General features: G+C 48.2%; 1 protein-coding gene across 1 annotated transcript; it reads left to right on the top strand.

Annotated features, from left to right (window-relative positions):
• Nucleotides 1-7,454: 7,454 nt before the first annotated feature.
• SDC1 (syndecan 1) lies at nucleotides 7,455-33,667 on the top strand. Its single transcript, XM_065681699.1, has 5 exons — nucleotides 7,455-7,733; nucleotides 28,888-28,969; nucleotides 30,021-30,511; nucleotides 30,732-30,861; nucleotides 31,396-33,667. The coding sequence occupies exons 1-5, from the start codon at nucleotides 7,677-7,679 to the stop codon at nucleotides 31,560-31,562; spliced, it is 927 nt and encodes a 308-aa protein (XP_065537771.1). The 5' UTR covers nucleotides 7,455-7,676; the 3' UTR covers nucleotides 31,563-33,667.
• The last annotated feature ends 28,894 nt before the right edge of the window (nucleotides 33,668-62,561 follow it).

Below are 62,561 nucleotides of genomic sequence, written 5' to 3'. Positions count from 1 at the left end.
CAATGGGTCTCTCCACTTAGAAGAAACCAAGAAACTTTTTATAAATGAGTGGTTAAAAGGGGGCAGGAGGGAGGGAATAGGCACAAAGGATTTGTGGCGTGGGAGTGAGAACAGCTCTATATTGCAGAATAGGATGGGATGAGAAATGGAGAAAAAAGGTGTACACATCCTCACACACATGCTCAAATCTACTGTAACCATCATGTAATAAACAACTATAATGACTCTTTGGATTATAAATACTGGGAGAAGGGGAGGAGGAAGGAGCGCTTTGGGAACCCCATGTTTAAAAAATAATAAAAAGACACCTTTATGCAAGCAAAAGCTTCACTGCAGACCTCCCTGCAAAGTATAGCTGATCCTGCAAGTACCTAAAAAGAAATCAGGCTTCAAAAAGGAAAGGAAACAGTGGAAAACATTAAACAATCAGAATATCTATGTTCACCCAGCTGGAGTTGGTGCTGCTCAGAGTGGGGCAGGCAGCGTGCACACGTGCCACACAAAGCTGAAACCCAAGGTCTCTCTTCCCCATAGACATGTAGGTCAGCACTGCAGAAACCCAATGCACAGTGCAACCAGGGTCACAGCCCTTGCTCCCCTCCTTTCTTCCAGTCCCTCACCCATGTACGTCCCCTCCGGCACACCCCTGCTATGCTCCTCTTTGCCAGCACCCTGCCTCCACCCGGGTAATGCTCCCATGGTGGTTCATCACCGTAACATGTGCTGATGGGCACAGAACTCAAGCACAGGTTGGACCCTGCTCCAGCCTCACACCAGCTGCATCCATGCAGCCCAGGAGCACAAACCTGCCTGGGATGAGGGTTACACCAACCCCGCTGCCAGGTGGGGCAACAACAGGAACTGGGCAAAGGCGTTCTCCTAATGAATGCGTGAGAAGGTCCAGGACGAAGGATGAGACAGGATGGGTGGGGAATCAACGGGTGAATCAATGCTATGACAGCACAGGCTGGAGTCACTCACACCGCCTGGAGGGATGCGGCAGTGGAGTGACTGCACACAGCCCTCAGACAGCCAAGACATGCAGATACGGGTAAGTCACCTCGAAATGCTAAGTGAAGGATGATAATTGCAGCAAGATGCATCCTTTTGGTTAATCAGGAAGAAAACCTGTATAGCATGTCAAATTCCCAGCATAGTCACAATCAGTAGCAAGAGTAAACAGTAAAACCTGAAGTTAGCCCGAGAGCAGCATTTCTCAGAGACCCTCAGCAAGTCTGGGGTCTGGATCCCATCAGCTTGATGAAAAGAGAATCAACACAATCCCCAAACACAACAGTATTTGTCATAGCATTTCAAACATCTTCTCTAACTGGCAGCAAGGGAAATCGAACTAAAACCCCTGGTGCAGCCTAACCCTGCTCTCACAGCTGCTCTGCTACAGCATCTGCTTCTTCCAAGACCACAGCTTTTTTGCATACGTAGGAGTATTAAACCTGCTTTGGCAGAATTCCTGGAGCTCTACATGCTTACTCAAATGCTCCATGTAGCAGAAACACCTAACCCAAGTCACTTGGCTGTTGAAAAGTGATAGTGTTGAAGCACACAGCTGACCTGTTTCACATGGACTGAATGCTTCTATGTTTTGGTTAAAACTCTTCAGTCTTCTTCATTTGGAACTGTTTAGCTAGCAGAACAGCACTGGTTTGTGCAAAAGCTGATAGTTAACCTCAAGAGTATGTGGTATATTTGGTACAGCCAGAGAGAAATGGGCACTACATCCCACAGGAAGAACTTTTATCAAAGTTTTATGCAAGTTATTCAAGCATCCAGGAGCCTCTATCACAAACCAGGACAGTAAAGGAATACAGGAGTCCTTTGATAAGAGATTACATCTCATTTGACTTGGAACATCCTCCTCTTCCAGGCAAATAATGGGTCTCTGTGGCACTGCCAGAGCTCACTGTAGGATTAAAACTACAGGTTTTTATTCCCACTTAGTCATCAAGGCACTAAAAACGTGCTAACTCTCACAGCCTCTGTTTTGCAGGATGGCAGCAGGCAGCAACGAAGGGTCCAACTTCTCATCCATGCTCAAAGGGTCTGTAGCTCAGGCAACCAGCCTGTGAGCCTTGGTCTCAGCATCTCTCCAGTGAATGCACTGAGGAAAGTTCCTGTCCTTTGTGGGACTGGCAGAACCCCCCCAGGAAGCAGCAGGCTGGCTGCCAGAGAGGAAGCCAGCAGGTACTGAGCAGGGGGTGCTGTGGAAACAGAGGGCTCTGTCCTCTCTGTGCTTCTTCCTTTTTCTCTGACACTCCCAGCAGCAGCAGCCACCTGCCTGTATATCCCTGGGAACTGTGATACCTTTCTCTCCACACTCATTCTCATGCCAGGGCAAACCCCATTCTGTGCTCACATTATTCAGGGTCACAGAGGTTGAAGGATCGTGCACTACGAACCGGTCTTAGTCACTGCAGGTGAGTTGTCCAGAGTTAACCACATGGCAAGTGAATCACAGAAATGCAGAAGAGTCTCCCTGGGCAAAGAAAAAGAACAGAACAACAACAAAAAAAAGTGGTTATTCAGGTGAGGACTTCAAGAAATACCTGCTTAGTCCACAGCCCTGAGACTGGCGGGCTGTAATTGTTGAACAGTGAAAGCACCAGCCAGCATTACAGCAAAAGGCTTCATTAAGAGCAAGCGAGTCAGTCTTTTCTTGTGGGCAACATCCATGTAACTTCAGCGAAACCCCAAAGAGGCTAATGGGAAACCCCTCCGTAGGTTGTGATGCACCAGCTCCCAAAATCCAGTTCTGAGGCTCTCTGTAATGAGTGTGCAGGATCGTACAAGGCCCTCGCATGCGTCATCAAAGAAATGCAGCTGGTTCCATTACAGCTCTTTATGAAAACGATCACAAAAGTGGCACGCCAGTGCCAGATGGGCTTTTGCCAAAGGAAGTTCTGCTAAATTAGTCAAGAAACACCTGGTCAGTGGTACAGGCACATCTATATATAGTTTTCAGTGTCCACCAAGTTCTCAGTAGCAGGACACAGGGAAAGGGGACAGAGGAGAGGAAAGCAAGCCACTGAATTCTTGGGAGAGGCAGCCAAGTTGATTCAGTTGGCATCTATAAAGCCAACACTGTAGCTACACTGATGCTTGAACCATTAAACATCACATTGTTTAAGCTGAAAAAAGCACCCCAGAGTTTTTGCAAGAAGGCCTATTTTCCCTTCCATCAGGGCATTGCATGGGGGATAAGAAAGTAGTCAGAGCAGACTTTCCTGAGGATAACTTCACACTCCACACCTTGGGGCAGGTCAGGGGGAGCCTCCACTGGTCTCACTTCCTGGAAGTGAAAGGCAGGAGGCAGATGAAGTTGCGCAGAGGTGTCTGACTCACTGCACAGGCGGCCGGACAGAACAAGCACAATCAGATATCACTGTGCAAGCACACCAGGTGCGCTCAGGTGATCCTGCTATAAAATCAGTGTCTGCATTTGAAAGGGTCTGAATCGATCATTTCTACATCAGTGTGAAAGGACATCCAAACCAAACTGCACAGGATTCACCAGGGCGTGGGAGGAGGCGAAAAGAGAGTTCAGGGTATTCCGTGCCACCACCCTGAAAAAAGAGTGACGGTGTTGGGAATGGGGGACCACAGCGTTGGAGCTCCCAGAGGATGAGCCAGCACAATGACTGGGTGCCAAGCGTTGCACACTGCCAGACAAGCTTTGGGGACCCAAGGCTGAAAGCCTTCTGCTTCCTCTGAAGACTTGTTCTTGATTTAAGGAATGGGCAGATTGCTCTTTAGTTGTTGCGTGGATTTAGAAAGAAGAGGATGTGGTGTGAGCCACGGGGAGTAGAGGCACTGGCCAGAGCGACTTTGAAGGGGAAGGAACAGAGAAGCTCCAGGCCAAACGAAACTTTGCAAACCTTCCTGCTCTCCACAGTCTCCAAATAAATCACCAGCCACGTTGTCCAAACTTCCTCCTGGCCCTTTCAGGACAGGCAATCCTTCCTCTTCCATTCCCATGTTTTAGGCCACTGACCAGGACCTCTTGTTGACAGTTCACAGCTCGGAGGCACCATCCATGGGAAAAAACCCGGCGCTGAAGGGAACGTCAGTGACAGCACTTACCAGACACCATCACCTGTTATGGGTGCATCTCCCGCCTCACTCCAACCAGTTTCCAGGACAGACTAAACTTGAATGCATTCAACTAAGCGCATGTAACACCCTGTAACTGCCAATGTGTCTGAAAGCACCCTCTTTCCTCTCTGTCTTCTTTAGCAATTCCCTCACAGATTCAGGACTTTTACTCAAATCCTACATGTGACAGCTGAGAAGTGAAATGCATGAGAAGCTGTGGGTTTCCTGTTCTTAAAAACCCCCTTTAGCTAACTGAGCTACTGAATAAGGGGGGGGGGGGGGGGAGGATTTTTCCCTCTGGCACAAAAACAGTGATGGAGAAAAGTGCACCCAGCAGCGGGGAAGCCAGTTATCTGAAGCCAACCAGAGACAGCACCCACTGGCAGCGAGCTGTCAACTTCACAGCCCCCATAGGCAGGCAACTGCTTGTACACTCAAACCAACTCAGTATCCACATATACTCTAACCTACCACTGTGTATTAGGGAATATATTGCCTTCTCTATCCCAAGGTGTCAAGCTGCAACATCCTCAAACAAGTCTGTCAACAGGCAGTAACTGAGATATGATTGTGAACCCATACAGCTTGATGCCACGGGTATGATCCAGCCCTTGTTACAGAACTCGGAACAGAATCAGCTTTCTCTAACCCCATCCCATCTGGTCACAGTTAACAAACCATCTGAAGACACACGGCATCAGACTTGAGGCAATCATCTGCTCTGCAGGCTCACTGCTGCTGGTGGGCAAACTCAAGGTGAGGAGACAGTGACAGTGGCCACATCCTCACACACCACTGTGGGTAGGTCTGGCACCTGGAAAGCCAGGCAGGCTGCTCCTGCCGTTGCAGCATGCTCACATTCATTAGGGAATAAGGAACAATGGCTTTGGCTGAAAAACACAGTGAAGAATGGTGGCGGTTGCCCAAAAGCAGCAGTTGCCATCCTTGCTCCCCCCTTGCCTCTGGTGGTGGCGGAAGCAGCAGGCTGGATTCCTCCCCCAGCTGTGTTTCCCCGCTTCCCATGGCAGGACACAGTTCAAACCAGCCTCTTATCCCTGGGGAGGCTGAGTTCAATTGGTCTACACTGCTGGAAGCCCTTGATCTAGTTCTGGGAAATCCCCACAGCTCCACTGCACTGGGCAGAGGCAACCAACTCCTAACATCCCTTGAGCTCAGGGCTGCCAAGAAGCTCCTTTCCATACAAGTCTCATCTGGCTTTTCAGCATGGCGCTCTTTTGACTGAAACCACAATACTTAGCATGCTTCAATGATCAAGCATAGGGCACAGGAATGTCACTTGGCTTCCAAGTGCAGCATTGTTCTTCCCGTACCCCATTCACAGATCCTGACCAGCAGACACCGATCAAGCTCTAAATGTTTTCTAGCAAATCCAGGGAGAAGCACTATAGCACTGTTTGAGCTGTCACCTCCCCAGACACACACATGCCCACACCTGCACGGAACCCATGTCGTACAACCCCACCAGTGCCTTGACATTGCTCGCAGAGCCCTTGTGCAAGTGTTTCCTTCCTCCTTTGTGTCTGCATCAGATAGACCCTCCAAGGGTCCCTCCAAAGGGCCATCCAAGCATCCATCAGATGCAGCCGTGGCCAAACCATCCTCTGCTACACCAAAATAAGCCAAGGATGCTGACCATGCCCATCGTGTATTCCCTGATTCGCAGTGACCCACCACAGCCGGCTGTCACAACCCACCCACTAAGCCCAGACAACATTTCCAGCCTTAAGCTCTGCAAACCCCAGCACCCAAGCCCCATCCCAAAAATCTAACCTCCAACATCCAGGCTGGGTCAGGCTCAGGATGTGGCTCAGAAAAGCCGCTCTCCCAGATGAGATATGCTGCTCTGGAACAGGCACCCATGTCTCCCATGACTGCACCTCACATGCCAGCAGCCATCTTGGCTGTGGGGCCCCACGGATGCCATTTTCTCCCTGTCAGCCCCATTGTGGGGAGAACATGGTGACCACAGGTCATCTGAAGAAAGAGCATCATGGTAACAGTCATTCCTGGGAAGGCTGCGTGAGTAATTTAAGAGAGAGGGAAAGAAAGCAGGCTAATTAAAGACACATGATAAAATCACAGCAGTTTTAGCCACACTGAGTATCCAATTAGGCCCATTAAGCCTTTGGGCCACAGCTGTGGGAAAGGATCCTGGCGCTGGCAGAGATGGGCTAGCACTGGCTGCAGCTCTTCTTTGGGCAACCCCTGCCCAGAGCAGCCCCGGGGCAGCACAGCCCCGTGCCGGTAGACTTGTCCACACTGCTCACCCGCACGGCTGCTCTGCGGCCATGCGGTGCCCGTCAGCCGTGCAGCAGCGTGCTCTCCTGCAGCTCCCAGAGGCAGCGCTAATGTTTAAAAATGGCCTTTTTTTCTTTTTTTTTTTAAACTACTTTTGTGCACGCATTCAGTTGCATTGTTTGTAGCAAGCGCTTCAACATACACTGACACATACACGTGAGAGGAAGAAAACAAAACAAAGGCGACTGAATTGACTGGAAGTGAGCAGGAACTCCAGCCCTGGCCCTGTGAGCACGGTAATAAAATTCAGCCCATGGTGTGGGGTTTTTTTTGCCTGCCTCGGTTTTAATGTTTACAGTGCGATGTGCAAAGACCCGCCCGCCAACAAGGGCGATCTGCGGCAGGGCGCTTCTTTTCAAACCTTTAAAACCTGTTGCAAACCGCGCGCAGGCTTTCTCGGTGCCACAAAACCTGGTCCGGGCAGCAGAAAATCGGACGCAACGAAGGCTGCGGAACAGCGTGCGGAGCCGGCCCGGGGGTCTTCGGGCAGGGGGAAGGACTGCCTTCCCCAAACCCCTCATTTTATCGGGGAGATTCCCCCGCCGGACAGGAGCGGGATGTCCCTGGAGCGAGGCCGGCCCGGCGGAGCCCCTCTGCCCCGGATCGCCAAGGGGGGAAGGGGGAAAGGCAGCGCATCCCCGTGATTGTCCCACAATAGAAAGGGAAGATCGGGCTTTTAGCATTACTAGTTATTAATAGTTATTATTTTTAGCGCTAAGGAAAGAAACTCGGAGGGAGCAGCGCCGCTGCCGCAGAGGAAATCTGGGACTCCAATGGGAGGGAAGCGCCGGCAGCCGCCGACGGAGGAACCCGGCCCCAGCAGCCCGGCGGCGCAGGTAGCGCTGCGGCAGGAAGGGAGGGAGGGCGGGCGGGCGGCCAGCGCGGGCCGGGCCGGGCCGGGCTGGGCTGGGCTGGGGCCGGGGAGCGAAGCGAGGGGAGGGGAACGGAGGCGGAGCCGGTCGGGGGGTGGCCGTAAGGTGAAGGTTGTTGCAGTGGGTTCATTAAAAGACAGAGTTCAACGCCTTTCCGTCGCAGAGTGCTGTTGGGAGGCTGGCTGGGCGGGTTGGGAAGGGGGACAAGAAAAGGAAAACGAAGAGAGAAAAAAAAGAAAGTTGAAAAGAAACTAGAAGAGGAAGAAAACTCGTATCTACTTAAAAGAATACCGAGAGGAGCGAGCCGAGAGCGGCGGCGAAGATCGCGGGAAGAAGGGGCAGGCTGTGCGCTCCTGGGCCCGCTGAGGAGGAAGGATGATGAGCGTGGTGGCCGTGTGGCTGGTGGCCCTTTGCTTCCAGGCTGCTGTCCCGGTGAGCGAGCGGCGGAGGGGGAAGGCTGGCGCACGTGGGGAGTGGGGGGGAGGAACCGGGTGGCCGCACCGGAGCCGGGCTGGGCTGGGCTGGGCTGGCGGAGCTGGCGCGCTTCGTGATCCGCTCGGGTCCCCGCAGGCTGCAGCTGGGGAGCGGCTCCCTGCCATGCAGTGCAGTGCCGACGGGGCTCGGTAGCCTTTTGTGATGGGCTGGAGCCGGGGCTGCCCCGGCAGCCTTAATTCAAACCAGACCCGCTGCGGCTGCTCCCGACCTGCTGGCGGCTCCGATCCAGGGCAGTGCGGGCTGGCGGTGCTGCCCAGTAACCCCTGCTGAGGAGCGGGAGACCCTCGGTGCGCACGGGGGGGAGTGTATTGAGGGGTTCGGGGAATGCCTGTGTCGTGCCTCCGGCATAGTGCGCCCCGGAGGTGATGAGCGGTAAATTCGGGCGAGCGCTCGCATGTGGCCCTTTGTGGTGCCGGTGTGGCCGGGGAGCCCTCCCCCGCAGACACGGGTGACCTGGAACGGGGGTGCTTCTGCTCCCCGTCCGCTTTTGTACCTGGAGAGCCTGCGGAGTGCTCGTCGCGATATATTTGAGCAAACGGCCCTGTGGTGGACCCGGCGCACGAACCCTCCGGCCGCACGGGGAATCCAGCCCCACCTCCCCTCCCGGGCCGCCGTCCCGGTGCCCCGCCGCTGCCTCCCTCTGGCCGCCTGCGTCCGGCTTCGGGGCCGTGTGGCAGCTCCGCAGTCGCCGGTTCGGTGCGCGGCCCCTGAGCGCAGCCGTCCCGCGCTGGCGGGGCTCGTAGTTCCTCCGGACTCCGGTGTTGCGGGAGCAGCTCTCCCGGGAGCGCGGCTCCGCTGGCAGCCTTCCAGCTCCAGAAAGTCGGGCTTCCGCGCAGCAGCAGCCGCCAGATGTCATCCACGAACAGAGGATGGCTCCGCCGTTGGTCCCTGCCCTGCCCGGAAGGGCCTTTCCTCGGAGATCGGGCACCGCAGCCTCGTAAAAGTGCTTCGCTTGGTCTGCTCTGGGGCTTGGGCTCTGTCTGGGGATGGCAAGTGTGGGGTAGGAGGCTTGCGGCCACCTCTCGAGGGGCACAAAGCCCAAGTCGCCATCCCTTTTTCCTCTGTGAGGCAAGGGACGCTCACTTCCCGTGTGTGTGTGCGTGCCAGAGCTGCGTGCACGTTGCTCATGGAGTCTTCCCTTTTGGCTTAGTTAGAAGGAAAAAGTGGAATGTGAGGCTCCATGTGAGCAGGCAGGATCATCAAAGTCAAAACTGGAGTTTTTTTCTTTCTGAAAGGGAATAACTGACTTGAAAGTTGCCTGGAGATAAGCTACAGCAACAGTTGAATGAGGAGTGGCAGAATAAAGTGCACTGCAGGATCTAAGCTGCCCAGTACACCTCCAGTTTCACCGTACCATTCTGTCTTGAACTCTACGCATAGCTCTGGACATGTTCCGTTCTAGTCCATATGGTAGTGAGTAGCTATGAGATGGCTAAAAATGACAAGCATGTGACTGTTATCCACCCTGTTTTGTGTGGACAGGGCCCTGCTCACAGCTTATGAATAAACTTTCTTATTCATTTTTCTACTGAATAAGATGGAAAACCTGCAGTTAATTTGCAGCCTCTGTTGTGCATTTGGATAAAATTCCTCTATGATAAGTATTCCTTACTAGACATGATAAGGGCATGAAATAAATGCTTGTCGGGAGTTTTCCTGTGCATAAGAGACACGCAGGGCTGGGTAACACCAGGCTGATGGGTTTCCTGGGTGAGCATGTGGAGGAGCAGAAGTTTTTGGGGCTCTCTGTGGTGGCTTGGCACTGAAGCTGTTCCCCTTCTGGTGATTTATGCAGCCTTTTTCCTATGTTGTGTCATGGGAAATGACATGTCAGTGTCCCCCACTAAGCTGCCTTTCACACCCATCTGGAATCATGATGCTTTTGCATCAGGTGGCGGAAAGACTCTTGTGCTAGGCACAGAAATCGTAAGGGCCTTAAGCAGCCCTTTGCATGGGCCAAGTCATGGTGCTGTGAGCATGAGAGTGTCAGTGTTGGGTTCTTGGTGGTCTGATCATTGCAAATTGTGCCACTGCTGCTGGTGCATCACTTGAACCTTGACTATTGCTGCATGACTTGACTTGGCCATGCATATTGTCATGGAAGTAATAAGCAGGAACAAAGAAGTGGCCAAATGAGAGCTGTTTCATTTTCTTTCTGAGTACTGGTGCCTCCCTGGAATGATTGGGGAAGTGCCTATTCTTATTCAGAATGACACTTTATTGTTCAAAACATCTCGTATGATGTTTCTATGGTGGGGGCATTGATTTTATTGAAATAAGAAGGCTGCTGCATCTTAATCCATTTACCGAGTTATTCAGGGAGACCTTAGGGTAGCCTTCCAGTACCTAAAGGGGTCTACAAGAAAGCTTGAGAGGGACATTTTATAAGAGCAAGTACTGATAGGATGGGGAGTGTTTGTGTGTGTGTGGCTTTAAACTGAAAGAGGGTACCTTTAGATTAGATACTAGGAAGAAATTCTTCACTATGAGGGTGGTGAGGCACTGGCACAGGTTGCCCAGAGAAGCTGTGGTTGCCCCATCCCTGGCAATTCTTAAGGCCAGGTTGGACAGGTCTTGGAGCAACCTGGCCTAGTGGAAGGTGTCCCTGCCTGTGGCAGTGGGGTTGGAACTGAATGAGCTTTCAAGTCAGTTCCAACCCAAACCATTCTATGATTCTCTCAAATGGAAACTTTTACATGGTGTAACCCTGCCGTGAAGCCAACCAAGCCAAGGCCCATGGCTTGCTGCAGGAGGGCAGTGGGCAATCCTACCTGTCTCATGAGGGAAAATGAGGGTTTGATTGTTTCATCTGGTGTAGGTGCATGCTGGTGGTTAACACAAGCTTAGCAGAGCAGGCAGAACCTTTTTCCAAGGGTGATGTTATTCCTATCTGAATGTAAACTAATTAGAAGAAATTAGGTAGTCCAGCTTGCTTATTAAACATGTAGGCAGTGGGTAAGGAGGAAACACTTTCTTCTATAGTACATGCAGAGCAGCATCATGTTGTTTATCAAGCTCTATAAAGTCATGTTGTTTATTAAGCTCTATAAACAGTGCTTCTCCATCTGAACCCTCACTTGCTGGTGGCTACCTCGCCGTCAAATGGTGACTGTTGTATCTGGTCAGTTGCAATTACAGCAGAGACAAGCTGTGGTTCGTATCGTGTATGGGGGCTCCTGGTGCAAGTTGCTAGCTTTTGTTCCAGGTTTCTCTTGGTTTCAAGTGGCTCGAAGAGCTAACAGTTTTAATGGCAGCACTCTGAAACTGAACAATCCTCTCCAACAACCCCAAGACAAGTTGCAGCAAGTGCAAGAAACCTGTAAGCCTTCTAAAATTAAGCTAGTGCACTAACCTGAAATGTAGGCTGCTGTTTTAGCAGCAAAATTGGTCCGTTTTAAGTATGTGCTTTGCATTGCTACTGCTTAGATGTCTCCAGGTGGCCTATATAGTAGCGCTTTGTCCTAACCTTGTTGGAAGTGGCTCCTGTGTCCAGGAACCACACTACTGGCTCTGAGTGGGACATCCCACACTTCTTGTCTCATCTGGCATCTAGAGAGCTGAGATTTTAGTAGGGTCTGCTGCAGGGAGGGGGAAGCTTCTTGGGAGAGAAAAGATAGGACCCCTTTCCTGAGGAGGTTTTGTCGGGGATAAAATTGCACTGCTTCAGCATTGCAGCATTGGTATTTTTGTCTTGGATGTCTTTTACTCTATTAACTCAAAGGTATTAATACAGTACGCCAGGACAGCTGGAAATAGGTGCATGCACTGAGACATACGGTACTTCAAATGGCACTAGTCCCTCAGGACAATGTTCAGTTGATGTTAAGGCACCTAAATATATGTGTCTGTGTGTGCTGAGTGCCTAAGCTCTCATTACAGTCATGGCGATGTAATCAGTGCAGCCAAAGAGAGTGATTATCTGACCAGCCCCTGCACGTCTCCTTCAAGGTGAGTTGCTTTGTCAGGGCTTTGTTGACGGGATCTCATTTTGTTTACAAGGGGAGCACAGACACCTTTACTTCAGCGTCTTTATCTGAGAGCGATTTAGCTGGAAGTGCCAGTCTTTTTATTTGTGAAACTTTCATGGTAACTCTCTCCATAAACAAACAGATCGGACAGGTGCTGTCTGTGTTCCAAGAGAACCAGCAAAGCAGTGGGAAACATCAGCTTTCAGCTACAACAACAGCGCGCTCCTGTTCTAGTGCAGCTGGATAGCTGCCTGCAGACAATACTGTAGCCTTGCTCTGCTAAAGGCTGTGGAAGAAATTAGGGAGTTTAGATGGGTTCTCTGTCACCGTGGTAAAGTGAGTGAGCGGAAAAATAAGTGGAAGTATTTTGAGATGGGGGGAATGTGAGCATCAGAATATTGTAGTATTTAAAGGCACTGTTTATTTACAGATTAGAAGTGAGAAATCTTTGTTACTTCCTAGACTTCGATACATGCAGTGAACTTGCAAAGGGGAAGTTGTTTTGGCCAGCAGCACAAGGACTTCTGTTTCTTAAAAGTTCACTTCTCTTATGAGCTGAGAAGATACTCTAAAATGCAGAGAGTATGTAGTGTCTCCTTAAGAGTACCAAGAGTCAGGTTTGTTAACAGGTCTCTAAGAGTTGACTGGCATGCTTCATTTGAACCACTGCTCTGCAAGGCTGCTGGTGTACCACAGAAATGAGCTTTATCTAGCCTGGCTAGAAACCTTGGGATAGCGCACTTTCTACTGTGGAGATGCTAGTGGAAAAGTTCCTGCACTGTGAAGCCTTACCTCAAGGTGAGATAACATTTGGACCTCCTACAAGCAACTCTTGTGGAGCAACATCTGCTAATGTGGTGGTTTCCCAACCTCTCAGTTTCTCAAGCAGTGCTTGGCTGCAGTCATCGTTTTGGGTCTTGTGGAACCGGCATGGGTCCAGCAGAGTCTGTTAGCTTGGGCTCCTCGCCATGCTTTACTGTAATGTTTGTATCTCACTGCTGAGACCAGTCTCACCAGTGAGGCTTGCTTTGCTGGATGGGAACCAGTGTGTTAGTGGGATTTGGATGGAGTTGTTAATACAACTTCCCGTTGAGTCACTGGAGTTGCAGTTACAACTGAGTCATGGAGGTGGTGTAAGTCATGGCTTTCCCTGCTAGGCTTCTAGTTTGAAGCTTCTTCAGTATTGATCAGATGAAGAGCTCTTGCTGCTTCACTTCTGCTGCTGTGCTCTCTGGCAGAATTATCATCTCTGTAGCCCTTGTTTTTGCAATATATCCACTCATTTTGCCTCTTGGTGTTCATGGCTTTTCTAGTAACTGAAAAGTCTTCAGGACTGCTCTTGCAGAATGACTCCTGAATAAATCAAAGGCACTGATAAAAGATACGGAACTGCCTGCCAACTAGCTTAAAATACTCATGGGTATCTTGCCTTTCTTTGGAGGCTTTGTGCTCTTGTCATGCTCTGCCCTGTAACTTTCCTGCACTGCCTGTGTAGTAATGGCAATGTCTCGTATGCCAGTCATGGAAACAAAGGTGGACAGTCTTGGCTTTTCGGCTGTAGGCAGTTGAAGGTGCACACTCCTGTTAACCAGTCTTCTGCAAAGTACACCCAGTTCATGCAGCAGCTTCTCTGAGTGCCCTGGCTCTGTCACCTGAGCGTGCACAATCCATAGCTAGGGAATAGGGGTTGCTCTTTGTCTGCCTGTGTCACGTGATGAGGAGCTTACTGCCTCTTCAATGGAAGGAAACTTGAACTCTATTCCAGTTGTAAGGGGAACGTACCGAATGCTTTCTGGGCAGCACTGCAGACCGTGACTGTCCTGGCTGTACGCAGGAAAGCTCTTTAATTAGTTTCTAATGCTGGTGGCAGTATGCATCCTGGTCAGCCAGTAAGCAGCTCCAGTCCAGCCTCTTGCATCTAGGGGTTACTAGATGAGCAGACTATAGACTGAAGCCAGAGATGGGCAGAGGAGAGTGGAGCCAGTCTGCCATCTGGAGAGCAAGCAGTGATTAATGTAATGATTTCCAGATGAGAGCTCTTGTGAAGCTCCATGTTGTAGCAGCAGTACTGCTGTGGCTGTGTAGTGAGCCTTTGTATGTTCCCTGGGGATCAGAGCTGGCAGATACAGTGCTGTAGAAGAGACTACCTGGCTCTTTCCTGTCCTAAAACAAGACCCTATTGTTGCTTTATTTTATGCTTTGAGACCAGTAGAGTGGAGAAATATAAATGTAGGTGTGTGTATATATTTACATGTAGGGGTATCTATCCCTGTCCTGTGCTGTTTGTTGACCAGCTCACAGCAGGATTGGAGGCAGTATGCCCTGACCCCAGGGTGGTGATCTGGGATACATGATGCCTGTGTTCTGGGCAGCTACAGGACCTCGGAGCAGCCTGTTTATCTGCCAAAACACCAGTCTGTGTTTAGAGCATCTCTGCAGAAGGGAGAACCTGTTACCCATTGACCAGCTAGTAAGTGTCTTCTTTATGAGCAGAGCACAGGCTTTCTTGATCAAGAAGTTGAGGTGTAAGAGGAACAAAATCCCAAACAAGAGGAACTGGGAAGCCTGCTTGAATTCATACCTAATGCAAACACTCCCCTGCTGTGCTCTGCACTTAATGAAACTGTAATAAGAGACTCCTGCAAACCTACAGGTTTGCTGGCTTGCTGGCTCTGACAGGGTGTAAGTGGCACCTACGTGCAGTGGAAAAGGGGTAGTGAGGCTTGCATCGAAACTTGCCTAACAGCCTGCAGCTAGACAGCTTTGACTTCTAAATCTCTTTCTGTCCTAACGGAGGAATCATCTAGATTGTGACTACTTTCCCATCAGTGAACAAAGCACCTAACAAAAGAAATGACTCTGGCATGTCTGGGCAGTGGCAAAGGAGTGCTGTGCTATCATGCACTTACATCAACTGACTCATGGCCTCCAAGAGGAAAGTTGCTAGCTTAATCCTCCAGCAGCATCGCCTCTGCTCTCCAGCATGTGTAACTTGCAGAAATTCCTCAGCCTGCATCTATGGTTATGCTGAGATGTGAAAAGGTGGTAAGCTGCTTGCTATGGAAACTGGAAGATACGATTGTGAATAATTAGAGTTATTACTGTAATGGCTGGAAAGCTCTAAATACTCAGTATGCTCCCAGCATGCAGCCAAAAGGGGTTAAAAAGCTCTAGCAAACCTCCTTAAACTGATTCTATTAAGTATAACATGCTAGACGCTAGTTATCCCATGGCCAATTTAAATGCTGGATTTTCAACTGTATAGCAAATCTTACTTTTCTGATCTATTCTTTAGCACTGCCCCCCACCAGTTTGCCTGCTGGGAAACCTTCCTGTGCATTATCTGGGGCATGCAAGTTGGCAAGGCTCAGAACTGTGCCAGAGATCATTCTAATAAATGGGTGGTTTAGCTTGTGTTCCAGTGCCTGGGGATGTTCCCTGATGTTGTTTAATTTACTAGCATGGATGTAGCCAGTGGGTCTCTGGCAGCAGGCCCAGAATGTTATGAAATTGTGAAAACTGCGGTATCCAGTAAAAGAAAGTGAAAGTTCATCACAGGAGATCACAACTTTCTCATTGAAAACTGAACCTTTTGGGATGCTTCAGAACGATGAGTTGCATGAGAACTCCTGTGTAATCAGTCAGCTGAGGTTTGTGAGGTGAACACTGCAAACCTGGAACAGCAAAGCATTCAGTGTAGTAGTGATGGTGCTGGTATGTGCCACTGATTCAACCTGTGCTTTTAGAATTGGCCCTTAAGGTGGTCCTCCAGCATTTTATGATATACTTTCTTTAGAGGTAGGTTATGCTGACTAGAGCTGGTAGGCAGTGAGTAGACCCAGAAGTTTATTTGTACACGAAATACCTGTTTGAGCAGTGTCTTACAAGTCTGATCTCTTGCTATGTGCATCTGCCTCTCCTGATGGTACTCCTTGCCAGAAACTTGTCTGAACTAAGGGACATGCTGTTCTGGGAGTAACTTGGTACTAAAGCACTTCACCTTGCCTTGCAGTTTAGTACTGTTGTATTGACTTGTCTTAATACCTAACAGTCCATCAGGGGTGGCACTGATGATGTCTCTTTTCTCTTCACAGCATAGATGTGTAAAACACAGGGATGTCCAAATAACAACTGAAGCCTTAGAGTTGCCCATGTGAGGCAGGAGAGCATCTAGACCTCACAAATGTGATAGCCTCTCCCCTGAGCTCTAACCTTCTCAATTGATTTGGTGACTGCTCTGAAACAAGGCCACGGGAAGACAGATGAACAAGCTGTATACCCAAAAATGAAGGCATGAGGTAGCTGAGTAGCTGTTACAGTGGGACTTGCATAAGAACATGGATCAAAGGGAAGCTCTCTGATGTATCTTGCTGTTGTAACAGTCTTGTGTTCATGGTTCCACTGCACAGATGTGGTACAAACGGTGTAACTGAGTGACTCTGGGTCAAAATCAATTAGTTTAATCTACCAGGTGTTTGGTCAATAAATGCCTAATGTTCACTGATGAGTAGAATGATAGGTGACTTGAGTGCAATTGCAGCAGCAGGGTTTTAAGACTGTTTCTGATGGGAGGATTTAATTTGATGTGTCAGCTTTGAAATGATGCTCCAACACCCTCATGACTCAGCTGGGAAGTATACCAGCCAGCTTCCATAACCTCACTGAGGTGTTGCATAACTTCACTGTAAGCAACTGCTGTCAGGACTCTTTCTTACATGCAGGATTACTGATGCTTTTGTAAGCCTGAATCATTAGTGTTCTAGAGATCATTAATGTCCTAGGGAGAGGCGCTGCAAGCTTCATCTCTGCACCACTTTTGGGATGAGTAGATCATTTGCTGTGTGCTTCAATTGTTGTGAACATGCATATTTCTCAAAGGAATTTCATGCAGGCTGAACGGTGTTCTATGTTAGAGTAGTGCAGTGAAATGTGGCCCAGCCTGTGCCTGAATACCATCTGGCCTACTGCTGTTTATGCCAAGGAGACTAGTAGTACCCAAAACACATGCTGCTTTTCTTCAGTGCCTGCACTCCAGAGCTGCTAAAACTGTGGAAGGAAGGGCTGATGCTCAAAGTGCCTCTAGTGAGAAGACCCTTAAGATGGGAGAACACGGTATTCCTGATCTGAGATGTGGCTCCTGCATCTGGTGGAGATGTTTCAGCCTTTCTGTGCATGGCTTAGTCATGCTGGTGTAACTGCATCTGTTTGGCAGGGATGACTTACGCCTTATAAACAATCTAGGCTTAGTCAACACTGTAAGATCTTGTGGATAAACCAGACCTGATAGCATGCCTCATAATGTAGGGAGAGACTTGATTTCTTCACATCCCTGGTGGTTTTCTTGGAGTTGGAGATGGTGAAGCATAGAAGCAATTGTAAGAAGTACCCTTAACCATGTGTGTTAGTGTGAGACCTGCCAAGGTGCAGGAACTGCCCTGCATTGGATCAAACCCAAAATCTAAAGCTGATTACATGATCTGCGTGAGTCCAGCATCTGGCTGCTGCTGGAGACTCAAGTTCCTTCTTAACAGCCTGGTGGCTGACTGGTGTGAGTCCTGTTGAGGAAGGACTTAGAACTGGTTACAGCTCAGCTATGGAACATGACCAAATCAGAAGGGAGCTGCTGAATGCCAGCATTTGGCTCATTTTCCTGCCCAAGTCTAACTCGCTTCTGCAGCTCCCTTGCAAAGAGCCAGTGTCTTCTGTAGCAGACTGACAAATAACAGCAGCAAGGGATCAGGCTGTGGGTGAGAGTGGTCCTGCAATCTGGTGTGCACATGTGGGACCGTGTCTGTTCAGTCCAGGCAGCTCTTTCTGGATGTTTCCAGTCCCCTGATCAGTCAGCCCTTCAAAGGGTGGAGTGCCTTACAGGGGTTGTTGGTAGTGCTGTGACTAAGAAGCTGGTTATGAGATTTAAAATGAAATAGAGCATTCAAAGGTAACAGATGTCTGGGATGTGTGTATGGAAAATACAGTTTGTTAGCAAAATAAAGCAAATGCTTCACAAGCACTGGAGGCTGCATTGTGACTCCTTCTGGAGAACAAGTTTACAAAAGCAATCAAGAAGGCCTTGTCTTGGATTGTTGAGTCTCAGGCTGGCTGTCATGCTATGAAAGACTTGATGTATGTCATATAGGGTAAACGACAAGCAGATCAGCTGGGAAGCTAAAGCAGAGTTTGACGGCAGCAGGCCTGACATCTGCCACTGAAGTGTCAGCAAATAAAAAGTAATTTTTGTTGTTTTGTGCATAGACAGTTGCTACAGAATATATCCAGTTGCTATAGGATAGATCCTCCTATAAAATCTTACATCTGGGTGGTTCCACAGTCACTTTACAGTACTAACCAAAATGTCTTGTCAACTTTTTCTGTTGTTGTAAGGCTAACTATCTGTAGGTTTAAGTAGTATCAGTAAGTTTGCCAACTAACCTGTTTAAGCTGAGACGTTTAGTACTTCAGGGTTGTGAGTTCATCCTGTTGAGGTTTCCTAGCTGCTAGGAATCAGAAGTACTGCTAGTAAACCCTTAGTTTGGTGATACACTTGGGATTTGTATCTGAAACAGGATTTCACTAACCTGGCATAGCACTGCAAGCAGGTTGTTCAAATCAGAAACAAGTATGTTTCACTAATAGAGAGAAAATGCTTCTGTGATCCTTCAAGAAGATCTGCAGTGTTGTCTCCTGGCTCCTTGGCGTATCTCACACTAGAAATTGCTAGAGTTTAAGGAGGAAAAAAGGGAAATTCCTAGGATTAAGGTAAGAACCTGGGTCTCTTCCTAGCCATGTGCCTAGATACTGAAGGCTGTTGCACTGACTCTTGCCTGATAATGATTTCTGGAGGCTGGAAGTATTCCTGGCTGCATGTTGGCTTCCCTTTCTGGTGAAGCAGATAGCTTCTTCCTCCCCCAGAATACTGTATAGCATGGTGGTGAGGTTGCTTCTGACTTCTGGGAACGCATCTGCTCAGGTCAGAGCACTTGTGCAGCTGGAGTGTTGCTTGTGGTAGTTTGTCAAACACATAAAAGCTGGCATGGAGCTCATTTGAAATGGTAATCGTTCCACCAGCCAAGTTCTATGGCATTTGTCTCCAGGATAACAGGCTTCCATATGACCAGAGGCACACACGTGTTTTCCTGGTACTGCTGGGAGGCATCAGTGATTCATAATGTGCCACCAGCCTAATTTGAAGATCTGAGATGCCACAGACCATTTCATACTTTCTTATAGACACATCTCTGATTTTTGAACTGGGACTCCTTTAGCTGAGTGGCTGAAGATGGAAGGAGCAAGTTGTGCTCCTGTGGGAGCAAAGTCCTCGATCTGCCTCTCCTGTGTCCTGGTATTGGTGTGTTGCAGGCTTGTGATGGCCTCTGCAGGAGGCTGAGCCTCTTGGCATCTAGCACATGGCCTGCAGCTGCACAGTGACTATTTTGAGCTAACAGGTCTGCTGGAAGAGCATAGGCTCAACTGGGACCAATGGAGACATGAGCTACTTTGCAGCTCTTCCCACAAATCAGTCTTCGACTGCATTCCTCAGTCTGAGGGCTGTAATGCTAACTGGTCTGCTTTCCTGGGAGCCGGCTTGTCTCTTAGCTTTATGTGGAGAGGAAACTGGCTTCTTCAGCCCATGCATGCTGCCAAGGAGCAAGTCGGGTGGTCTGAAGCCCACTATTGCACTTGCCAGGAGGTCTCTGGTTCTGTAATGAGTTTTGCTCCAGTGACAGTCCTCAATGCTGATCCCGTAAGACAGGGTGAGTGGGTGGCGAGAGGTGGGACAAAGGCAGGAATTTCCACACAGACCCAAGCAAGACTGTTCATGGCAACAGGGGTTAGTGCATGGATGGCAGTAATTGGCTGAGGATTAGAGACTGGTTTTGCTGGGATTGCTGTTGAAGACATAGAGTCAATGTGTTTGTATGTGTTGGAGGGCAACACTGCAAAGTCCAGTCTCCATTGAAGTGTCTATAACTGCTGATGACTTGTCTGAGGTGGGTTGCTCAACCTCACCTACCTGAACTCCACAGCAGGGGCCACATGTATGTGGGAGGAAAAGGCAGCAGGGACCTTAGATCCTGTCGCTTTCGATTTCTTTTTCCACCAAAAGGGTCATGTTTACCTGTGTTGCAGTTACTAACATACACGGATAGTGGGTTTTGAGCTACTGTAGTTCTTTCCTGGATGGGTTTCCATTTCATGAAGATCTGACCTGCAGCATCCTTTTTCAACCTTACTCTGTCAGGGTTTCTGTTTTGGGCAGCCCACCACTGGCTTTGGCTGAAATTAAGCAGTTCTTGATCTGTACTTCTCTAAACTGAACTGGCTGTTGCTGTACACCTGAATCTACTATGCTGTTGTTGCTACACTAGGAAGTTAAAAGTGCTGTTGACTTCAAGTCAGAGGGGTTTAAGACAAGTTAGGTTTGTCTGGTCTCACCTTACACCACTTACTGCTCATCTCTTAAGCCAGCTGAAATAGATTGAAATTAATTTCCCAGGATGAGCTGGAGCTGTTAGCTGTATGGCCTCACTGAGCTGCACCTACTTTGCACAGCTCTTTGAGGTTATACATTCACTGTGGCTTTCTTGTGCTATCTGAAGAAATAAATGCCGGAACTATCAAGTATGTTAAAGAGCTGCAGGGAAGGCTCTTTAAAGAAAAGCAGTTATAGCATGAAACTTGTCTGCTGTTTGTGAGATTAGCTGCAGGGAAAAGAGCTTTCTCATTAGGCTGCATCTTCAAAGCACAGGCTGCCCTGAGCGTGGGAGACAAAAGGTACCCCACTTCTGGCCATACTGTGGCAGCCTGTATCTGCCAGTGATACAGAGCTGAGTACTTGTGTGCTGTGTCTGTGGATGCTGATCTGTCGGTGAGATTCAGTCCTTGGCCTAGGCTGTATTTCTTTGCTGGAAGGATAGTTTTGTACGAGTGAAAGCGATGTATAATGACTTCCTTGTTTGGCACATCCTCGAGGTGAAAAAGCAGGAGCAAAGACAACTCACTTCTCTGTTGTTGAAGGACTGACCAGACTTCTAGTGGAGCCACATGAGAGAGAACTATGAGGCAGCTCAGCTCTCCTGTATCAGAACTGACATGGTGCTCTGTACAGTGCTAGCAGTGCACACAAGTGATGGGTTGTCACTGTTGTGTGTGTTGCATGCCCACAAGCTTCCCTGGCTGTGGAGTCCATAGCCCTGCTGGATTCCAGCTACCCTGGCTTTGCTCAGCCTTCTCTGCTGAAGGACATGCAATACGCTCCTTGTCCAGTACTCAACAGCAATTGCACTGGGCTTTCTATAAAGTTCACATGGCCCAAACCAAAAGTAGAGCTACTAGCTTTCTGAATAAAACATCTATGTAGCCTTTTCTACTGTGGTTAGGAGGTCAGGGTGGACTTAAAAGCACTGTTGTGCTGTCTGGAAGAAACCTTATCCCTTGTGAACAAGCACTGCAGAAGAGAACTCTCCGTACAACCCTTCTCCTTGCTCCTTTTTCTAAAATCCTGCAGCCCTTTGAGGCAGCTCTGAGCTGCGTGTTGCCTGCAGCCTGAGGGTGGTGATGTGTGTTTCCATAATGCATGGCAGTGGCAGCATATTTCACTGCCCCTCTGCTGCAGGGGAGCTGAATGTGTGTCAGCATCCCAGGAACCAGGCTGTAATTCTGTGTGAGTTGCTTAAGCAATCCTGGCTGCCACGCTCTGCCCTATGCCAATACAAACACCTGTGCATTCATGCATTGAGCAGGATTGGGAAACTGGTCCTGCTGGAAAATTCTCTGCATTATGTTCTCTCCCTTTCCTATTTAAATTATTATTATTGTTTTTAAACCCGACCAGTTCCCTGATCCGGTTCACCATGAGACTGCAGGAGCAGCTATGCAGGGGATGGTCAAGGAAGAATGAAGTGACATGTTCTTGTGGGAGGTGGTTGTCTAAAGGGCCCGACTGCAGAATGTGAAACCCAGCCTGATGGTGACCGGCTGGTTCATTTTTGCTCTTGGCATGTTGATTGCTGTGTTTCAGCCCTACTTAATGAAAAGTTTCCCGGTCACAGTAAGGAGAAAATATAATGCTGATTGGGCAACAGCATGCTACTTACTAGGTGAGCCTCCAGAAGTATTGGGACTGTATCTGCTGTGTGTATGGAGCAGCTGGATGCTCTTCTTCCTTGGCCACTGTGTCTTGTGCAAAGGATCGGGAAATGCTTCTACAGCTTGACAGAAAAGGAGGATCAGAGCCTGGTGGGCAGTGGGCAGAGTTTACAGTCTGTTTTCTTCTGCCCATAGCAGAATAGATCCTAAAAGATCTCATTCTGTTTTGAGTAGGTGTTGGAAGGTGTTTCACTGCCTCAAGAGCTGAGTGCCAAGAGGTAGCTGCTGTGTGGTGATCAGGTAGTTCATGCTTCAAGTGAAAGCAACTGCTGTTGCAGCTAGGACCTCTCCGTCAAAGATAGTTCCTTTCTCAAGTCACCAGCCAAAAATACAAGAGGAGTACATTAAGAACACAATTAACCAAGATTTTCCAGATTTCTTTAGTAATAATGATCTGATGGAAAACCAGGCAAGATTGACTGCCATACTTACCTCTAACCAGCCTTACTCCAATTGGCATACACTGATGAATGGAAGGGTGGGAATACTAAAGCCTATTGGAGTGCAGCAAAAGCTCATTGAAATGACACCATCTGAAACACAGAGGGCAGACAGTTCTAATGCTTTGAAGAGCCTTTCTTGGAACACTAGCCCAGGGATAAAAGTACTGCTTAAGTCTAGGCTATCCAGTCCGCAGCCTGTTTGTGGAACAGTCTGTAGCTGCCTTTCTGCTCTTTGGCCTGTGCTGTTAGTCTGCATCTTCAGCTCTCCTAGGAAGACAATTACTTCATCAGCCTGCAGGGTCACCAAGCAGCACTGGTGCTTATCTTGAGCAGTGGAACAACAGGAGAAAAAACTGGAAGAGCATTTAGCTGAGATGGTGCCACACTGCTATTGATTTCTGGTGTAGCAGACTTGCATGTAAGCTTTACTTCTGACTTGCTATATAAAAGCATCAGTTCTGTTTCAGTGACTCCAGAATTTATGGCTGACTTAAAACTGAAGGTGTGCATGGTCACCTTGATGCTAGCAGTCTGTGTGCCTGCAGAAGGAGGAGGATGGGTGAGGTTGCTGGTCTGCAGACCATGGACATCTGGGATTGGAGTTAATCATGCGTGGGCTGTTAACTGCAGAATATCAAGGTTTAACAAAGATCAAATTTCTTTCAGCAGGTTTTGTTTTCCCGCACACTAATAGCAATATTTTAAGGTTAAAAGCTCCTCATGCTGCTCTGCCTGAGATAGCATTTCTGTTAGTGGGGCTAGCATTGCTCTTCAATATATAAAAAAAATTGAAAGGCAAACCTTTCAGTCAGCGTTTTTTAGAGCTGTTCAAATCCGTGTTAAAGTCTCTCTTAGGTGCTCCAAAGTCGTATTTAGTAGCCAAAAAGAGCAAATGCTTGTTCTTTTATATCTCTGTCAAACAAGAGCAAACCGTAGGTTTTGCATCCTATGAAGTTAGAAGAATCTTGCAGGATGTTACAGAGGTGTTTGAGGTGGGAGAGCTCATTACAGCTCATTCCTTTTCAGCTGAACAAGAAGGATTTATTAGGAGAAACGTGCAAATTTAACAGCATTCAGATAATGGAGGATTTCAAGTGTTTTTGACTGCTGTAGTAGGCTGATTACTAACTAGGATTAGTAGAAGTGGGATACAAATAACCCTTAATCTAGTTTAGGGTTTGTAGCAGATTGTGGCAAAGCCGCTGGTTTTGCTTACCTCAAAGAGCAGTTTGAAAAAAGCTGCTTCATTTTACATATGCCATGGCTCCAAATTAAAGAAATGTGGTTCCCAGCTTGGGCAGGGTGAGATTAACTAATAAATTACAAATCTCCCCATCATCACGAGAGAGTACTTCGTATCCCTCCTGTAGCAGGAGGGAGCTCTTTGTCAGCTGATGGGATAAGACGGATTCATGCTTGGAGACTGTGCCCAAGATGAAGACTGAAGAATAGAAATGATGCTGTTAAACAACAAAACCAAAAACCCAATAAAAAGAAAGTCTGGAGTTTGTAAGACTTCTGGAGCCAATAATCTGTCTAATGAGCTGTGAAAGCCTGGCCCGTTCTTGATTAAACTGAAGATGCCACTAAGCATCTTTCTGGTTGTCCCAGCAGAACTGAATAACTATTGTTCTGCAACAATACAGTGCTCAGCAAGAGAGAGGCTAACAGTCTCCCCAGGGTTTCCCCTAGACAGGCTGCTTTGATACTTGGGGAAGAGGATCTTTCACTGATTAATGGGAACTAGTTAATCCATATAAAAAATGCTGTTAAAATGTTACCCCTAACATGCACCAGAATTCAGTGACACCACATCCAAAGTGCTAGGCAAGTAGTTGTGATCAGTTGTCTGAACTGCTAAGAAAACACCACCCCACCCCCCCCCAAAAAAAATCAAAACCAGTAAAAAAGCAATAGGTAGGTAAGAATTGAAAGCTTTTTTACTAGAATACATGAGAGACCATTGAAGATCCTTCAAAAGATCCACTGCCTGAACTTAAATGTGTATATCCAGCCTTTCTGGCAACAATTACAAAGGGAATGGTCCACAAATAGACTCAGTGGACTGAAAACTAAACTGGATGATGGTGGAACTAATTGTGATGGCGGAAAGCATGTCCGCGTTAGCTGATGATATTGAACAGTCTTGATACCAAAATTTTGAGCTAGAGTAATACAGAGTTGTTGGTAAAGCAAGATTACTTTAACTTGGAATTTATTTTCGGCTCTTCCGTATGACAGCACAGCCTGGAGTGACTCTGTGTTCTGTGCCACTAATCCTGTTGACTAACCAAAACCTTTCTCATTGGTGTAATTCTGCTCCAATAAAAGGTCATGGAAAAGCCTTGACCGTGAGGTGCTGGTTGCCTGAACAACATGGTCCATCTTCCTGATGCAAACCCAAATTAGCTCAGTCCCTTCTGATGCCATTATGAGTCAGTGTTTTATGTTAACCTTGCTGTATCTGAAATCCTTCAGCAGCAGATCATTTTAGAAGCACGACCTTTCTGCAGTACTTGTATTTTGTGGTGCCACAAGGTTGCTGCATGCTTACTTGATGCTGCAGTGTGTGGAGCAAAAAGTGTAGTCTTTATATAACTGCAGTTACATAAATAAGACAAACATTCCTTAATGCTCATGTGTCATGAAACTGGATGATGTCATGAAGTTATGTCACTGCATGGATGTTCTGACTGGTACATATGCAGAATATGATAATGTCCTTTGAGAATTTGGGGCAGAGGAAGTCCCTCTCAGATCCCAGGCCTCAAACTGTCTGGTCAAAGGCAGATGGTGCAACTCCTAGAGGAGCAGCTTGGGACTAGACCCTTTGGGGCGACTAAGTAGAAGGACACATTTAGCGCAAATTCATTATGTTCTCATTTAAAGCTGTGGAAAGCAGACTTTTCTAATCCTGAATTGTGTATTCTGTTACTGCCTTAAAATAAAATAGCCAACCTCAGTGAACAGCAACTGGTCTGAGCCTGCCTTCATATTTGCTAGGTAGCTGCTGAGCAGCTTCTGGGCAACTTTACATTGGAGCAGCATGGGTCTCCACTGGTTTTGACTGGGCCATACTGGACTTTCCTCACCTGAGGAGGACCTAGCTATCCCAGCTAAGACAGAAATGAAACAAGGATTCAAACCAGTATGTGACAAAGACTATGGAGAAGCAGAATATGCAGCAGCATGGGAAGAGGCTAAAACCTCAGGTGTGAAAGGAAATGTAGGGGTAGGGTGGCTGGACACACTGGATAATAAGACAGGAAGCGTGGCATAACTGAGCAAACCTCATTCATTAGCACCACAAGGGGAAGGAGTGCTGGCTCACTAGTCAAGATCAAGAGTTGCTCTTTTCATTTCCTGACAGTCTGATCTTTTCAAGAGTGGTGCTAAGGTCTGCAGACCGTGAGATCTGTCCAGGTGTTCTTGAAAATCCTGTACGAACTACTCTTGAAGACTCAGGTTTGGGGGAAGTTAGTCTTGATCCGAGATACAGGTATTTGATGCCATGTTTTGAACTGGCTTGGCAGTGCCTTTCTCCAGTGAAAAGCTGGAGAGATTGCTTCCAGACTGCTGCAAGGTAGAGCCTTTCCACTGGGAGGAGGATGCACTCCCCTTTTACAATATATTCCCCTTGCACACAAAACCAAACTGAGTGCCAGAACAAAGGATTGTGCTTGCCTAGTGCAAGAAAGGAGGGAGAAAAGTCGCCCCCAGCCCCCCCTGCATTGACCAAAATGGTACAATTTTGGAAGCCTGACTTTTTTGAAAGGCATGTACTCGAAAGGATGGTCAAGGGAGCGGAATTTGGGAGGCCTGGCAGTTCTTTGCTGTATTCTTTATGCACCAACAGTTCGTACTCTTTAATGTTTGAAGTGTAGGGAGATCAGCTTGTGTGGGTCGCTGATCTTTGACATGAGAAGGAAAACGTACAGGAAGTACTTATCTCACCTACTTTCTGTGGATGAGTGCAAAAGCACATTGCAGACAAGCAGGGACAAATCTGAAAATCCAAATTACCCCATGATATGCAGCTAAACTGAAGATTGAAGGGCCATTTCTTCTTAGAAATTACAGTAGAAATATGCTTGCAGAGGCCTGAAGAGAAGTGATTTGATTTGGTGGTTTGTTGGTGGGTTTTTTTTTTTGTTGTTGTGTGTTTGTTTTGGATTTTTTCCAGTAGAGAAGGAAAGTGTTAAACACTTTAATGTCTCTATGAGGGTTTGGTTTTTTGTTGTTTTTTTTTTTTTTTTTTTTTTTTTATTCTTTCTCATTATTTAAAAAAGTAAAATAATGAATTACAATGATCACCAAGAAGAGGCAAGATCTTAGGCCCAATCAGGCTGCTGGCAGCTTGCATACTTGTCTTCAGAGAGGAGGAATCTAATAGGCTAGTAAACTACCTTGGAAACCGGTTGTTCTGTGGAAATACAGGGAATGAACAAAGTATGAAGGACAGAAGAGAAAACTGAATAAACCTGATATCTTAAAAGAGTGAAAAGGAGGTTGGGCCAGTAAATGCATCCCAATGAGAGACAATGAGAGAGCTCAATTGCTTTGTCTGACAGATCATACAAGTTCCTAGGATGAAAATGAGTGTTATATTAATTTTTAAGTGACACTGTTAATGCAGGCTACAGAAATACAGCAGTTGCAAAGCTGGCAAGAATGTATGTTCTTCTTTTTACATAATAAAATAAGATTTCACACTCTCAGTAGAACCATGACCAGTCTGGATGATGCAGTGCAGTATCTCAGGGCAGTGCTGGAAAGGTGTGATAAGGGCATTTTTAGGATGGAATAAAAGTAAAAATTCTGGAAAACAGGGAATGTGGTTGGACAGGAAAAGATTAAATTCAGGAGAAGTGATGTATAGGGCTTTGGTTCAGAATCTGAGAAGGGAGAATGACTGGTTGGATAATGGTAGCCCTGCAGAGATAAACCTGGGGGCTAGTTATGAGTTGAATGTCAAGCATGTGGTACCAATAGCACATACAGCAGAGGCCAACAAGATGCATGAAGTAATCACTCTGCTTTATTTAGTGTTGTTTGTCTTTGGATAGCGTGAACATTTTTGAATGTTGTGTGTTATGACAAACTGGTGCAGTAGAACAGGAGTTCGGCCTCTTGTTTCAGCAGCTGAACTTCTGATCTGATTAGTGTACTCACTGAAGCGTAAATGGAGAAAGCTGAGGGCTGTATTCTCCTACAGGGAAGGCTGGCTGCTATCTCAGGACTTTGAGTGCCCACACTTATAAAAAGGGGATCTCATTCTTCCACTGAGATGCTGTCATTTCAGATATGTGAACGGTCAAAAAAGGCAGAGAAAAAAGTTCAAAAACAGTTAAAAAAGGCAGAGAAGCCAAACTACTTTGTCTCCTTTTCTGTTCCTTAGAAGTAATGCAGTAGCTGGTAGATAGCGAAGACATGACCAGCCAGAGCCTGGAACAGAATGGTTATGTTGTGCAAGGGCAGAGCATTGGCTGCTGCCAGGATATGGGTCTGAACAGATTCACAGAATCACAGAATCACAGAATCACAGAATCACAGAATCCCAAGGGTTGGAAGGGACCTCAAAAGATCATCTAGTCCAACCCCCCTGCAAGAGCAGGGTAACCTACAGTACATCACACAGGAACTTGTCCAGGCGGGCCTTGAATATCTCCAGTGTAGGAGACTCCACAACCCCCCTGGGCAGCCTGTTCCAGTGCTCTGTCACTCTTACAGTAAAGAAGTTCTTCCTGATGTTAACGTGGAACTTCCTATGTTCCAGTTTACACCCATTGCCCCTTGTCCTATCACTGGATATCACTGAAAAAAGCCTAGCTCCATCATCCTGACACCTACCCTTTACATATTTGTAAACATTGATGAGGTCACCCCTCAGTCTCCTCTTCTCCAAGCTAAAGAGACCCAGCTCCCTCAGCCTCTCCTCATAAGGGAGATGTTCCACTCCCTTAATCATCTTTGTGGCTCTGCGCTGGACTCCTTCAAGCAATTCCCTGTCCTTCTTGAACAGAGGGGCCCAGAACTGGACGCAATATTCCAGATGTGGCCTCACCAAGGCTGAGTAGAGGGGGAGGAGAACCTCTCTTGACCTACTAACCACTCCCTTTCTAATGCACCCTAAGATGCCATTTGCCTTCTTGGCCTCAAGAGCACATTGCTGGCTCATGGTCATCCTCCTATCCACCAGGACCCCCAGGTCCCTTTCCCCTTCACTACTTTCCAGCAGGTCAACCCCCAACCTGTACTGGTACATGGGGTTGTTCTTCCCCAGATGCAAGATTCCTTGCTTTCTTCTTTCCAAAAACAAGTGCAGCTTGGAAGCAGCAAGACTGACCCTTCCAACACTGAATAGACTAACCACTAATAGAACTACTCTTTTTAGGGGGGATGGAATGAAGAAAGATTAAGAAAATGCATTCTGAACAAAGAGAGTTTGGGTAACCTTCAGGAGCCCTTAGAGGAGACTATGCAAGCAACATAGTAATTTCATCACTAACACACCTTCTTCCCTTCTCTTTGAAGCAAACTACAAATCTGAACCTTCCTCCTGAAGATCTTGATTCATCTGGTGATGACGATGATGCATTCTCAGGTTCAGGTGCAGGTAAGTTAATAGCACTTGTACTGTTAGTGCTTGAATGTGGCAGCTGAGATCTTGACGAGCATCCACACTAAAAGGGGGAGGAAAGAACCACACACACACACACATGTGCGCCTGCCTGCCCCAGAATATGAGAGCTGGGAACAGAGAAAGGGCCTAATCTATTCATCTTGTATTGTGTCAGACACTAACAATTAGCAGAAAATGAGTTGTAGGAGACTTGAAAGGGAGCGGAAGCAGGTATGCTCCATGTGACTACTAATATGAGAAACTGAGTGAAGAATGTTATGGAACTGAAGTGATTGTTTATTCATGGGGGAGAGAGACTGTAAGAAGGGCCTTTGTGCTCTCATATGAGCTGGTAAGATACCATTTGAGGGTGTGTAAACCCCAAACTGCCAACATACATCAAGTGCAAATTTTATCTGTCATCAGGTGTGCAAGTTCCCATGGGCCATACTTTTTTAAAAGCAGAATAAAGGGGTTTTAGGGTAGGGGAAAAAGTCTATTGGAATGATTACTAAATTGCATGAGAGAGACCTTTGGTGTTCAGTGCTCAAGTTGAGGAGATGCTACTGAGGAATGAGCAAGCTGTTGAAAACTAAACCGTGACATCCTTCTGCTTCCTTCTAGCCACATGCTCATGTTTTAGTTTAAATTCTGCAAGAATAAAACCCTGAAATCGGGTGTGCCAGTGACTAAAGGTGATGAGTATATGAGTACTGCTCTGAAACAAATACTTAAAGGGGAAAGAGTCGGATAATCATCCTGAGCAGCCAGTATGCTGAAATCAGACAGCCCCCTTGTCAACCTGTCTGCAAACAGACTAGCACTTGTGCCTTGTGGAGAAGCAGATGATTAATAAAGTATTGCTGGATAGCACATTGGTCTGTCCCTTCCTTATGCCACTGAAAAGGATTAGGAATTACGAACTGAACTGCTGTTGTTCCAAAAATTGTCTATGCAGGTTCAGCATCCTTGTTAGACCAGCATCCTGGAGATACTATTAACAGGTCTCTAAACTGGCCAAGGATAATACTGTTTTGTTTTGCAGGTCCTGTGGCTGAACAGTCTCACACCTGGAGAATCCCAGGAGAACCAACTAATTCCTCATTACTGGCAACACCGATAGATTTCCATGAACAGACATTTCCCGAGACTGAGAGCCGACCTGAGAAGGAAGTAAAGTCTCCTTCTGCAACTAGTACTGTCATGACAGAGGAGCCAGTAGTAGCTGTGAAGGACACAGTACCCATCCTGAGCTCACCTGATGAGAAACCAACAAATGATGCTGTTACAACAGTGAGAAGCCCCACTACTCACTTTGCTTCAGTGGTTCATGTAACTCCTTCAGAAGCCTCAGGCACAGTCCATAGGCTCGAACCTAAAATCCCCAGCTCTGATGTGCCAGACACTAAAGATGTGCCTGAGCCCCCCTCTACCATTCATCATGAGGGAGACATCGCTGCCACCCCCACAATAGCAGCTCCAAAGGATGTTGTTCCTACACATGAGGAGGTTTCTGAGGACAGCTCTGGAGATCTGGTGAGGATTAATAACTCTGACAGCCTTTCCAGGGGATGGTTTGAATACTGTGTAGTAAGTTGGTTTTGCAGGAAAGGGTGGTAATTTGTCAAAAGTGATGATTGATTTAATAGGTTATATTGGTGGAGGGATTTAGATGAGAAGAAAACCAAGCTGTGGAAAATCTCCAGTAGCAGACATGATGAGAAATGTGATTAACCTGTCTTGTATGTCACAACAGGGAGATTTCATCTTAACTAAAGATGAGGATTTGGTCCCCACCCAGAACTCAGAAGTACTGGCTGACTCTGGGAGGAACGCCAAAGCTGCAGGAGCCTCGGGAATTATGGACAGAAAAGAAGTTCTTGGAGGTACCTGATATTCTGGATTTCTAGTTGGCAAAAGCAGGCTCTTGTAGGAGTCTTCCAGGCAGCAGAAGCTGCAGTTCTGCAAGTACATCTCTGAGCATGAAAGCTAACCCTGTTAGACCTCTAAAATTAGGGTCGTGATTCATGATTCTGTGTTGTCAAAACCCTAACAGGGACAAATACTAGCCTGCTAATAGCAAAGCTGCCACTACCGGTTATCAGTTAACTTGTGTTTAAACCTATTATTTCTCTCAAAAACTGCAGTAAAACTGCTCTAATGCTGCTTTGGTCAAATTACTAGAGCTGAACAAAGTAGCCTAGTGTGCTTTGCAGCACGGCTCAGTGGAAAATGTGTTTCTCTAGGTTTACCTTGTGTAGATGAGCAAGCTCATCTACTAATGGAAGGATGATGATTTGAGCGGGAGCAAAAGGACAAGTTAATTTCTGGAAGTCATGAAATCAGTAAGGAACAGTCTGAAACTTATAGTCACACTAGTGTTATCTGGAGTCTAATTTGTGGTTCTCTCCCCCTTCTAGGTGTTATTGCTGGAGGACTAGTAGGCTTGGTGTTTGCAGTGTTTCTAGTTGCATTTATGCTGTACAGAATGAAGAAAAAAGATGAAGGCAGCTATTCGCTGGATGAGCCAAAGCAGTCTAATGGAGGATACCAAAAACCACACAAACAAGAAGAATTCTATGCATAAACACTGCTTTTCAGGACACTTCTTATTTCATCTTTCTTGGACTCTTCTCTCCCTGCACATGGACCTCCTGGTGTGCTTTGCATTAAACTTAAGCCATATGATCATTGGGTTGTTTGCCCTTATCACTTTGCCATTGGGATTTGATAACTACAAAGTAGATCTGGATTCATTGAACATTCCCTGCTTTCTTGCACAACTTTTTTTATTTTTTTATTTTTTATTATTATTCTTTTAACAGAAGTGGGACTGCAAGTTCCTAAACTCACTTTGGTTTATCTAAAGACGGCTGGGGCAGGCAGTGGGGAGAAGATAAGGGAGCACTGTATGCATAAAACTCTTGATATTTAGGGAAAGGGCTAGCAAGAATTAACAGTTACCAGTGCTCGAATTTTGTATAGCAGGGATCCTCCTATTTAACTCATAGATGTGTTTTTAAGCGTAACAAATGGCTGCACTGGGCAGACATTTGGCACACTGCAATCCTCTAGCTCTTTCTAACTGCCGTATTTGGAGCACTTAATGCCTATGAAACATCAAGCTGAACATGATTCCTAGTGAGAGGAGGTGTTACAAGCAGGGTAAGCAAATGACTGTCATGTGGTTTAGAATAACTTCTGTTTTGGAAGCATTATGCCATACCCAGAACCAGCTCCTAAGAAGTTGGTGCATAACACAAACACAAAACAAACCCCAAAGACCCCCAAATTAAGTGGAGAGTTCATTTTGCCAGCAGTGTTGGACTGTCCCACTACCTTCCTGCTCTTTCTAGGCATAGGTAGGAAATAGATTATTCTAAGCAGTCTCATCTCAGACATTCCCTCTTCTTAGGTGCCAAATAGGCTGGGCTGTCATGCTGCAGATGCTCTTATCCTGCACTATTGTGTAGTCACCAGGTGACTGTGACGTGTTGTAGCACCTGCATTTCTGTGCACTGTTTACAGCGGTTGTCTTGGAACATGGTCTGCCGTCTATGCCACAGAATGCCTTGGTCCACAGGGGTAGAAGGTAGCAGCATATCATGACTTTGCAGTTAAGGAGTAGAGCAGCATAGCATCTGAAACAAGCCTGATGAAGGCTAAGTGTAGATGGCCCTAAATAAACACAACAGTTGATGTGCTTGACTCTCATGACTCCAGAATGGCTCTTCAGTAGCTGTTCCTGCACTTCGGAGAGAAGCAACTCCAGGAATGTTAGAGTAGTAAGGGCAGAAAAACACCTTCTAAGGAAAGTCTGGATGCCTGAAGCTGTTGGTGGTCAGTGTGCTGTCAGATGTGAAGCACTGAGGCCTCACCCGAGGGTCTGGAGTTCTTCACAGTACCTCAAACTGAGTGAGAAGAAAAGTGTGGTGTTCTGCACGAGCCTTACTTCTGCTCTGCCTTTGGTTAGCTTCTTGCAAGTTCAGTTCCTCATCACTTAGATGGTATGGGGTGGGAGAAGGAGTGTTTACAGCTGATGTAAATAGTTGTACTGTTGAGCCAGAGGGAATGATTGGAGACTTGCAACAGCTGGTATAAATGTTGCATGTTGACAGTAAAACTTAAAAACCTGTGTAATTTAAATGAAGTATGAAACACTCCTGAGCTGCTACGCAGCCTAAATTGGTGCCTTCTGAGCAAACCCATGAGAAAAAAATCCAAACACTTCTTGATTCCAAGCTTCTTTATGCACAAGGAAAACTTGTGCCTACGTGTAGCTGGCTGGTTTTAAGTAAAGCTGCAAAGTCCATTATGTCTGTCTTTTTTTTTTTTACTGACCGAATTTTTATAGGTTAATGCAATGACCAGATGGTGTTAATTTCAGCTGTAATTCTTTGCTTTGTATAGGAATGTAGAAACATTGTTTGATAGGTTTATCTATGAAAAGGTGTTCTTGTAAAGCACAGGAAGATAAAGTGGTAAACTTTAGTTGTACCTCACAACCTTGCTAGGGGGAAAGGAAAAAACTGTATATTTTGGTAGTCTAAAGTGACAGTTTGTGAAACAAACATGACATTCTGTGTTATTTAAGTGATACAAATGAAATCGGAGTTCTAACAGAAGATGCAACACTTGGTTATCTGTATGCCATTTAAAGGTATACTGCAATAAATGGCATTTTGGCAAGAATGTGTCTGATCTGTGAACATTGCTCTGTATAATACTTCACGAAGTAGATGCAGTGTTTTAAGACTGTCCAGGTCTTTAAGGAAGTTGGATTCCAAGTATGAAATGTGAGTCTTGGTGCTAAACATCAGGAGGTTCAGCTAAGAATTCGAAGGGTGTGAGTGTGGCATGTTTCCTCTTACCCTGCCCCAGATGTCTGGGTTGTGGTGGGCTGCTATACCCTGAAGCAGTGGAGCAGGGTATGAATGGGCTGTAGTGGAGACTTCAATGAAATCTCTTTTATTAGAGCCCTGCAACATTTTGGGCTGGTTCCTTATCCTGGAGTGCATCAGGAGGAATGTGGCCGGCAGATTGAGGGAGGTGAGCCTCCACTTGACCCTGGAGAGGCCACATCTGGAGTCCTGTGTCCAGTTCTGGGCTCCTCAGTACAAGAAAGACAAGGAGCTGCTGGAGAAAGTCCAGTGGATGCCATAAGATGATCAGGGGTCTAGAGCATCTCCTATGAGAAGATACTGTGTAAGCTGGGTCTGTTTAGTCCAGAGAAGAGAAGACTGAGAGGGGTTCTCATTAATGAATACAAATAACTCAAGGGTGAGTGCCAGGAGGATGGTGCCAGACTCTTTTCAGTAGTGCCCAGTGACAGAACGAGGAGCAATGGCCATAAACTAAAACACAAGAAGTTTCACATCAACATGAAGAACTCTTTATGTTGAGGGCAGCAGAGCACTGGAACAGGCTGCCCAGGGATGTTGCAGAGTCTCCTCTCTGGAGACATTCAAAACCAGCCTGGACACGTTCCTTTGTAACCTGCTCTAGGTTGCCCTGCCTTGGCAAGGGGGTTGGACTAGATAATCCCTACAGGTCCTTTCCACCCCTACTGATCCTGTGATTTTGGGAGCTCTTTGTGCTCGTACAGTATGTTGCCATTCTCAGAAAGGTGAAGAAAGTTCTAAATCCTTCACAGGGCTCCCTCTAGCTACCTGTGCTCTCCCTCCAGGAGTTTGAGGGCAGCAAGGGCTGCATGAGGGGCAGCTCCAAGTCTTTGTATGAAAATGTTCTTACCAAGACAAGCTTGGAGATTATACCTCCAAGGAGCAGGCCTGTCCTAAGTATTCTGGTGTACATCAGTTACTCTGGCGTGCTGCAGCTTGTGTGGCAGGGGATGGGGCAAAACAGAAGTAGAAGAAAATCCTTCACAGAAGAGGGAAGTCAGAAGCTGCTGACACTGGCATTACTGCATTAATGGTGGGCATTACTGCAGCTTATACAAATATTTTATTTATTTACAAATATACAAATATTTTCTATTACAAGGCTTTGAGCTGTAAACTAGCCACTGTAGTTTATAATCTCTTGCTTGCACTGGAACCATGTGGGCTGTGTGTTTTCCCATCAGAAAATGTTTGGGGAGGAATCCTGGTAATCAGAAGGTTTTGAGATCAGGCAAACAGATCGAAGGATTGAGTTTAGAAGACTTTGCTTCCTTAGCTAAACAAAGCTGGAAGGTTTTGAAAGAGTAAAACTTTCAAACTGCATGCCAACTTTGCCAGTCCCTTAAACTGGATAAAACACTTGTGTAAGATCAGAGTTGACTGTTTTGCATAGCAGTATTTTATGTGCTATGAGTTCTCTTCCTTGGGAATTCCCTAGACTTTTGCCTCCACTATTCTAGTCAGTGATAATGTGGGAAGTGTCAGGGAGGGAAAAAATGAAGCGCTGGGGAAGTGGGACATTTCGACACGAAAACCCTTACAAGTGAAAACACAGTGTCTGATCCTCAGTGTGTGCTTAAGAGAAACTTTTGGAGTACTAACAGAGTAATCTTCAGAAGGGGTAGCCTGCTTCTGTATTCTGGCACAGGTTAGGCTGGGTTTTCGTGAGTCATGTTTCTGTTCACTGTGCTTCCTGAGTTCTTCATCCATGCTGGAGCAATTATTACATTTGCTCTTGTTCACAAGTGAGAAGCAAAGAATGTGGTTGGCAGAAAATCTGACCCCTTTGTTCTGGAAAAAATGCACCAAATGTCAAGGAAGGCAAACTATGAGAACTTTTCACAATTCTCATTTTGTCAGGTTGCAGTAGAGCCTATAAAGGAAGCTGAAGAAAATCTAAAAGGCTGTATAATCTTGTAACTGCAATAGGGAACAGGAAAAAAGATGGCCACTATGATGAACTGAGAAGAAGAGCTATTTCAGACACTGCATAAATGCCTTCTCTGAGTATTCATCAGGACTAGCATGTACAGGGATGAAAATGAGTAGTGGGATAAAGGTGCAGGGTCAAACTTGCTCCATTTGAGGTAGCAGCAAAAATCAAAGAAACTTCAGCTATGCAGGAGATGAGATAGAGTTTCAAACCCAAGCCTGGCATTTGGGGTGGTGTTTAGCTTACAAAACTGGAAGCCCGATGGACAGCATTTTTAATAAGCTTGTCAAATTAGAGGGCAGAGATCTTACTGCTGAAGTGCAGCGTCTGCACTAAGAAAAGAGGGGAGAAAAGGTATGGCCCCTGCAGTATGCAGGATCTTACAAAAGGATCTGATGGATAGAAAAAAAGACAGAATGCTGATACATGGGATAAAATACAAAATGGATTTACCCAGCATAGATTGTGCCAGACTAAACAGATCTCCTGCTTTTTGATAGCCGGTTTTTCAGTCAAGGCAATCTAATCTAACCGAGCTTCAGTAAAGAAATTTATCAGTGCACACAGAAAATGAATAATCAAAAGGAAGAATCTGGGGATTAGTGGAAGAACTGTAAAGTGGTGAGGAATGGACTAAGGAGGAGCCTACAGCAGCCTGTGCAAGACAGGGAGTTAGTAGGAAGAAAAGGCCTCATTCTGGGGACATCTTTCTAAATATTGTATGAAATGGAAGGGAGTACAAGGAATTACAACTGCTGCTGGGAATCTAGGCAGCCTCAGCAATGGAATATCACGAGTAGAATATTTTAATGTTCTGATAAGTAACAGGATCAACTTCAACAGGACGAGTTCTGGCATTAGGAGGGGTAACAACAGGGATTGCTGCTCTGACCTGGGAATAACAGAAGGGAAGAAAGGATTAGGTTAATTTATCAATTTTAGAATAATTATCTGTGTGATGCAGCTGTAAGAAAGGATAAAAAAAAAATACAGGATGTAGCAGCCAAGGCATTTCCAGCAAACAGAATTCTCATCATTGTGGGTATCGTTATATAAGAAACTAGTGAGCCCTTCATTTACTCTCACCTACATGCCTTAGGATTCATTCATGTTGGGAAGGAAGAGAGGAAAAACTTTAAAATTATGCGGGAGCGGAGAGTCTCTTCTCACAGTACACTAAGGGTGTTTTGTTTGTTCAGCTTGGGGAAACACAGGTCCTACAGTTGCTCTCTGCATGCTTGTCATGGTACAGGACAATATAAAAGATGGAGATGAGCAATTTCAGCTAAAGAATAATATGGAAGCAAGAAAAAGGAAAAAAAAAGAAGAAACTGGCAACTATAAACACCGATATTAACTAACAATCTTGAGAATCCTTTCGTTTACTATGAGGCCCTGGCACAGGTTGCCCTGAGAAGCTGTGGCTGCCCCATCCCTGGCAGTGTTCAAGGCCAGGTTAGACGGAGCTTGGAACAACCTGGTGGAAGTGTGCCCCTGCCTGTAGCAGGGGGTTGGAACTGGATGATCTTCAGGGGCCCTTCCAACCCAACCCATTCTATGATCATGTATTCTTAAGATGCACCACCAAGCCACGGGTCCCCAGACTGTGGTACGTGTACCACTGTGGTTTGGAATGTACTTCCAAATAGTATGCAGGAAACAAAACCAAACAACCACCCCAACCAAAACACCAAATCCAAAAATCCACCACGAAAACCTGTCACACTTCCCTCATCTCTGGAATTTACAGGCAGGAGCCAGCCTGATCCTTCCTGTACACAGAGCTAGAAGCTGCTGCAGATGATTAAGATGGGGAGAAATGCTGAGGAAGGGACTGGGATAGCATGGAAGAAACTTCTGATGCCATCAGTGCACTTCTCCCTCTAAACAAAGGCTGGAAACTTGTGTCTTAGGTGACTGGCTGTTTTCTTAGTGTGATAAAGCAAGCAGAAACTCAGCTGTAGCTGAGAAATGCAGCTTCTGAACAAGGTATCTTTTCTGCAAGGCAGTGGCTCTTGACTCCCATCCGATTTGGAACTGGTAAGAGCAAGGGGCTGCTCCTCTGGGAGAAGTCTTATGAGGAACAGCTGAGGGAACTGAGGTTCTCTAGTTTGGAGGGGGGGACCTTATTGCTCTCTACAGCTACCTGAAAGGAGGTTGTAGTGGGAGTGGGGAGGTCGGTCACTTCTCCCGAGTAACAAGCAATAGGACAAGAGGTAACAGCCTCAAGCTGTGCCAGGGGAGGTTTAGGATGGATATTAGGAAAAATTTCTTTACAGAGATGGTGATCAGGCATTGGAAGAGGCTGCCCAGGGAAGTGGAAGAATCACCATCCCTGGAAGTGCTCCAACACCGTGTAGATGAAGCCCCCAGTGACATGGCTTAGGCGTGGACTTGCAGTTCTGGAGTAACAGTTGGACTTGATGTCATAAAGGTCTTTTCCAACCTAGTTGATTCTATGCTCCAGGCTGCTGTGGCTCCCTGAGCATGAGCACATGCTGTTCAGAAACCTGCTGCTGCCCCGCCTAGGCAGTGTGCTGGATGCCATTCCCTGCTGCATCACACCAGCCAATGTGTGGCCTATAGGAATCACACAGGGATTTTTGTTGCTCTAACAGACAGACCTAGATTTCCTCATCAAGACCTTAGCAGAGGACAGCTTTAAAGTGTTAAAACTTCGGATATTCTCTGTGCAGCACAAAATGAAACAACCTGGAATTAAGACTGAAATATTTCAAAAGGCCATAGAACAACATTATTGTCTTCAAAAAACCCAAATCAAAACAAAGCAGCAACAACAACAAACAACCCCCAAACATATAAACCCAACACAGAGTAGAAGCCTCAAAGCTGAGATTTGCATAAACAGTTTGCCATATATCACAATCAAGTGAGTAGATGGCCCATCTAATTACTTGTCCATCCATACCTGGAGGATATCTAAAAAGCTACCTTTGATGGCAATTGGAAATCATCTTACTCATCCATCCTCTACGGTGAGAGAGCTTCCCACCCCAGCTCTGAATGGACACCAGGGTCTGGCCAGCCCTCCAGGGCTGGTGAGTAGGTGAGGTGAGATGAGTAGGACTATGACTGCAGCTACACGCAGAACAGCCTTGCTGACGGAGGAATCAGTCCTTTCTCATTCTGTATATCCAGACCTGAAGCCAACTTCATTAATAACTTAAAATAGCAGTTGAGTGTTCAGTCTTCATGACCCTGAGCAATGGGACAAGAAGGTCTTGGAGTTTTATTGTTCTCAGGGTGGCACAAGGAAAAATACAGTTGTTTTGGAGCTATATTACCTGCCTTTTATGCAGACTGAAAATGTGGCTTTATTATAATTGCTATTAATGTAAATATGGAGGGAAAGACAGTCTGCATATACTCTTGGAAATGTTGGTTGAGTCTGCTCTTCCTGCTCAAATACTGCAGTTAATGTTTGATGGCAGCTGCCTGAAAACAGAAGCCTTTGAATTATTTATTGTTCTTGGGAGGTGGTTTGTCTTTTTTGTTATATATGTAAACTGGAGCCTAGCTGCAAGTTTCTTGGGCATGACATAACTTATTAGAGCCCTGTTCTAGAGTGGTATTGGTTTTAAGTATTCTTTTTCTATGTTAACATTTCAACTTTCAAACAAAACCCCTACTGCTGAGGTGCAGCTATGTGTGCTTGCACAGCTCTAAGGAGTGGTTTTGTGGTTACTCCAGAGTAAGGATTAGTCACACATTAACCACAGCTGTAAAAACATGTCTATGGGAAAATCACATCCAGACACTGAGGGCCTCTGACCTTGCTGCTTATTACTGAAGAGGTGGGTTTCTGTTCCATTGTTCTTCAGCATTGTGCTACCTACATCTGGCCTGTTTACTTTGCTATCATGATGTATCACAGCTCTTCCTCTGGCAGTCTTCTACCTCCCCCACTTAAATGGACTGGTCTACTGAGGTCTCACAGGTAGACCTGAGTCAGCCAATGTTACTAAACAGTCAGGTCTCGCAGCGGGGTGGGGTGGGGTGGTCACCTACACTGTCACAGTGTTTAGCCACACTATTTCATTGCTACCTGACGCAAAGCTAGTGGAGCCAAATGATGACTTAGGGCTCTGTGATTATAGTAACTTTAGCTGACTGCAACATAGAAGGAGAATAAATGCAACAGCTATCCCAGATGCACATAGATAGATAATCCAGATGTCCTTTTGCTCTGAAGAGTGAAAACCTTCCCCTGGGAAGTGTGTTTCTGTGGACAACATACCACTACCTGAATAAACACACATAATACCACAGCACACGCAGGAAAATAAATGTGTGCGGATTTGGCTGGGACAAAGCACAAACCAAAAGTGACCATGGTGCAGGAATTTACTGGTTTCTTTTGTTCTCCCCTACATAGGATGTTTGTAAGCAAGTAGTCATAGAGACAGAGGGAAATAAAGAGGGGGATGGGGATGTGACCTGTTTTCCCAAAGGCAGATGGAGGAGCTTATTATAAGAAATTTAAAAGACAGACAATGTAAGCCAGAGGAAGCCAGAATTCTCTTAATGACAGCTGAAAATCTTTCCTTTTCTTGACCACATCTCTCAGTACAAGAATATAGTACATTTTAACAGTTCCCCCATTAAAGATAGTTGTTCAATGCATAGAGTATGTAACACAAGTCAAGACAGATGTGAAATGCTGTGCAGCTCTGAGAAGTAACACCTTGGAGTTAGACCTTCATCATGGGATTTCTTCATGAAAAAAGAAAAAACAAAACTAAAAAACATACCATGCTGAAATAATTGAAATAAAAGTTCTGCTTTTGTTTTATCCTAAGAACCTGTAACAGAATCCAGATTAAGTAAAATTTAAAATTAAATTCTCCCAGGGAGCTTGGAAATAAAGCATCGAAGCTGTGGGGTGAAAAGTTTCTAAATCATAGGAACTAGCCAGAACTTGTTACGCTCCTGACCGAGAAACACGGAGTTCAGCTGATCTTTCGTGGAAAAAGTATGACAAATTTGCTTTCTGGGGGTTATATTTACCTAGCCTTTTCAGGTTCCATTATCACCTACTGTAATGCATGTAATATCCCTTCATGAGCCACCGACACTATGCTGCTTTTCAGCTATGCAAACAATACAAAACTGAGTTTGTAGCCACAAATAAGAAGGAATTTTGAAAATAAAGTTTTCTATCAATGAAACAGATTGACATGACTATACTGATGTCAATCGTATTTCCATTGAAGTTCAATGGAATAAGAGGACGCCAGTATTTGATGATCATTTCACTAATGCATTGAATAACCTCTGAAGACCAAGTCTTAAGAGACATTGAACACAAGTGGTTCTACAAATTAGTGGCAACTAGAGATCATAGCATCACAGAATAGTTAGAGCTGGAAAGGGCCTTCAGATCATCTATTCCAGCCCCCCCTGCCATGGGCAGGGACACCTCACACTAAACCATGCCACCCAAGGCTTTGTCCAGCTTGGCCTTGAACACTGCCAGGGATGGAGCATTACAACTTCCTTGGGCAACCTGTGCGACTGCCTCATCACCCTCACAGTAAAGAACTCTTCTGATACGCGGATTGACTCACAACTCATTAAAGTTGTAAAGTAGGTATGCTTTATTCAGTGCTGAGGTGCATGGGGATAGCTCCTCCAAAATATGCACACCCAGGATCGTTTTCCCTTTACATTTATTCCCTTAAGGCACACATATGCATTAGATTACTGATACGCCTATACACATTTAGTATCTGTCCCCGCTTCGTATTATAATGAGCTAGAAGGTCCTTTGCGCCTGCGCAGTGCCCCCTCTGGTCATGGGCAGGGGTCTCAAGATGAAGTAAATGAGTCTTCCTCCTGTGGGCAGGGGTCCTCAAGACGAAGTAAATGAGTCTTCCTCTTCTTAAACTTTTCACCTTTTAATCTTCGGGCATGGCTTTAGGGTTTGGTCAGTATTTCAGCCATAAATCATCAGCTTCTCCCCCTTATCAACAGACCCAGACATTCGCATTTCCTTGTCAATAGTTGCTTCTCAGTAGAACCAGGCCTCTGTCTCCTCCCCTTATCAGTAGTCTGTGCCTTTGTTCTGCTTAGTAGGCATGATAGGTGTTTACAACAGACAATACTTTTGTTTAAGCAAGCAAATTCCTTTAACCTCCTTGTATATTGGTTAACCCTCTGCATCACTTCGTTCTATCTAACCTGAACTTCCCCGTTTAAGTTTGAGCCCGTTACCCCTTGTGCTATCCCCAGTGAAGTGTCCCACCCCGGCATCGCTATAGGCTCCCCTCAGGTACTGGAAGGCTGCTATGAGGTCTCCACGCAGCCTTCTCTTCTCCAGGCTGAACAGCCCCAACTTCCTCAGCCTGTCTTCATACGGGAGGTGCTCCAGTCCCCTGATCATCCTCGTGGCCCTCCTCTGGACTTGCGCTAACAAGGTCATTTTCCGAGATGAGCAGCTCCAGACAGGAGCGTTCAACACCAGGGAACAGGCAAACACCGCATCCCGAAGCCTCAGCTCTGGGCGGCGAGAGCCACCGCGGGAGCCTCCAGCCCTCGCCAAGCCTTGCCCAGGAGCCGGCAGCTCCGCGGACGCGAGCAGGGACTCACAGGGGGCGGAGCCAGGAGCAGCGGCACCAGCCCTGAGGGGGTAAAAACCTGCCCCAGGGAGCGCGGCGAGCAGAGCGGGCCGGGGCAGTTGGCGCAGGGGTTCGAGCGGGATGGTGAGCACCCGTCGTGTGGGCAGGGCCCGGCCTGGGAGCTCTGCTCTGGCTGCCCCGGCGGTGGCAGCGTAGGCACCCAGACAGAGCCGGTGAGAGGGGAGGCTGCAGTGCAGAGCTCGGGGTGTAGAGGGTGCCTGCACTGGGCTGGTGAGGGAAAGGAGCACGATGGGCAGGGCTGCGCTCGGTGCTCCCTGGGGGAGGTCCTCCTGCAGCAGGGGCTGAGCTGCGAGAGACTGCAGCACCTTTAAAAGTTGGCCATGGTACAACTTCCATCACAAACTCTGTAATGTTATTAAAACACGTTTTAAAGAGTGTGTAATGTATATAGTAGGTAGGAATGTAATATATATCGTCATAAAAATGTTTTGCCATTGTGTAAATTTACAAATAAACCAGTCATGTAATGCTTAACAACTCAGTATCGTAAGCAATAAATATTTTATTAAAGATGAAGCAACACACATAACACATTAAGCCAAGAATTAAACTGAGGAATGTTAATATACTATGAAGTTGGAATGTGGGTTAGGGGGTGGCTTTGTTGAGTTTCTACAGTCTTGAGCCTCATGGACATTCATGGAGACATACATTCTGTTGTTCGTTCCAGAAAGCAAACATGTTTGAAGAAGTTCCTGCACTGTAAGTGCATGGGGTCACTGGACCAGCACAAGCAGCCCCATGAGCTGGAAGTACCCGAGATGTGCCCAGATTGAGCTGGGCAGGAAAAGTGCTGCTTCCTCTGCTGTGCCTCCTGCCGCAGCTGCGCTGTCCTGGATGCTGCTCTAAGGCATGTCCCTGCAGGCTGCACCAGACCTGGCTACTCCACTGACTTCTGATAGAAGCGTCTCAGCTCTTCTGCCCTCTTCAGCCCTGCATCACCCTCAGATCCAAGAGACCTGAACAGTCTTGTAGGGGGAGGTACCTGCTAGGGGGGCCAGTCAAACTCAAAAATAGGTACCTTTTTCATGACTTGGGGCTGATGTGGGGCTTTGCTGCACTGGGGGCTGAGTCTCCTGGAGCTGGCTCTGTCCTGGGCACTTCTCGCACCCTTCTCTGTTCCTCTAGGGCTGCGGCTTTGGAAGGGGAGCTCTGTTTTGTCTGGGTGCTGCTGCTGCCATGAAAGCCTCAGCTGATTGCACAGGTCCACAACAGCTTGCTTAGTCCTGAAGTAATTGGTGAGGGCACTGAGAAAGGGAATCAAAAAGTTGGTCCCTGCCGAGTCTGGAGACAGTGGCAGAGCTGGGGGTCTCTTCTTGAGGAAGGGTCTTTGTGCCTGTGGAGAACTTATGCTTAGTGGAGCAGCCAGCTTTGACGGCAGCTCAGGTGTCCCCACATCCTCACTGCAGTTGCTCTGGCCTTCCATGGAGTGGTCTGCTTCTCGCACAGGGATGCTCTTCTCCAGTGGCAGTTCTGGTGGCCCCATGTGCCCCCAGGAGATGCTGGGGCTCTCAGATCCCTGGCCTGATTGCCCCTGTGGGGCTGCCTTGCTCTGTGGCAGTGCCCACTTTGCCTGGCCAGAAAGGGAAGGGCTGTGCCCACCACCTGGTGTCCCAGGGCCCTGTTCCTTATCAGGGGTGCCTGTCAGGGTGTTTTTGCCGGCCTTGCTGCCACCAGCCAGTTCCCCATGCTTCCTTTTCCGTTGCGGTGTCTCTCCATCCTGCTGGGCCATCTCGTATTCTAGGGCATTGGTTGGCAGCCCGTAGTGCCGCTGGATCTTCATTTTTTCAATGTGCTTCTCCAGCTGACTTTTCACACCAATGTCCAGGTAGGGTGGGTCTCGTACAATGGGGCAAACCAACACGTCACGTGCTTTTTGTGGCTGAGCTGATGGAGCTGGTGTCCCTCTTGAGCACGTGTCCACGGGGTCTGCAGGCTCTTTCTGTGGGCCTGGGTGTTCTCTTGCTGCCTTCTTGCCCTGACGTCGCCTGTCCCAGCGGGCAAAGGGAGAGCGGTAGGGCACCACACTGCGCCTCAGGATAGAGGGAAGCTGAGATGCTTCTTGTATCAGGGCGAGGTCTTCAGAGTTCCTCTCGTATTCTAGGACTTTGGTTGGCAGCCCGTAGCGCCGCTGGATCTTCTTTTTTACAATGTGCTTCTCCAGCTGACTTTTCACAGCAATGTCCAGGTAGGGTGGGTCTCGTACAATGGGGCGAACCAACACGTGACGTGCTTTTTGTGGCTGAGCTGATGGAGCTGGTGTCCCTCTTGAGCACGTGTCCACAGGGTCTGCAGGCTCTTTCTGTGGGCCTGGGTGTTCTCTTGCTGCCTTCTTGCCCTGACGTCGCCGGTCCCAGCGGGCAAAGGGAGAACGGTAGGGCATCACACTGCGCCTCAGGATAGAGGGAAGCTGAGATGCTTCTTGTATCAGGGCGAGGTCTTCAGAGTTTTTCTCATATTCTAGGACTTTGGTTGGCAGCCCGTAGCGCCGCTGGATCTTCTTTTTTACAATGTGCTTCTCCAGCTGACTTTTCACAGAAATGTCCAGGTAGGGTGGGTCTCGTACAATGGGGCGAACCAACACGTGACGTGCTTTTTGTGGCTGAGCTGATGGAGCTGGTGTCCCTCTTGAGCACGTGTCCACGGGGTCTGCAGGCTCTTTCTGTGGGCCTGGGTGTTCTCTTGCTGCCTTCTTGCCCTGATGTCGCCTGTCCCAGCGGGCAAAGGGAGAGCGGTAGGGCACCACACTGCGCCTCAGGATAGAGGGAAGCTGAAATGCTTCTTGTATCAGGGAGAGGACTTCAGAGTTCCTCTCATATTCTAGGGCATTGGTTGGCAGCCCGTACCGCCGCTGGATCTTCTTTTTTACAATGTGCTTCCCCAGCTGACTTTTCACAGCAATGTCCAGGCAGGGTGGGTCTCGTACAACGGGAAGCACCAACGGCCTCATGTCACGTGTTTTTTGCGGCTTCCTTGATGGAGAAGCTGATGCTGTGGCATCCTGCAGAGTCTGATCCACCTTGGCTGGCAGACCTTCTTTCTGCTGCAGTTTCTTTTCTGGGTTGAAGGCCTCCACAGTATTCTGGCTTTTGTGGTGTGCAGTGGGCCTCTTTGTTTTCTTTCCTTCCATGTCCCTCTCCTCTGGAGCTGGACTAGGAGCACCCAGCTGGATCTGAAGATCCTGCTTCTGCTGATGCATGCTGCCAGCCTCCAGGCATCTGTCCTCTTCATCATTTTTTGCCATGATGGAATTCCACGAGTTGTCACTCAAAGGAGACACAGAAACCTTTGAACAGGACTCATCTCCACTGTCTGTGATGGTAGTCCAGGAGCTGTTGCTCCTCTCAGACATCCCCCAGTCTTGCCTGTGAGTAGCAGAAAAAGCCTAAGTCCAGCACTCCCAAGTACCCTGGGTCCATTCTTTCTGTACTGAAGGAGACTGCAGCCTCTGTTACTGGTGTGGGATCCCACTCACTGTGTACCCGAATCCCCCTCCTTGCCTGCTGGGCACAGTATCTCCCTCAGCACCAGGAAAAGGGGTGAAAAGTTTCAGCTTTTTACCATGGGCGTCAGTCCCCCTTCAAGGGCATGTCCTCTCATACTTAAGGTCCATGGATTTCCCCATACCCTCCCCAGTAGGTCGTCCGTGCCCTGCCCCATTCCCCTCTCAGTGGCCTCACCTGTCTAGGTATGTGCTTATTTTCTGAATGGTCCTCGTGACCTGACGGATTGCTTTATATACGGACTCCAGGTCTGCGGAGCAGCTGCAGAGGAGCAGAGGGCACTGTTAGTGGGACCTCCCTTGGCAGGAGAAACTGGGGGGGGTCTGTTGTGCTCCAGGAGGGACGGCTCCACTTACCATTTTCTTGATAGACGTGAAGTCTTCACGACGAAGGCTGTGGGCAGAGGAGAGTGAGTGGATGGGACACCCTGGATAGGATGGTGGGCATATGGGGTCAGAGACTGTCTTTGCAGAGCACCTGCCATTGCCCAGGGGCTGCTCACCTCTGGCACGTCTCTTCTTGCCTTTGCGTTGGTGCTTCTTTGGTCTTCTTTCCTACATAGGCACAAGAAGCATTGCGTAAGAAGTGGACGTTCCCCACCATCCCAGTGGCACCAGCAGAAACCCGAGCCCATGCAGGGGCAGACCGGCCCTGAGTCTCCTGGCCCAGGCTGGTCAGGTCCAGCTGGGAAATGGCCTCCCCTGCCAGGCAGGAACTCTCCAGCCCACCCCTGGGGCTGCTCCTGGGCTCCTGCTGCTCCCCAGCCCTGCCAGCCAGAGCTCAGCTCAGCACCAGCAATGACTCCTACCTGGGGCTTCCCCATGGCCACTGTGAAGCGGTAGCAAACCACCGGCAACAGAAACGCCAGGAAAAGAGGGAGGGCCACTTGGCTGAGTAACCCGCTCATTTCATATGGCATGCCAGCCATGCCTGTAGCGTGCGGGACAGAGCCAAGGAGAGCTTGAGGAGGATCAGCCAGACCCAGCTAGCGTCCACTTGCTCTTCCTGTCCAGCTCCAGACCCTCCCACTTCACGGGCAGCTCGAGGACAAAGCCTGCTGTACCATGCTTGGTGCCACACATATAGCTGCTGGTGTTTGTGATGCAGGCATGACACGGGGCTGTCACGAGCTGTGATGTCACCAGTACTCAGCTCTGGCAATGTTTGTCATGCAGGGACAGTGACAACAGCGGGAGGTGGCCCTCCCTGAGCTGAGCTCAACCAAGGGAAGTGACAAGTCTCTCGAGCACTGGACAACTGTAATCCAACGCAGTGTGAGTGAGCTCATCCTCCCTCCTCCATCGCAGGGATCTCATGTGCTGTAATGCTGTTCTCTACCAAGGTCATCACCTGTACGTCTAAGACCTTCCTCTACCAACAGAAAAAAAAACCCTGTGCCTTACAGTGCTTCTTTTAGTGTTAGTACAGACAAGGCTAAAAACTTTAAGCAGCACACACTGAAAGCCTATATATATGCATGTAATAGATAAATTTGTTTAAAAATAAAACCTGTGCTTAGCAGTGTCATCACTGCTGGAGCAAAAAGGTACTGAGTGCCAGTTCCTACAAGGGTTATGCTTTGGTTAACAGTCCCACATCTGTGGTCACTGTGAAGCCGACAGCTGGGATCTGTTTCAGCTTCCTGCCCCGCCTTCTATCCATAACAGACCTGAGGTGCTTGGGCTGTTATGGAGCACAAGATGTTGGACATGGCTGGCTTGGACTAGAATGCCTGCGTGTCCATCAGACTAGACATCCTGCGTGTCCTCAGAGCGTGAAGGTTTCCGACGTGCTCAAACATCATACTGCTTTTAAAAAACAATTTCAGCTATACCCTGCCTGGTGCTTCCATGATGCACATATTAAATGAACGAGATGCTATAAATACATAGATGAAGGTGTCCGCACCAGGACAAAAGTTACATGGAAGTTACTGAACCTGAACCAAATTACATGGGTTTTTTGTGGTTTTCTTTTGTCACGAGAAATGAACAAATAACAATTGTGACTGGCCATAACCCAGAGAAAGGAATGCAAAAGCTCAAGCCCGTCATGCTTTGCTTGGAGTGTCTTTTCCTTTGGCTTTTTGGTTGAAGACTTCAGGAGCAGCAGCCAGACAAAGCAGAGCTCCTCAGTGCCTCGAAGAGCCACAGCACTAGAACAGCAGAGAAGGGCAAGAGAAGTGTCCAGCACAGAGCCATATCCATGAGATTCTGCCCTACCGCTCTCCCTTTGTCCTGGGCTCAGCAGTAGCAGTCATTTTTCTCCTTCTTAATAGCTGGTGCAGTGCTGTGGTTTTGACTTTCAGCCTGAGAACAGCACTGGTAACGCCACTGTTTTTAGCTGTTGCTAAGTAACGTTTGCTCTGACCAAGGACTTTCTGAGTCTCATGCTCTGCCGGGGAGGAGGGGAAGCTGGGGAGGAAGCAGAGACAGGGCACCTGACCCAAACTGACCAAAGAGGTATTCCATACCAGAGCACGTCATGCCCAGGATATAAGCTGGGGGCAGTCGCCTGGAAGGGCTAGATCACTGCTCGGGCTGGGCTGGGTATCGGACGGCGGATGGTGAGCGGTTGTATTTTCTTCCCTTGTTATTTTCCTGGTCATTATGATTATTGGTGGCAGCAGTACTGGTTCGTGTTATACCTTGGTTACTGGACTGTTCTTATCTCAACCCGTGGGAGCTACGTTCTTTTGATTCACTGAACGGTCGGGCATAGCCGCAAGTGGGAATGTGGCTGGTAACCCTTTGTCACTAATGAACTCATAAACCATGGAAACACACATTTGCCAGAGGGAAGGTTTCAGGAAGGGAACAAAAATTACACTCAAGTGCTGTGGTCGTAGGAGGACCTATGCCTCTTTTTCGCACCAGAACTTGCTCCTAGTGCCCAGACGGGTCCTTGCACGCAGCTCTGTTCCTCCTGAGGTCCCACATAAATATCACTTCCTCTCCTGAACTGCTGGGAGCCTGATCATACACGGCTCCTGTTTGCTTTTTCAGTTCAGCACTTGCCAGCATTTCAGAAACAGATGCTATTTCTTAATGGTCAACAGGATTTCTGCTGTCTGTCTATACACAGAGCTAGAAACGATGCAGCGATGAGGTAGAGATACCACGATCTGAAAATGAGAGGGTTATCTTGGAAGGCCTGCCTCAGTCCTGCCTCCGCACATACCAGCAAGTACAGTACCCTTTGCATTCTGCCACTCAGTATATAAAATAATGCAGTCCTTGAACTGACAGAATGCCATCAATTATAGTATCACAGAATCAGCTAGTTTGGAAAAGACCTTTAAGATCATGGAATCAGCTAGGTTGGAAAAGAGCTCTAAGTGCAGTCGTTACTCCAGAACTGCCAAGTCCACCACTAAACCATGTCACTGAGGGCTTCATCTGCACGGTTTCGGAACCCTTCCAGGCATGCTGATTCCACCACTTCCCTGGGCAGCCTCTTCCGATGCCTCACCACCCGCTCTGCGAATAAGTTTTTCCCAGTATCCAGTCTAAACCTCCCATGGTGCAGCTTGAGGATGTTACCTCTCATGCTGTCACTTGTTACTTGGGAGAAGAGTCCAGCCCCCATCTCACTTGTAGACCTCTTTCAAGTCGCTGCAGAGAGTGATAACGTCCCTCCTAAGCCTACTTTTCGCCATCCCTATTATATTAATGACATTCATGGAGACATACATTCTGTTGTTCATTCCAGAAAGCAAACATGTTTGAAGAAGTTCCTGCACTGTAAGTGCATGGGGTCACTGGACCAGCGCAAGCAGCCCCATGAGCTGGAAGTACCCGAGATGTGCCCAGATTGAGCTGGGCAGGAAAAGTGCTGCTTCCTCTGCTGTGCCTCCTGCCGCAGCCGCGCTGGCCGGGCCGCTTCCCTAGAGCATGGGCAGAGCCCTCTCTGCCCCCGCGGGCTGCACCGGCCCTGGCTACTCTCTTCTCTGCTGGGGGCCGTTGCTGACGGCCGTTGCTAAGGGCCGTTGCTAAGGACCGCTGCTAAGGGCCGTTGCTAAGGGTAGCTGCTAAGGGCCGTTGCTAAGGGCCGTTGCTAAGGGCCGTTGCTAAGGGCCGTTGCTAACCCCCTCTGCCCGCCTGCGTTCTAGGGCGGCTGCGCTCACTGTGACGCGCGCTCCTCCCATCCGCTCAGAGCCGCCTCCCGTCTGTTGTGGAGGCTTCTGGAAAGGGCTGCGGCAGGCAGTGAGCTGCCCGGGACAGGCCTCAGTACCCTCAGAGGTCTGCCCCGCGGCCCCGGCCCTGCCCGGGCTGTTCCCCTTTGCAGGGGCTGGCTCCCCGTCCTGCTGAGGTGTCTCCTGTGCTCCTCCCAGGAGCGCTGCTGTCCCAGAGCGGAGCGCAGCCTGTGTCCATAGCAGGCACGTGTCCGCAGGGTCTGCGGGCTCTTCCGGCGGGACTCTGCTCCCCACGCAGAAAAGGCTCCGATGGAACGACTGGACGACTGCCCCTCTACTCTGCTCTCATGAGACCTCACTTGGGGCACTGTGTACAGTTCTGATGTCCTCAACATGAAAAGGACCTGGAACTGTTGGAACAAGTCCAGAGGAGGGCCACGGGGATGATCAGGGGACTGGAGCACCTCCCGTATGAAGACAGGCTGAGAAAGTTGGGGCTGTTCAGCCTGGAGTAGAGAAGGCTGCGTGGAGTCCTCATAGCAGCCTTCCAGTATCTGAGGGGTGGCTATATGGATGCTGGGAAGCGATTCTTCATTAGGGACTGTAGTGATAGAACAAGGGGTAATGGGTTCATACTGAAGTAGGGGAAGTTTAGATTGGATATAAGGAAGAAATTCTTTACTGTGAGGGTGGTGAGGTGCTGGAATGGGTTGCCCATGGAAGTTGTGACTGCTCCATCCCTGGCGGTGTTCAAGGCCAAGCTGGATGGAGCCTTGGTTTAATGGGAGTTGTCCCTGCCCATGGCAGGGGGGTTGTGTTGCCTTCGTTGACTTGATGACCTATCTCAGGAACGGCACGGCGACCAACCCCAGGCCGCTCGGGCCATCAGCTCGCAGACACCAATGTGGTGGACGGCAAATGGCTTTTATTGACGGGTAACACGGTGTTATATACCCTGAGTTTACAACGCCACTTCCGTCTGCTTACGTCACAAACCAAGTGTTACTGGCTCTAGGGAGAGGGGTCTTATCTTCTTATCTTTCCATGCAACACGACATCTTCCGACCGCCGAACCCTAACTATCACATTTCCCCCCTCCCTATGCTTAACTAAATAGGCTAAAGTATAAAAGTATAAAAACATGCATTATATTTTCATAATAACAATAAAATCGGCTAAAATCTAGTAAGTTCTAAAAGAGGTATATCATTATCCACTTATCTTGAGGTATATATAAGGCATGTAGAGAAAGAGGTACCCAGGGGGCAACTAGGATCAGTGAGGTATAATTGGAGATGGCGAAAGGAGACTTCGAATAAGAACGTTTCTAAAGCAGTTGTTGGCATTCTACCAACATAATGTCAACTCGTTCTAGCCGGCTCCTGACGAACGATATAAGCTTGTTCAGGACGCAGGGTCCAAAGATCAGTGCCATCATGATCATTGCAACTGGTCCCACCAGGGTAGATATCAGGGTGGTTAGCCATGGTGAATGGTTAAACCATGTTTCATACCACCCTTGTTGGGCTTCTCTGTCCCCTTTTCTTTTTTCTAGACCTTCTCTAAGTTTGGTCATGGTATCTCTGACAACTCCAGTGTGATCTGCATATACACAACATTCCTCTCTAAGCGCTACACACACTCCTCCTTGCTGTAAAAGCATTAAATCTAATCCTCTCCGGTTTTGCAACACTACTTCGGAGAGTGATCTGACGGATTTTTCTAAAGCAGTTATTGATTGCTCAATTCTTACCAGGTCCTCGTCTATGGCTGTCCTTAGTGCTTTGAATTCTTTGCTCTGTTGTACTAGCGAGGCTACTCCTGTACCCACTCCCACACCTCCTAGAATCATTAATGTGGCTACTGTTAATGCTGTGAAGGGTTCTTGTTTGGACAAGTGATGTTCTGAGGTGATCTGTGAGTGATAAACAAACTCTTCAGAATGATAGAAGATTCTGGGGACTATTGCCACTTGTATGCAATAATCTGAAGATTCATTAAAAAGTTTCAATGACAAACAAGGTGTGACTCCTATAGTGGAACAGACCCACTTGGCGTTACTAGCCGGTAGTAACCATCTTACTGGTCTTTTAGATGGTAATGGTCTCTTTTCCTTAACACACAACCGTCTTTTGTGTTCAGGAACTTTCCCTACACACATGCCTCTTCCTGTCACTTGAGTTAATGTAATTCCTTGTTTTTCTGAGCCCCATGTACACTGCGCTGGGTTAATGGCATTTGAGAGTCTGGGCTTTTTAGTGACTCCCACAGCCTCGTAAAAGGGCGGTCTTATTCCATAACACAACCAGCAATGTTCAGTAAGACTCGGGTTAGTTCTGTTCAATACCAGGTAACTGACTTGCATCAGTTTCCAAAGGGAGTTACCCCCAAGGTATTCGTTGGGGTTTTTGATAGTTTGAGTGGGGGTGAGTGTATTTGTGGTATCGGTCGTTTCAGGAGCTGTTGTTACGTCATCCGGTGTCTCTTTGGCTAAACCATCAGTCAGTACCAGGTTGGGGCCTACTGGTAATGGATCATTTGGAACTGTTTACTTTTTGATGAGAAATAGCCCACCTCTATCCTCTCCTGGTTCCCAATACCTAATTCCCCAAGTTCTACCTATTACCCATCCCGGGTCCTCTGGCTGTAAGATGTCAAGTCTTATATGCTGACAATTGGCGTCACTGTTAGTACACCGACGCCATGCCAATTGCAAGCCTCCACTAGAATCATGACTAGGTGGCTTGCATCCATCAGGTCCCCAACTTGTTTTTAGGAACTTGTCTTCTGTCGAAGGAGACCATGAGGAGGCGGTTGTTTCACAACCCCAATAGGCACAGGTTGATTGCAGTATCCTTTCCCAGGGTTGGAAGCAGGGCATATGTAGTAGCCTTTTAAGTTTAGACATAGCGATATAGGTACTAGCTGACACAGGGTGGCATTAAAACTGGGAGCCCCTGGAGTTATGATAGTTTGTATAACCTTAGCACTTTCCCATGGATATAATGCCCATTTAAATGGCTGGTGAGCCTGGTGACTTATTTCGCCCCGTTCGTGGCGACACCCAAAACAAAATAATCAGGATGCACTGGAAAGGGTGCAGCTTCCTTCCCTGTCCCAAGGCAACCTGGCTCGTACTTATTTTCTGTCCAAAACCTTGAGGTCGTTTCAACCGGGAGGTCCCCAAATCGTTCCGTGTCCTGACATATTGCCCTTCTCTGGATTCTGCCGAGCTGTCGTTCTTTATTGCCAGCGGGGAGTACAGGTTACGGAGGCGGCCGATGACGAGATCCTGCGGATAAAAACTCACAGTTTTCGTTAGTTTTATTTTTGAGGTCTGGTTTGATGGACTTAAGCGGACACCACTTAACTCTGCCATCCTTTTTAACTGCAGCATACCCTCGCCCTGTGAGGACTAGCCTCCATCCTTGCTCCCATTCTCCCAACTCATTTCTAATCATGACTGACAGGCCCTCATCTAGTACTCGAGTGGCCCAGTGTTTTTGGGAGGGGCTATTTACCTCGTCCCCCCTGGGGAATTGATTTAATGCTAACAGAGCAGTCGCTAGCAGGCGCACTTGGTCTCCCGAGGGAATGGTGTTGACAAAACCTTCTGTCTTTGCCAATACCTCTAACTTAGATTTCAAAGTTTGATTCACTCGTTCAACTATGGCTTGCCCGGTGCTATTATATGGGATCCCATGTGTTAGAGTGATACTCCATTGTGGTCATGGATGGCTATGTCCTTTTTAGGAAAGATAGGTCAGCAAAGCGAGGTGGTGGAGTTGCTCTTTACGTGAGAGAGCAACTAGAATGTATTGAGTTCTGTCCGGGGTCGGATGAGGAGCAAGTGGAATGTCTGTGGGTACGAATCAAGGGGCTGACTGGCACGGGTGATACAGTTGTGGGGGTCTATTACAGACCTCCTGATCAGGACAAAGGAGTTGATGAGGCTTTCTACAGGCAACTGGAAGTAGCCTCGCGACTACATGCCTTAGTCGTCGTGGGGGACTTTAACTACCCCGATATTTGCTGGAAGACTCACACAGCCAGTCATTCACAGTCTAGGAGGTTCCTCGAGTGCATTGATGATAATTTCTTAATGCAAATGGTGGACGTACCAACTAGGGGAGCAGCGCTGCTAGATTTAGTACTCGCCAACAAGGAGGGTTTGGTCGAAGTGGTGACGGTCAATGGCAGCCTTGGCTGCAGTGACCATGAGATGGTGGAGTTTAGGATCCTGTGTGGGAGGAATAGAATACCTAGCAAAGCCACAGTTCTGGATTTCCGAAGGGCCAACTTTGGCCTCTTCAGTCAACTGCTAAGGGAAGTCTCATGGGAAAGTGTACTAGGCGGTAAAGGGGCTCAAGATAGTTGGTTAGCATTCAAGGACCGCTTCTTCCAAGCTCAGGATCGGAGCGTCCCAATGAGTAGGAAGTCAAGTAAGGGATCTAGGAGACCGGCGTGGTTAAACAAGGAGCTGCTGGGCAAACTCAAGTGGAAAAGGAGAATCTATGGATTATGTAAGGAGGGGCTGGCCGCTTGGGAGGAATATAGGACAGTTGTTAGAGGATGTAGGGAGGCAATTAGGACAGCTAAGGCCTCCTTGGAACTCAATCTTGCTAGTCGGGTTAAAGACAATAGAAAGGGCTTCTTCAAATACATAGCAAATAAAACTAAAACAAGAGGCAATATAGGCCCACTGCTGAACGAAGTGGGTACCCTGGAGACAGAGGATATAAAGAAGGCAGAGGTGCTGAATGCCTTCTTTGCCTCTGTCTTTACTCCTGCAGACTCTCCCCGAGGGCCCCGGATTTCTATAGCCCCAGAAGGAGTCAGGACAAAGGAGGAGTTTGCTTTGGTAGATGAGGATTGGGTTAGGGATCAGCTATGCAAACTGGACATCTGTAAATCGATGGGTCCGGATGGAATGCACCCACGGGTGCTGAGGGAGCTGGCGGAGGTCATTGCTAGGCCACTTTCCATCATCTTTGGTAAGTCGTGGGAAACGGGCGAGGTGCCTGAGGATTGGCGGACGGCAAAGGTCACACCAATCTATAAGAAGGGCAAGAAGGAGGACCCGGGTAATTATAGACCGGTCAGCCTTACCTCCATCCCTGGAAAGATGATGGAACAACTTATTCTTGACTCCATCACTAGGCATATCAAGGATGAGGGGGTCATTAAGAACAGCCAACATGGTTTTATGAGGGGGAAGTCATGTATGACCAACCTTATAGCCTTCTATGAGGAAGTGACTAGGTGGAGGGATGATGGTAGAGCGGTAGATGTAGTTTTTCTTGATTTCAGTAAGGCATTTGATACTGTCTCCCACAGCATCCTCATAGATAAGCTAAGGAAGTGTGGGCTTGACGATCAAGTAGTGAGGTGGATCGAGAACTGGTTGAAAGGAAGAAGGCAGAGAGTTGTGGTCAATGGCGCAGAATCTAGCTGGAGGTCTGTGACTAGTGGAGTTCCTCAGGGGTCGGTGCTGGGACCGGTGCTGTTTAATATTTTCATCAATGACCTGGATGAGGGAACTGAGTGCACCCTCAGCAAGTTCGCTGATGACACAAAACTGGGCGGAGTGGCTGACACACCAGAGGACTGTGCTGCCATTCAGCGAGACCTGGACAGGCTGGAGAGTTGGGCGGGGAGAAACTTGATGAAATTTAACAAGGGCAAGTGTAGAGTCTTGCATCTGGGGAAGAACAACCCCATGTACCAGTACAGGTTGGGGGTTGACCTGCTGGAAAGTAGTGAAGGGGAAAGGGACCTGGGGGTCCTGGTGGATAGGAGGATGACCATGAGCCAGCAATGTGCTCTTGTGGCCAAGAAGGCAAATGGCATCTTAGGGTGCATTAGAAAGGGAGTGGTTAGTAGGTCAAGAGAGGTTCTCCTCCCCCTCTACTCAGCCTTGGTGAGGCCGCATCTGGAATATTGCGTCCAGTTCTGGGCCCCTCTGTTCAAGAAGGACAGGGAATTGCTTGAAGGAGTCCAGCGCAGAGCCACAAAGATGATTAAGGGAGTGGAACATCTCCCTTATGAGGAGAGGCTGAGGGAGCTGGGTCTCTTTAGCTTGGAGAAGAGGAGACTGAGGGGTGACCTCATCAATGTTTACAAATATGTGAAGGGTAGGTGTCAGGATGATGGAGCTAGGCTTTTTTCAGTGATATCCAGTGATAGGACAAGGGGCAATGGGTGTAAACTGGAACATAGGAAGTTCCACGTTAACATCAGGAAGAACTTCTTTACTGTAAGAGTGACAGAGCACTGGAACAGGTTGCCCAGGGGGGTTGTGGAGTCTCCTACACTGGAGATATTCAAGGCCCGCCTGGACAAGTTCCTGTGTGATGTACTGTAGGTTACCCTGCTCTTGCAGGGGGGTTGGACTAGATGATCTTTTTAGGTCCCTTCCAACCCTTGGGATTCTGTGATTCTGTGATTCTGTACTGATTTGGAGACAGAATTCGGACCGTTGTCTGTTTTAATCTGACTGGGGACACCAAGCCACGCCATGGCCGTCAGCCAATGTTGGATGGTCGCTTTAGAGTCAGTTCTGAGGTGTTGCGTGGCTATGATCACTCCACTATATGTATCTACAGTTACTGCCAACCACGCCCGAGGTTTCAACAGCTGACAAAGCGTAAAGTCCGCCTGCCACACCTCAGAGGCCTTAAAACCTCTGGGATTAACTCCACTGGACCACAGTGGTGTTTTCTGACAGTGGGGACACGTGGCGACTATGTGCTTCACGTCAGCGACCGAAATCCCACATTTCTTTGCTAGTGCTTTGGCTCCAATATGGAGAGACTCATGTAGCTGACGGGTGTCTCTTAGCGTCCACAGTCCTTTTGCGGCAGCGTCTGCTTTGTCGTTGCCGGTTTGGAAGAAACCTTTGATTGGGTCATGACTGTTAACATGGATGACCGATATGGTGCCCTTTCGGGAAAACAGTGCTTCTTCTAGCATCAAAGCTACTGTAGATGTTGACACACCGGGACCTGACATGGCCAAGCAAAGCTTGGCCACAAACATCGAGTCGGTCACTATGTTAAGGTGTTCCATTGGGAACAGTCCGCACGCCAGTGCCACTGCCCTTGCTTCTAGCTGTTGGACTGAAAGCGTGTGGTCAGTCATTTTAATGCAGTGCCATTCCCCTTCCGATTGCCATACCGCCGCTGCGGTTGAAGTCACTGAGGATGCATCTGTGAAAACTGTTGTTCCCTGTTGGGGTCGGTCCATGACCTTCCATGGGAGGTCGATGTTGACAAGTGCCAACATTTGAGTCCAGGCTTCGTAGCGTACCGGACTTCTCCACCAAATCCAACGAGGGCTATGGCCAAATACTCTGACATCGCCACTGATTGTGTTGGAAGATGCTTGCGGAAGGGTAGAAATATCCTGGCGGGTTCGATGCCCAGGTGTCTTAGGGCGAGTTTCCTGCCTTTCATGATTAAGTCACCAAAGCACTCAATTCCTGGAGAAAATGCACAAGACGGTTTTCCCAGGACTATCCATTGTATTGGGCGGGCCTTTTCAGGGGGACCCTGGGCTAATGCTCCTACTTCCCCTCCTTCCGTAAAGTGTACGTACAGATCGAGCAGTATATTCGGATTCCACCTGGTGAGCGTACTTGACGATATCTGCTGCTCGATAAAATTGAGAGAGTTTATTGCCTCCGGCGTTAAGAGTTTTTGGTTCCCATGGGTTCTTCCCTTTTAGAAGGTCATGCAAGGGGCTCATGGTTTCAGGAGGGATCAGGACAATATTGCGGAGCCATTGTAAGGACCCTACTAACTGTTGTACATCATGGAGCGTCTTGATGTGCCGACAGATTTTTACTAGGGGAGGGGTTATGTAAGAACTTGTGATCCCCACTCCTAAAAAAACTCACACATGGTCCTCTTTTAATTTTCGCGCTGGCAATTTCGAACCTGCTTATCTTCGAAGTCTCCGAAACCATTGATACTAGTTGGTCCACCTGATTTCCTGATGGTGCGTCAATCAGGATATCATCCATATATTGAATGATGGTCGCGGTCGGATCACTGTGCCGAACCGGTGTCAACGCCCGGTCCACTGTAATCTGGCAAATAGTGGGCGAGTTGATCATTCCTTGAGGCAACACTTTCCATTGGAAACATAGGTTGGGGCGTTGGCTGTTTGGGAATACAACAGAAAAAGCAAACCAGTTCCTGTCTTCCTCATGCAGAGGTATCGAAAAGAAACAGTCCTTAATATCAAGGACAGCACAAGGTTGTCCTTCTGGTATCATAGAGTTCATGGGCAACAGCGTTTGGACAGGACCCACTGGCTCGATTCTTTTGTTTACTTCACGCAGATCATGAAGGAGGCGAAATCCCTTACCATTCCGCTTGGGTGTAACAAAGACTGGGGTATTCCATGGGCTGGTGGAAGGTTCTATATGGCCTTGTTGTAGTTCGCGGTCAACTGGCTCAAGAAGAGCATCCATTTGAGGCTTAGACAGGGGCCACTGCTCGACCCACACTGGATCGGATGATTTCCATGACAATTTAATTGGTGGAGGCGGGTGTGTGGCAGTGGCCCTTACTATAAATTTGTCACCTTTGCTTTTAATAGGGCTAAAGCGTCCCTCCCCAACAGGGGTGGGACTCCTGACAGAACATATGGAAAAAGGGTAATTGTTTTCTCCGGTCCTTTTTCAGTATGAAGTGTGATTGCTATCAGTTGGGCACTCTTCCGAGCTCGGGATAATCCCCCCACTCCACCCACCATAGAGGCGTCTTTCAATTTCCAACACGGGGGCCAGTTTATCTCAGAGATAACGGTAACGTCTGCCCCAGTATCAATCAGGAAAGGGACACTGATGATGGTACCAGATAAGACATTATGGAGGGAACAGACCCCCCACACCACTGGCGGGTTATCACAGTTCACGGCCAGGGCCACCCTGGGGTCCCGCTCCCAGGGGTTGGTCCTTGTTGACCCTGGGGTAGGGACAGATCTGGCTGAACCGTCGGTTGGACCATAAAGCTGGTTGCTTCTCGAGGGGGTAATGGGTTCGGGAGTGCCTCGTCCCATCTGGGGTTGGCACAGTTGGGCCGCCTCATGTCCCAAGTGGGAGAGGACTGTGCGCGGCCCAAGTGTCCCCTCCCCGCCCCATTTCCCTGGGTTTTAGATCTACATTCCTTAGCAAAATGCCCTTTCTTTCCGCAGGCCCAACACGGTCCTCTGGGTTGGTTCCGACGTGGGGGAGGCGCTATTAGTGGCTTTTCCGACTGAGGACAGTTTGGTGCAATGTGGCCCACCCGGCTACACTTAAAACATACCATCATATTAGCCATCGTGGTGTGGACAGCCGCCTGGATCGGGGCCAGTTGCTCTTCTTTTGCGACATGCTTAATCATGTCCGCAATGCTTGACCTCGCTGGCAATGATCGTAAAATTTCTTTGGTTGTCGAACTGCATTGCTGGCGTAAGCATTCTGTGACAACTGCGCCTTTCGCTTCCGCAGGCAGGGACGAGGAGTCGACCGCTGTCTGGAGGCGGTCTACAAATTGTGTAAAACTCTCACTTTCATTTTGTTTTATTGTAGACCATGGCGATGGCTTGGCAACGACTCTAGAAGCTTCATGAATAGCTTCTCTGGCTGCACGGGTAGTTGTCATTACTTCATAAGGCCGCAGGCCCTGGGCCTGTGCCTGGGGGGTGATCATTGCCGGATCTATACCCATTAATCGTTGCAGGCTGGAGCCGTGTAGTGGATGATCCACCCCGGTTACTTGAGCTAGTTGTGCTATACAGTTGTATTCCCATTCTTGATTAAAAACAATCATCCCTGCCCCGTCAAGAATCATTTTACAGGTTTGTTTTATATCGAATGGGAGCATATCATCTCCCCCCAAAACACCATCTATGAGGGTGGAGACCATGGCAGAATTAAGCCCTTTATCTGCGATTGCCTTAACAATCGCTTGTATATCTTTCAGATTTATTGGCGAGTAGACCCTCTGCCCCCCATCTGTCACCCGGACCGGGAACGCTAATTTGGGTGATGGGGTCCAGTCGGCGCAAGCAATCTTTATTTTCCTCCAGTCCGTGAGGGGGAGTCCTCCCCCTTTGTCCATCTTCGTTTCCTCCGCCTCTAGGCTTGGATCGGTTGTGACCCACTCGTCCCAGCCGGTGCCTGATTCACAGTCAGAGCTCGACTGACTGCTCCCTGCCGGCTCCCTGCGCCTTTCTGCCGGGCTCCGGCCCCGCCCGCTTTTCTTGCGGGGGGGCCGCTCCCTCTCTCTCTCGGTCCGCCACCCCCCTCAGCGGGCTGTTTGCCGTACGAGGACATTTTCCCCGGTGCCCGCTCCGATCGCTCTCTGCCCCTCGCTGCGCTCTCCTCCCGTTCCCGGGTGCCCCCCCAGTTCTCTCCTCCCCGTTCCTTCTCTCCTCCCTCTCCTCGCTGCGCGCCCATGATAATACCGCCGCTTTCTCCTTTTTCCCGCCTCGGGCGTCTTCGCCCCGCCCTCCGCCTTCCTGCTCGGCGCCATCTTGGGGCGCATATGGCGGCGGTCTAGCCCAGGCTGCCTCAGACTCCGCTTTCTCCGCGGCTGTCCTGGCCTCCTCGGCTTGCCTGCCCCAGAGGGATTTATCTCGATTCTGTCCCTCCGTTAACGTATCGGGGCCCGTGTCGGGACCCGGTCGAGGGGACGAGTCGCCCTCTTGCTGATCTTTGGGCTCAAGACAATCAGCATCATCTGGGGGGTGCAAAGTCTGCGTGGCCGCCCCGACTCCCAATTTCGGGGTGGCCAACAAACAGCTCTCTGCCGCTTTCCAGGTCTCCTGCTCTTGTATGGTCTTTTTCAGAGCCTGTACAACTTTCCCCCATGACTTAAGATTTTTCCCACAACCCGAAGACATCGTTTCTTCGGCTAACGCTTTAGTACATTTATCCCATGCTTCGGGGTGGAGAATATCCACCGGCTGGGCAATAACCACAGTTTGCAAAAGCCTCGCATCTGCGAGAGTAAGATCTTTGGGTTTACAATCAATACCCCACTGACTATGTAACTGCGATACGACCTTCGCAAGGGCTTCCATCCTCCTTGTTGGTCCGGGAGGGTCCTCCCCGCCGGGCTGGTCCAGCCGCTCCGGCCGCCGTTCACCCCTCCAGGCAATTCCCGAAACCCCGTTCCCGGGTTTCGGCACCACTTGTTGCCTTCGTTGACTTGACGACCTATCTCAGGAACGGCACGGCGACCAACCCCAGGCCGCTCGGGCCATCAGCTCTCAGACACCAATGTGGTAGACAGCAAATGGCTTTTATTGACGGGTAACACGGTGTTATATACCCTGAGTTTACAACGCCACTTCCGTCTGCTTACGTCACAAACCAAGTGTTACTGGCTCTAGGGAGAGGGGTCTTATCTTCTTATCTTTCCATACAACACGACATCTTCCGACCGCCGAACCCTAACTACCACAGGGTTGGAACTTGATGATCTCAAGGTCCTTTCCAACTCCTAAGTATTCTATGATTCTATAGGCTCACTGCAGAAGAAACTTGTCTGGTGGAAGAGCTCGTGCTCCTGACTGGCCTGGAGATCTGGCGGAGATGTGGGGCTCTGCTGCACTGGGGACTGAGTCTCCTGGAGCTGGCTCTGCCCTGGGCACTTCCCTTGCCCTTCCCTGCTCCTCTGTGGCGGTGGCTCTGCAAGGCACTGGGGAGCTCTGTGTTGTCTGGGTGCTGCTCCTGCCATAAATGACCCAGCTGATTGCACAGGTCCACAACAGCTTGCTTAGTCCTGAATCAGTCGGTGAGGACACTGAGGAAGGGAATCAAAAAGTTGGTCCCTGCTGAGTCTGGAGACAGTGGCAGAGCTGGGGGTCTCTTCTTGAGGGAGGGTCTTTGTGCCTTTGGAGAACTTATGCTTAGTGGAGCAGCCAGCTTTGACGGCAGCTCAGGTGTCCCCACATCCTCACTGCAGTTGCTCTGGCCTTCCATGGAGTGGTTTGCTTCTCACTCAGGGATGCTCTTCTCCAGTGGCAGTTCTGGTGGCCCCATGTGCCCCCAGGAGATGCTGGGGCTCTCAGATCCCTGGCCTGATTGCCCCTGTGGGGCTGCCTTGCTCTGTGGCAGTGCCCACTTTGCCTGGCCAGAAAGGGAAGGGCTGTGCCCATCACCAGGACACCTGGTGTCCCAGGGCCCTGTTCCTTATCAGGGGTGCCTGTCAGGGTGTTTTTGCCGGCCTTGCTGCCACCAGCTAGTTCCCCATGCTTCCTTTTCTGTTGCGGTGTCTCTCCATCCTGCTGGGCCATCTCTTTTGGTCTTCCCTGGAGTGCTGCTGTCCCAGACTGGGTAGGAACCTGTTTCCCTCGTGGGCACATGTCCACAGAGTTTGCAGACTCTTTCTGTGGACCCGGGCACTGTCTTGCTGCCTTCTTGCCCTGACGTCGCCTGTCCCAGCGGTCAAAGGGAG

Source organism: Lathamus discolor, chromosome 5 (genome assembly GCF_037157495.1).
Source record: "Lathamus discolor isolate bLatDis1 chromosome 5, bLatDis1.hap1, whole genome shotgun sequence".
NCBI lineage: Eukaryota > Metazoa > Chordata > Aves > Psittaciformes > Psittacidae > Lathamus > Lathamus discolor.
The sequence above is the reverse complement of the archived record's forward strand: the minus strand, read 5'-3'. Positions and strand labels throughout refer to the sequence as shown.

Coding starts and splice junctions, on each gene's coding strand:
- SDC1 (XM_065681699.1), top strand. CDS start 7,677: ATGATGAGCGTGGTGGCCGTGTGGCTGGTGGCCCTTTGCTTCCAGGCT. Junction 7,734..28,887: donor GCTTCCAGGCTGCTGTCCCG/GTGAGCGAGCGG, acceptor TTCTCTTTGAAG/CAAACTACAAATCTGAACCT. Junction 28,970..30,020: donor ATTCTCAGGTTCAGGTGCAG/GTAAGTTAATAG, acceptor TTTGTTTTGCAG/GTCCTGTGGCTGAACAGTCT.